We start from the raw sequence: 72,089 nt of genomic DNA, 5'->3' as shown, positions 1-72,089 counted from the left end.
CTATCCCCTGTGCTGGATTTGGCTCTATCTCACATTGTGCAGTTTGTCATACATGAGAAAAGTGTACATTGGTTTTATTTTGGGTACTACTGGATGGACATGATGAGCGCTCATCACCCAGCTGATGATATCTGCCTCTGGCTGAGCCAGCACTGTTGCTGGCAGGAGCAGTTCTAGTTTGAAACTAATTTCCCAAGTGCCAAGTAGTGCCAGTGGGTTTGAAAGCAGCTTGAGCAGAGTGAAATCCAGGAAGCAGTGAGTCTCACAGAGTGTGAGATGGGAAACCCGGGGCTTAGCATCAAGTCCTGTTTCATTTGTGAGTTGTTGGACAAAGCAGTGCCCCTCAGCAAGAGTAGATGACCTAAGTGAGATCTCCACTGCTTCAGGCACTCAGGAGGCAGCATCTGTCCTTCTGGCTCTGTCTGCAAGGGTGAGCACCAGCACCTCCATCTGAGTGGTCCCTCAGCAGGCTCAGGGATGCAGCCTGAATGCTGATCATCCCTTCCTGCTGCTCTGTTTACTTCTTCACCAGACCTTCCACTCCTATTGCATCAGTCTTGGCAGCCATGGGGCTGGGACCCCCATAGCAGTGGCCAGAAATGTGTGTGCAGCCCACCCTCTGTTGTGGGGACAGTGTCTCCCCTGTGACATTCTGCTCAGGCTCTACAGCTCTCCCTGTCCCCTGTGCCTCCAGGCTCTCCTGCTCAGGCCAACCAGGCAGGTCACCCACTCTGCACCTGACTATGGAGATGAGGGCAAGGCCATGGCACGTGAATAGCTGCTCTGCAAAACCACAATACTGTCCTGGTTCCTTTTTACACCTATTTGAGAGGAATATTAAAAATATATAGCAAAACACTGAGAAAGAAAGAAAAAAAGTGATAAGATAATGAAATTGTTTAGCATAAAACCAAATTTAAACCTATAGCTACAGTTTAGGCAAGGTCAGGCAGGTCTGACCAGGGGATTTTGCTGAGAAAGAAGAATGATGGATTCTGTACACTGGCTGCCTTTGTGTGGCTCTGAGGAAGTGTTTGCTTTCTTGTCTTCTCTTTTTGGTGCATCTGTGAAGCAATCAACTCCTGATGGTTGGGCTTCTGCTCTGCACACCCTCATTGTCAGCCCCATGCCTTTTGCAGTGCTCTCTTTGTAAAACCTCATTTTGTATTTGTCATTCACATCTGGAGGTTCTCCAAGGTCTGTTACCATTTTAGTGTGAAGCCCACCTCACCTGTGCAGTAATATTTTACTTCTTTGTAGATGGAAGTAGATTACCTCATTGCCTGGGTAAATCAAAATTTAGGCATGTACCATGATTAGTGAATCCACCCTTTAGTGAAACTGGTTATTTTGTGGAAATGTGCAGAAATATCCTCTCCCTCCTTGACCAACTCTTCCCCTTTTGCTTTGGCTGCTGAAGTGTTCCTGTGATGTGAGAAGGGGTCCTTGCCATAGCTGTCCATTGATGTTTTGGCTCCATCTCACCCTGAAAACTGGGACTTTTACTGAGAGGGAGAAAATTGACATTTCTTCAGTCAAAATTCAAAGCAATAATTTTGTCGGAGTGGAAAAAATCAGATTTTCTGTCAGAATAGGAATGTGTAAAAAACACAATTAAACCTAGTAGGCCTGCAAGTAGTATTTGGATTTCTGCAGCTTGCCAGAGTTCTGGAGGTCCTTTGGTCAAAAAAAAATCATGACTGTTTATGGAGGAAATGTTTCTAATCTTCTTATTCTTGGGGTTTTTTGAAAGCATTTCTTTAAAACCTGACAAGTTCTACCAAACAGCCCTTGCATGATGCATGATGCCAACTATGCCAGATTCAATAAAGCCAGCATGTTAAATGAGCCAAACCACAGAGCCTTAATATGACTGTTGCTGTTTATTGATCTTGTTCAGTTCCAGTAAACTCCAGCCCATTCCTGTAGTCTGAAGTTATGAGCCAGATCTTCTTCGATCAAAATCACCCTAATGCATGGCAGGAAGATAATACATTGCACAAATCCTACCTATTGGGAGCAGAACTCTGGGAATGCTCTGTAAAGTACCATAAAATAAGCACAAAATGCAGGGCTGGGTTCAGCACTGCTCTCAGTGCTGGGTTTGCTCTTAAGCTGTGCAAAGGTTCAGCTGCTCCAGTTCTGTGGGTGGTCCCTGCATGTCCATGGCTGTGCAGCGGGGCTGCAAACAGGCATTGCTGAGATGGAGAAACATCTTGAAGTGATCCACTCCCTACACTTTGACCTCACTAAAAGCCACCTCTTCTAACTGCTCCAGCCCACTCAGTCTCATTCCTTACACTGGGCTTTTCAGTTTGTACTGGCAAGGAAGATTTTCCTCGTTATCTGCTGAAGAATAATTGCACTTATTTAGACTTGTTTTCTTTCTGATGAAACACTGGGGTCATCTTCCAAAAGACATAGAGGGGTATTTCTTTTTTAGAATGAAAATGTATTTCTTCACAGGCCAGGAGTGCTTTGGAGGCTTTATTGACATCTTTGCTGAAATACAGCAGGTGATTTCTGTCTCACAGATCCCAGCTAGACCAGAAAAACAGTTTCAGGTGTTGCAAGGCGCAAGTTTAAGGGGTGTTTTGGTCTCATAGTGGCAATTTTCTCCCTGTTGTTTTAAGCTCATGCTTTTCATCCTGTTAACTTTGGATGTTATATTTGAAGGTGAAGTATAGATCAAATGTGGTCAGTTTAAGGGTAGAATACTCTTCTCTTACCCAGACATTGCTGAGGCTTGAGACAATCTTGTGTTCAGCAGAGTGCTGGGTGAGACTGTTTGAAACCCTTGAACCCCCTGTGCATGTAAGCCCCTTTGGTGGATTTTGGGTGGGAGCCCAGGTTCTCCCTCCATCTCGTGAGCTCCATTGTTGACCCATTTGACCTCAGAGGTGAAAATGGAAAAAAATCCTGAGGACTTCTCACAGTGAAATATTTCTCAAATGCACGATGTCCTCAGCCAGAACAGCCTTCTTTTGGGGCTCTGCAGGGTCCTGCTGACCCAAACCCCTGGCAGCTCTGCTCTGATGGCTTGGGGAGAGGGAGAAGTGCTGCACAGGAGATTCCCAGAATGCACATAAATGCTGGGAATATTATCCAGGTGATAGTGACTCTCCCCTCAGTTCCCACTTGCACTTGGGATAATATTTAACAAAAAAGGCAGTAAGGTACAGGCAAAGCAAACTCACAAGGGTTTTTTGAGTCAGCTTGTGTCCATTCTGACTCAAATGGACTGCAGATTAGGGACAGACAGAATTGCTGTGGGTGGCAACAGTTTGCTCACAGCATACTGTTAATTAGCATGAGACACTTAGGACTTTGCATGGTGAGAGAAAGCAGAGATGAGGAAACACACACAAATAAACTCTTTGCCTTAGGACCTGTTTTACTGTAGAGAGTGATTGAAGAGCTTAATCACTTCTGAAGGAGGAAAGCCTGTCTTTATCATGCTCTACAAAAAGCATAAGCCTTACGGAGAAAAGAAAAAAGGGAAACAGAACCCCAGGAGGACTTCTGCACCTTAGGAATGGCTTATCTGAAATGCAAAAGGAGACAGTGCTGTGCACATTTGCAGAATCAACGAAGAACTCAATCCAAAGGCCTGTAACCTAGTCATAGCAGGAAATAAATACCTGTAGGTTTGACATCTTGTTTCTCTGCTACCAGGTACTACAGTGTTTTGGTCTTGGGGGAGTTAAGCAATTTATTTAAACAGTTACTATTCAGTGAGTGTCCATTTCTTTCTTAAAGAAAAGAGATGGAGAAGAAGGAGGCACAATATTTCTGAGGGCAGCTAAAATCTTCCCTGAATTAAAATAAAGATAATATAGTCATAATATTTACAGTCAGCAGTTGGCCTTTCTGATGAGAAAGAAGTATTTAAGGATATATAAATTGGTTCAAATAATTCAAAGATTTGCAAAAATCTTCTTCCAAAACAAATGGTTTAGTGAGCCCCAGTCTGTGCAGTTGATGTGGATCCTTATACATTCTTATTGGGCCATGAACAATAATAAGCCATTAATCCATGGTTCTAGCCAAGAGTCGATGCTTGTGGAACAGCTGATCTTTGTTCAGTGAAGATTGTAGGTGTTTCTTGGACATCAGGAAGCATCAGCTTGGTTCAGAGTTGGTGTGTTCAGGGCTGAACTTGGGCACGTCAATACCTGGAACTCTGCCACGTGCTCTTTAACTGGAGCTTCACACGGGGAGACCCTCTCAAAAAACTTTCTTTCTTTGCTCTCTAAGAAGCTGTTAAGGGACTGGGACATTTTGACTAATCTTTCTGAAGTGCTCTGGCTTTCTTTCAGCTGGCTTCTGATAAATGGAAGCCTTGTTTCACGTTGCAAATCATACCAAGTTTAATGAGTGTAATGAGCTTTCTGCTCTCAAATTGCTTATTGATTCTCCTGGACAACAGACTAATTTGTTAATGAAAGAGAAATAAACACCAGACATTCAATTGGTCAAGAAACCTTTACTCATGTGCTTTATCTAAATTATACAAAACTTGCCATATTTATATAATTTGGACTCAGCATCAAGTAGGCTCACCAAGAGGGTTTTCTCAGTAGAACAGTTATTTTCATGTGAAAATGAAGTGATTCTGGGGACATTCAAGTGATTTACTCAGTGGTTTATGGTCATGGTGTTGTTTTTCTTCGGTTTCTCAAGAAGTTGGGACTAAAACTCTGACAGTCCAGTAAGCTTCTGGAGTGTGGGGAGGGAACAGCTTGTGATCACTCACAGATAGTAGTGATCTGCAGTGGAGAGAGACAGACCCATCTGAGAAAAGGGGATACAGAGAGGGAGCCTTGCTCAAATAGCAGTACTTGGGAGGAGGTGGGGGCGTGATTGCTGTTTGCCACAAGCACCAGTTTGCTCTGCCAACACTCTCTTTTGCCTATTTGGCTTTAAAGCTGCCCACTGCCACTGCTGGTGGGGGAGTGCAAGGGAATTACCTATGGAAGACACAACCAAAAGTTTCCATTTCAAATTAATTAACAAACTTCCGCCCAAAGCAGCGTGAAAGCACAGCTCCCACATGGAGCAGAGCATGTGGGACACTGCCCTGGCTGCTTCAGGGACATCCAGTGTGGTCACTTTCTCCCCCCATCCCTCTGCACTGAGGGTGCCTGCAGGAGCTGTAGCATGGCAATGCTCTGGCTGTTTCCTCTGTCTCCAGAGCTGCCTCGTCTGGCTGCTGCTTCCTTGTCTGCCAGCCACTGAGAGGAGCAGCAGCTTTTCCTACCAGTGCTGCTCAGTGAGCAAGAGCACTCACTGCTCCTTGCTTTCTCACCCCAAGTATTTCAGTCACCCTTCAGGAAATGAGATTGGTACTATTCAGGTGCATGTAATCAGTAACAACCCACAAAAAGGAAGCTCCTGAAGCAAGTGCTTTGGAAATAGGCCATTAGTCAGAAAACTGTTCTAAATTTTTTGCTTACTCTTCAGGACAGCAATTTCTCTCACAAATCAGGATCCGTTTAGGGCTGATTCACAAAAGGAAGATTAAATTAATCAGACTGTATTTAAAATGAATAGCTCAACATGCTCCTGGCTGAAAATGTATCACTCTGCTAAATAAGTTCAGAGAAAAGATTAATATAGGAAGACTCTCATATGTAAAGCTCAGCAAGTTCATGAATATTTTCAGGATAATGGTTTTCATTTCTCTGTAATGTAGCCTGCAAATTCACAAGACTCTTTCAGCTCATGGTTTCTTTTTGCAAGATCATTATATCCTGAGGAATGTATTACTCTTTCTCAGATTGATGTTGCCTCTCTCATGAGCTGCTGTATTACAGTCACATGAGTGTTCACTGTATTTTCATATCTTATCACTGCAGGTAAAGTTATATAATTCCATAATTTTTCATTTTTACGTGATTCCCAATTTCTTGTTGCATAGTAGCAGTTCCTCTGCTTGCCAGCACACTGACAGCTCTGGCTGCTGCAGGAAAGCAGCTCTCACCATGTTACACTACAAAAATTAATATATTTACACAGCAAGTGGCTTGTAATTTTAGATCTCCGAATTCCATGGGATAATTTTAGACTTTGAGCCAGAAATATTTTAATTAGCCTTATTTTATTTTTAAATGTAGCTTAAGGTCAGGAGTTTTTTTTCTCCTCTCTCTAATGAGTCAGTCCCTGGGAGCCTTTACCTCCTGGCAGATTAAGAGAGAGTGAGAGACACTTCCTTCACCTCCCCTCTCCCCATGGCAAGAGTAGAAAATATGTGCCACATCCAGCAGGGAGTCATGCATAACCCAGAGCCCAACTTGCTTCCCTTCAGTTCCCAACACTTTCCCTTGGCTGACTTGTCCCCTCCCTTTGTTTTTAGTGTCCTCTCAGTCACTTTGCCACTCCTGTGGGAATGTTCATATCCAATTCAAAGTGAATTTGGAACACAATATTTATGTGCTATAAAATGTCTTGCCACCATTTGAGCATGACACCCACCACTTTTTTGCCATCTACTAATATTTTTAATCCATCCTGAAAGCAATCAAGGCAGTGTGACAAGAAGTACAACAGGCTGCTCATCCCTCACAGTTTCATTACCTAGTGAAGGTCTGGTGATTTTTCGTTGTCACATTTGTTCTAATCATTTACAAGGAATAGAAGTTTAGAGTTGATCATGAGTGTCAATTAGACCCAGGCTTTACAGTATGTGAAAACATTGCTGTCATTCACTGTTTGCAATAGCAGTGATAACGTTAATTGGAAGAGAACACTTCGCTGATAATTTTCTGTCACTGCCAAAGTAAATATTGAAATACACTTCTCTTTGCTTGGCCTTGACATTTGTGTTCTTAGTGTTTGATCTCAGCACCAGAATAAACACATCTGTCATTAATATTTCACCAAGAAGGTAAATTAAAAGAAATCAATAACTGATTAATAAGAGTTTCCAGTTGGGGGTGAAGGGACACCTGGGTCTCTTAATAAACTCTGTTTAGTTTTCTTTTAATGGGAATAGATCCCATTTGACCCTGTGAAGAGGCAGGACAGTCAAAATAGCATTTGGACACTCAGAGAAAAGGTTTGTAGCCATAAAGAGTCACACCAAGGAGCGGAGATGTGCAGATGGACTGGCACCTGAGCCCTTAAGAACCACACTGATGGAAAAAAATGGAATATGTGAGTAGCATTTTTTTTTTCCCCCTCACAACCCCAAAATACAGAGATGGTAATGCAGGAAGATGAAGGAAGAAAAGGAAATCAGTAAGGAAACTGCAAGTGAAGTCTTTGAACTGCCCTGCCCACTGGGTCACAAAGACTTGTGCACTTCCAATCACTTGGAATTCTCCACACTGGAATGATCTGGTGGCTGGCTGGGCTGAAGGGGACTGGCATGGTGATTTGCTCTGGGCTACAGAGGAAGCTGCTGAGGATGTTCATTAGAGTACCTTAAAGGCAGATGTGGGATGAATGGATGTAGGGACCTCAAGGTCTGCTTTTTGCTGTCTGAGACATCTCTGACTGTAGCAGACTGAGTCTCCTGAAATCCTTCAGCATTATCCCTCCAGGGGCTGATAAGATGCATAACAGATGTGGCTCCTCTGACTCCTGGCACACTTCCTCATGGCTAGAGATGGGCAGGTGTGATTCATGATTTGTTTACTTTTTAATGGATACACAATTAAAAAAAAAAAAATAAATCCCCTAACATTCATGTGACCATGAATCACTACAGCCTGCTTGATTTTTGAAATATCATACCATGTGTATACTTTTTTACTGTCCCTCCCTGCCTCAAAATCATCCATTTCCCTCTGGTTAAGAAGTGTGTGGAGTGGGGTGTGTCAGCTCTGCTGCTCAGAGAGCTCCTCCTCCCCAGTACAGATGTCTTCATCTTGCTCCATTTTAAAACCCAAACAGAAGGACTGGTATACAAGCCACAGACTGATTTGGGGTTTGGTTCCACTGAAGTTATTATTGGTGTTGTCTTCCTGCTATAGCTCTGAAGCTTCTACTCCTACTTTGCTGTGCCTGTGGCTCCAGGTTCATCACTCCTTTGGTCTGTGTCCAACTTCTGATGACTAAGTGCTCCCTTTGCTTCAGACTGGAGGTTTCCCAAGTCAGTGTAGCCCTGTCTGTAAGGAGTTCCTGTGAGTCAGCCCCACTGCCTCTTTGCAACCCTTCTTGTCCACCCTTGGTGCAGTCTGGTGTCTGAGGGCTTTTCTCAAATGCTGGGAATTGCTTCACCATGGAGCATATTTGCTCCAGCGTGTGCATGGTACCCTGGGGACTCGAGTACCTCTGCCAGGAGCCTTTATAATAATTAATTTTTTTTCATCCCCTCATCCTCATGAGGATATTTGCAGCTCAGGTATCCTCTGCATGGCCTTTCTCTGTTGGTGTGTCGTGGGTGAGTTCTGGGTCAGCCCTTTAGGGCAGGTTATTCAGCCCCTGAAGAAACAGTCTTGTTTTCTGCTTTGTCCTCTGATCAAAAGCATTTCCCACATATTTTCCCTGTTACACAGAAGTCAGTACCTCAGCTCTGCACTACTGTTCATATTTGCATCTCGAGGTCATTAACATGTCCCACACTTCAGTGTTCCCTGTTGTCACATATGTACTCTTCATTTTTTGCTGGAAGTCACTGTTTGTAGATGTAGAGCAAAAAACCTGCTTTTCCTTCACTTCTTGTAGCTGCCCTCTGGTTTTCAGTCCCAGCTGTAAAGGGTTGTTTTGTGTCCCCAGTCAGCATGTGCTTGTCATTTTTTTCAGTAATGGCTCGGGGATGGGGTCTGGGCTCTTCCAAGGACCTGCTGGTGCCTGGTTTCCAGGGGCTCTGCCCTGAGTTGCACATCCCTGCACAGCCCTGGCTCTTCTCAGTTTGTGCCAATTCCATTGTTTGGCAATGGAAGTGAAACTGCTGGTGAGGGACTGTGAAATTCATGCCTAAGATCTCAGGGCCTCCAGCCTCCTCTTCCCAGGAAAGGTCTGATCAGAAACATCCAAGAGATGTTCCTCTTAGAGGCCTTCAAGCTACCTGAGCCCTGCCAAGTGGGTGATCTGAGATGAAGGATGTCTTGGCTTGTCACCATCTTCTGTGGTGCTTCCATGAATGCTAACTGTGCCACTGCTTGTGGAGCTGCCTCTTCTCACCTCTCCTAAACCCCTGGGTATGCAGCTTCACAACAGCTCCTGATCTTGCAAAGTCTTCCCAAACTAGGAAACAAGAATGCAGTGATATTTCCTCTAAATGGGAATTGCTATGGCTGAGGAAAGAAATCATAGGAGAAGAAAGCTATATGTATGATATCTAATAAAAGCTTCTGGTTCTTCTTCCTTAATTTACTGCCTCAAAGGTTTCATAAGGGCTGTGGTTAAAAGGCAGTGGTTCAATACAGGCAGTAGATGTGCTCTATGAGGAAAAGAGTGGGACAATAAAAAAAAAAGGCATTTCACACCCAGCAATCTCCTGAGCCTGTGGTGTCACTTCCACTTGAAACATCCTAGTGTTTTTAATTTGAATAGTCCTTTCTGCCCAGCCATGTGGAATTACTCTTGTGTTGCGTGTGGCTCTGTTTCTAGTGGAGTTCCAACCTGCATGCTTTGTGCAGGTATTTAACCTCCCTGGAAGCATTTAAGGCACCAAACACATCAGAAGGTTCTTGAATTCAAAATAAATATAGGTTTTAGCCTTCAAATGTAGTCTGAAAACAAACACTCCTTTTTAAAGTTACTACAAGACTTACTGAAAAAGACACCTGATATTTCATCCAGGGAACAACCCAGTCAGACTTCAAACCTGATCAGAGCTTTTATCTTGAGCTCTTACAAGTGGACTGAAATCAAATGAAGGCCTGTAATAACCAGTAGACACAGCGGGTGGGAGAGGCTGCAGAGTAATGGACATACATTTTTAAAGGCCGTGGAGTGGCACAGGCTTGTGTCCGTAGCCGCGCCAGTGCATTTAAGCCTGTAAAACAATGTGTCAGTGCTCTTTGTCTTGACATTTTATCAATCTTCCAGCCACTCTCAGGTCTCAGACTGAGAGCCAGACTAGTTTTTTTCCAACCTTTTTTTACCTGCTGTCACACAGAGTTTTCCAGTGAGATGTCCAAAAGGATGCTTACCATCTGTGCACTCTTACTATGCGTCAAAGCGTTTCTTCCAATTTTCTTGCTTTTATCCCTGCTTGAAGTAATTTGTCACTGCTGAAAAATCATTACTGCCACCCCTCAGTCACCTAGCTTTATTTGGTTTCTGCCAAAGTCCCTGGCCTATTCCAGTTCTCAGAAAATCCACTTTTAAATAAAAATGAGCCATGGGAATCTGGTAACAGAAATGGCCAAAAGAGCAGATCCTCCGAGATCTCTCATTTCCCCCTGCCACCATGTGATGGAGGTCTTTTTACACCTTGCTTACCATCAAGGCTTCTAAAATCAAGGAGATTAGATTTCATCTGTCTCTCTGCCACTGAGTTTGTGCTTTGTGGTAGTTTATTTCTGCTCTGTGCCCTGTCAGAAGGGCAGGTGACAGGAGAGGGAGGTTAATGCCAGCAGTGAAGTGCTTGTGCTCCGTGCTCAGCACAAGGGTGCCCTTTCCTGACATTCAGCTGCCACCCAGACAGAGAGGCAGCTGTGCTCCCTCCAGCAAAGGCTGTGTCTCCCCATGGCCTGCACTGTGCTGGCTCTCACGAGGCTGTGCCTGCACTGGGGTTTTACAGCTCTGCCACCACCGCGGCAGAGAGAATCCCACCTCTCCCACTGGCACATCCCAGCCTGTGGGACTGTGCTCAGCTGAGGAACCTCAGCCACCATGGGGGCCCAGCCTGGAACCTGCAGCAACTGCCTTTGGTAGAGGAGGAAAACCCCATGGCCTGCGGACACACTCCTTGCAAAGCAGCCACTTCATCTCTAATCTCTCAGCCCTGTTCCTCCAGGGAAAACTATGAATAATTTTGAAAGACAGGTCTAGGAATGAAAATTTATAGTAGTAGTGAAAAAAAGGTAGTTATATACTGGTTTTGTGGTCAGTTTTGTATCCTCCCTTTACAGGTTGCAAAGTATTTTTCTAGATTTTTCCCAAGGAGATAGCTGGCTGATCATCTCTTACCCTCTGCCTTTGCTGCACAAATGCCAGCTACCAACTTTTGGTTGTTCCAGCTTGTATACATGCAGTTAAACTTTGAATATTTTTCTCAACTTGTGTTTAGCTTTGGGAAGTCAATAGCTTGTCCAGTTTTTCAGTTAATCTAGTAAAATATATGCTTACAAATGCAGCACTTGTCTGGACTTCATCTTTTGTAAGGAGCTTCTCTGAATTATGAAATAAAGCTGTTCTGCAGTTCTAACATCATGCAATGTGATATGTGCAGTCACATTCTGAGGTGACTGCCCTGTCACAAACCAGAAGTCATCAGAGAGCCTGTAGCTTGTTGTGGAACTAGTTAGTTATGGAAGTGGGGTAAAGCAAGAGGAAGTCATACTGCATGTAAAGATACCATGAATTCAAGTAACAGGTGAAAAAAAAATTAGTGTGAGAGAAGCTGAAGGTAATTGGATAATGATTTACATTAATTAATGGCACCCTCTTACAGCTCTTCCTTTGGTTATTGGAGTTACGCAAGAATCTCACACACACACACACACACACACACACACACACACACACAAAACCAAAAAAAAGAAAAACCCTGCAGCACCCAGGAAAATTCTCAAGTGTCTTCAAAGTGTTTAATTTTTGACTTTAATTTCCAAAATTACTGTAGTCAAAAGTGTCACTGAAATTCTGGCGAGAATCTGATTTTAAAAGCCAGAATGCTAAAGGAATTTAGGTATCTAAGATGAAAACATGAAAGTAAGAATTTTCAAAAGAGTTGTTACACCTCACATTTATTTAAAAATGTGATCTATAGGACCATGTGTTTTTATTGCCAACATTGCCTTTAAAAAACCCTAAAATCCCCAATTTATTGATCTTCTGAAACTCCAGCATGCTTTCAAATACATTATTAAAATATATAAATTTAGTAGATGACTTTATTTTGTTGAGTTCCTCCCTGAAGTGCTGGAAGATTCACTTATGATGATGTATCATTCTTCAGTTATGTTAGATGATCTAGCAGTTATGTTAGATCATTCAATTAAATCTATTTCTGATTGAACTTTGAAAATACAGGCGTTTCTAACACTCCTGATTTATTAGAAAACTGAAGAACAAATGTCAAATTCTAGGTATTCACAAAAAAGCTTCTTTAGTAGTGGACCCTGGCTGATAAGGTTTGACATCCCCGTATTTGGAAAATTATATTTAACTAAAGCTATTTTGAAGAACGTTGAGGTAGATGAAAGCTGCATCTATTAAATCATGCCATATTTTATAATGCTTTTATAGCTGCTGTCAATTGGTCTAAAAGTCAGAAAAACTGTCTGGCAGATGAGAACATTAAGTTCCTGGTTTCTGGTTCATTACTGAATGCAAGCAATCATCCTATTACTGGAAAGGATAATTGAAATGTAGAGCTATAGATTAGCTGAAATGGGAGGAGTGGCATTTTTTTTTTCCATAAGCACCACGGTTATGTCCTTTCCATCTCCCCTCTCCGGATTGCTCTGGATGGCAGGCCGGCCAATTAGCGACATTAACAGCTCGTCTGGGCTGCAAGGAGAAAACTGACATTTTTGTGATCTTTGTTTCAAATGCTCTGTCTCTGTGGGTTTAATGTGATAGTCCAATTAGCACAGAAACGGGCTTATTTGGCAGTTATCTTGTTCTGGTTTATAGCAATGATTTTGAGTAAAAAATGTATCCAAGTAGAGGTACGTCCATGTTAACGGGCAGTGCAGGCTGCCTCTCCAGCTGGAAAGACAGGAGCAGTGAATCAGACCTGTACTTCATTATGAAGGATGGCTTCAAGTACTCTCAGCAGAAAACAGGAGGAGCACTGTTTCCTATTCCATTACAAACACAACTAGGAACAAAAATAGGTTTGTTATGAAATGAGTTATTCTGTTCTCCCTACATGAGTACTAACAGAATTTTATATCCTAGACTTAACACATCAGAAATATGCTTTTCAAAAATAGGAGGTCTTGTCAGAAAGAACAAATTTCATCACTGATTAAAGAAGAATCACACAGAGGAACACCTTTTCATCCAGCACAAAGGAACTTCAGAGACTCAGTCTGTAAAGATATTAGAATAATTGAAATCATATTCTGAATTTGAGAGAAAAAAATTATTTTCCTTTGCCTATTTTCAAAACAGATACTACTGTCTAGTACAACTCTAAGTGAACAGGAGAGAGCTAAATATAAACATTAATTCATTGCATGAGGGAAACTGGAGCAAAAACTGTCCTACTGGAAACTCAGCTTAATTCTTTATCTTTTTTTCATAGGATGAGCTTTTGTTCTGCAATGAACAAATTTTTCATCCACATCCAGGTTTGTGCTTGACACTGACAATATGGACTTTGTTTTGAAAAAGAGATTGAAATTCACTTCCTAGTCCTCAAGCTTAATCAAGACCTTATAAAAAGATGAATAAAATGTTGCTCGAATGATAGAATGAGGAAATCCTGAAAGTGCCAAGTTTTCTAAACATTTTATTTAAAATGCTAAAGAGAAAAATACAGACCATCTCTACTTTGTTAAACAACAGGCTGTTCACAGCACTGGTTCAAAATGATGAAGTGGGGTTCTCACTCCTGCCACACAGTCCTCCAGAAATCCAGCCAGGCACTGCAGGAGCACTTCCACCGTATTGCCAATTGGGGTGCATCAGTGAGCAGCAGGCTCTGCCCCGGCCCCTTGGTGGCGGTATCCAGAGGGGACTGGTGATGGTGACAGCAGCATCCTGCTGGCTGTGCCCCAGAGGTGTGTCCAGGTTTGCATTACAAGAGTTCTAGTGAGAGGCTTGGTTTGCCACATCAAGTCTTGTGTTGTTTCTCTCTTCTGACACCTTTGTCTGCAAAATTTCATGATTAGTGACTCACCTAATGCTGTTTGACATCAGTGTCAGGATTCACATTTGTTATTAATACAGAGATGTGAGCCGAGATTCTGATTGCTGGTAAACCTCTAGTTTGAGATTTTCTCTCTTCTGGATGCTTCTTTCTCTCTTCTCTCTTTTCTCTCTTATTTTCTCTCTTCTGGACGCTTTAGTAAGACTTGAATGACTGGCAGCCTAAGCACCAGCTAAGGTCCTAGGTGTCAGCATATCACTGGGAGGTTTTACCAAGTTCAAAAGGAGCCTGAAAGCCTCTCCACTACACTCCACTCAGTTTTGGCCAGCGGGACACCAAGCTTTTCACTTCAAAAACTGCAGGCTCGGGGCACTGTCATCACTACATGGTTTGACTTCCCACTGGCTGTTTAAAATATCTCATGCCCTTGACTATTTTGTAAGAAGGTAATCAAGGATTTCTCCCATTAGCAAAAGTGCCCACAGGTCTTTGAGGCTCACTGCAGCTCCTCTTGGGACATAATTCCTTCTCTGAAAGCCGTGGCTACAAAAGGTAACTTGGCCCTGGTAGGATGTTAGGAAGTAGTAGGGGAGGGGCAGCTCCCAGCAAAGCCTTGTTTTTCTCAGTGAGCACCATGCACAAGGACCATGCCAGCGCCCTCACAGAGCCTCACACGCCTGCCCAAGGCGGCCAGCCTTTCCCCGATGAGCAGAGCCGTTCATTTGATGGTAAATCAGTGAGCGATGGCTGTCCTGGAGCAGAGCTGGTGGTGCCGGCAGAGCCTGTCCATCCATCCACCCATCCATCCACCTATCCATCCACCCATCCATCCACCTATCCATCCATCCATCCATCCATCCACCCATCCATCCACCTATCCATCCACCCATCCATCCACCTATCCATCCATCCATCCATCCATCCATCCATCCATCCATCCATCCATCCATCCATCCACCCATCCATCCATCCATCCATCCACCCATCCACCCATCCATCCATCCATCCATCCATCCATCCATCCATCCATCCATCCATCCATCCATCCATCCACCCACCCACCCATCCACCCACCCACCCATCCATCCATCCATCCATCCATCCATCCATCCATCCATCCATCCATCCATCCATCCATCCATCCATCCATCCACCCACCCATCCATCCATCCATCCATCCATCCATCCATCCATCCATCCATCCATCCATCCACCCACTCATCCATCCATCCATCCACCCATCCATCCATCCATCCATCCATCCATCCATCCATCTATCCATCCATCCATCCATCCATCCATCCATCCCCTCCGCTCCCCCTGTGCCCCCTGCCCCTCCCTGCAGCTCTCGCTGCTCCTCGCAGGCTCTCGGCTCTGCCCTACTCTCCTCGCCCCTTCCCGCCTCAGTAACCTGTGCTGCTTTTCCCCATCATTCATCCTCATCTGGAGTTTAAATACATCCCCCTTCACAGAAAAGCAAAATAGCTTCTGAGTAGCTCCATTCACAACTCGAGCTTTCTTACATCTCCTCCCACTTCTACTCTGGACAGAAAGTGCCAGCATTCTTTCCAGGTATTCACATATTTGCTAATCTGACTATGCCTGGTAAGTCATGATGATAGCTGGAAGTGGAGATGGGAGCAGCATTTGCAGCAGCTGAGCTTATTTCTCTCTGGGTTTGGATCCACACACAGAGCAGAGCTTTGAGAAGAGTTCATACTGTTAAACAGCTAACTTGTTGCTCCTGCAGGGTGGTGCACTTACACTGAAAATCAGGGCTGTCAGTGGAAACAGAAACCCTTAGAACCCCCCTGACCCCCTTAAATCCAAGGGTAGGATTTGTTATACCTCTGCTCTGATTCTGTAGTATAAACCAGAACTATTTAGGATGCATTTTTGACAACAAATGTTCTCTACAATTATTATTTTTTAATTTTACCTGTTCTTTTTTTTTCCTCTGGCAGTTTTATTTGTCAGGCTTCTTTTTCTTTTTCTTTTCCTTTTGTCCTTTTTCCTTTTCCCTTTTATTTTTCTTTCACAAACTGTAACTGTAACTGTACTTTTGGAGCATCTTCTTCTGCTAATTTGTTTATTTCTTGCAACCCTGGTTCCATTTCTGAGCCTTGTTATGTGTCTAGTCTGTGTGGCTGCTGCAGAAGAGATAAACTGAGTAGTTTTTGTTTCAATCTATTTAATGGGGAGCTAAGCTTTTCTTATTCTTTTAAACTTTATAGACTGTGTAATAGTTCCTTCAAGCTAGACTGGCAGTGAGTAGACTGAAAGATTAATGCCAGCAGAATGTGTGTCTTCTTCACACAGTGCAGCATTTCCCTGGAGGAGATGCTGCATCCTTGTGTCCAGGCAGACTTGGGCAGGCAAGGCTCAATGCTCACCAGCCCTGGGGCAGGCTCCTGGCCACTGCCTTTTCCCAGTTCCCCCAGAAGAAGAATCAACCTTCTGGTGTCTGGCTAAGGGACCCTGGCCTGAAAATCCAGCCCCATTTCCCACCTGGGCAGTGAGCTGGGGTTTCCTTGGTGTGGCAATCTGGTCAGGCTGGTTTTGCTCTGAAGAGGTGTCAGTATATTACTGGGAGGTTTTTCCAGATTCAAAGGGAGCCTGAAAGCCTCTACACTACATTCAATAGCCTTTTGGTTTGGTTGGAGAGGCAGAGGTAAAAATTCAAGCCTCCCTGCAGAAAGTGTCACCCCTTTCTGCTCCATTACATATTCTCTTCCTTGGATGGTGGACTTGGAAGTAGCCAGGACAAGTTGCATTGCTGCCTCAGACAGGCAGGAATCCTCCCAGGGCATTTGCTAAGTAACTTCTTACTTTTCCACTTGTATAATTTCCATGGCATGTTCCTTACCCAGCTTCATACTTTCTTGGAGAAGGCTGTCCCTGCCAAGTCCTGAGGCTGCTGCGAACCAGGGCTGTGGGGCTCATGGAAGGGAGCTCTCTCTGTCTAGAAGCATGTATCCTGGGTCTCTAAAACTTTAGAGCTTCTTTGAAGGACCTTTGCTTCCTATTTAAAAACACTTCTATGAGCAGAGTTGTCTCTGACCCTTACCTGAGGAGCTACCCTGGCTGCCAAGAAGATCTTGGCTTTTGGAGTCCCTGTGATACTGAGGCATGAGCCAGAGTAGGACATAACAAGAATGATGGCTGCAGAAAAGAGGGATGGGTCTGAAAGGAGAATTTGAGTTTTCTTTTTCTTTTCTACAAAGGATTCTTTACTAGTTTTTTAAAGCTCGATGAAAGGCATGATCTCACATGGCCTTTACCAGGGCAAGATAAAATGTTATCCTCAGTCAGTCAAGGGCACAAACTATGAAATGAATTTCCCCATTTTGAATATTTCCAACATTATTACGACAGTAGAATAAATGTCAAGGACCTTGTGTGTTTTATTAGTATCTATAATGAGTTGAAAGACATGAAGTCACTTTAGAGCATGGGACTGGGTTGTCTATAGATAGCATGAGCCTGAATTGCTTTCATGATGGAAACCAGAGACAAACTCAGAGATACAGAAGTTGAGATTCAGTTGGGGACTTTTGAAGGCACTTGAGTTTTCCTGATTTGGTGTAACCATAGATTTGGCCTTGGGGAGGTGGGTCGTTCTAAGTTATAGTCTGCTGACTGTGCTTAAGGATCCCACAAGCAGCTGTTTCTTTCTTGAACTTGGGTGCTTTAATGAAATACAGCACAGGCTCCTCTGCTAGCAAAAGGAATACTTGTCTACTGCTGATTTTGTTTGCTGTGATTACCATCTCTTTCAATCCCATTTGCAGATGACTTATGGATTTAACATGTTTCCCATAGCTGGTTCAGACACCAAGGCAGATTTTTCAGTCTCTCATCATCTGTGCTGACCTACATCTGTTCTCTTACTGTGCCTCAGTCTCACTTTGGACTTACAGGTCTCAGTTTGCCACCCTAAGCTTCCCTTAATGGTCACTGGAGAGCAGGAGGCACAGGCAGGACCTGAGCAATGTTAGAAGTCTGTTGCAGGAGGAGGTGAATTCAGGGACCACAGGGAATGTGCATTTCACACAGTAAGTAATTAAGGGTGGTTTGAAATAAAGAGAAAACACAGGGTTTTCTTTGGTGCTTAACTAAATTACTACTTTTTATCACAGTCTTCAGGAACCCAGGAGGGAAAAGAGTCAGCTCTAGCTCTGGGCTCTTTGGTACCTGTGGTGCCCAAGAATAAACAGCTCAGCAGAGAGAGTGCCCCAAGGCTAGGCTGTCAGGACTTTCTCTTTGCAGACAAGCATTGTGTCTGTATTTCTAACCAGGAGAGGCAAATGTTGAGCTCTCCGAAGCGAGGAAATGGAATGATGCTTTTTCCTGGCTGTGGCTTTGCCAGGCTAGCTCTATCCAACATAATTGCTTTGGCCAGCTGCACCTGCTTCATCACTGTTGTACCCATGGTAGTTCTGTCAGCCCCTGGACATCACTCAGGAGATGACAGTGGACAACTGAGATCCCACCAAGAAGAACAACCTGAAGTGCAACAGGAGGGTGGCCAGGACCTGCCTGCTTGCCTTCCCCTGCTCCCTGGCTTAGTGCTATAGGGAAGTGATTCTGGGAGCTGTTGCTCATGGAAAGCACCCAGCTGTCCCCTGTCCACCCAGGCAGTGTGCAAGAAGGTGACCCAAAGGGTGAGCCAGGAAGCACTGTGTCTTTGGACTGAATGGGAGAAGGGGGCACAAGTAGCTAAAGCTCAACAGCCTGGGCTGAGGTGTAGGGTAAACTTGCTGGGTGGGTAAAGCCTTAGGCATATTCTTAGCTGCTAAATGGTTATTTTGGTAGCCACCCTTAGGAGAATCAGTCTCCTTCAGTGAGCTGTGTCACTACTTTCCAGGACAGCCAAGGTCTGAGGCCAAATTTGCCATTTTTTCACTTAACAGGGAGTGCTGCCTAGTCAGGAAAATAATACTATCTGCAGCCTGAGCTTTAGGGAGGAGAGTGTTCAGGGGTCACTCCTAGGGCCTGGCTACCTCCACCAGAACATGCAGCAACATCACAATATTGATAATAGACAGACAGGGTGCTCCAGTGACTTTCTAAGAAGGCTGAAATGTCCTTTTTTTTTGCAAGGGCAGATTAGATTTGTATGCTGCCTGAACACTGACAGTCATCAAGACCATTCAGGGCAGCTTCAGGCCCTGGACCTCCCAGTGCAAGGACAGAGCATTGATGCATTGCCCCATGTAGGATGATGGCTGGACACTCACTCAAACTCACTGCTGCTGCAGGAAAGCTCTTCCTCATGAGCAGGAGAAACATGAGGCAGTGAAGTTAAGAAGAATAATGTGGAAATGGAAACAGAACAAAGGAGTATAACAACAGCATGTAAAGAGAAAAATGTGTCGAGGTGATCTGGCAGACTGATGTGATGTGATCTAGACTTGGACTCTGCCAGATGGCTGAAGAGAGCTGGCATTATTACTCTGTGTGAAGGGGGACCATATTTCCAAATCTGACTCAGTGCCTGGCAGCTCTAAGCTGAGTTAGAGATAATTTCTAGTCCTTGAGAGGAAAGCTTAAGGAACAGGCTAAGCATAAGTTTCTTCTCAGTTTCTATTCTATCTGGTTCTCCCTGGCTTTTTGCCCATTTCAGCCTGCTTCCCCTGAATTTTTCAGAGGTTCTTTTATAAAAAGTTCTGTTTCTATGCACTAAGTCATGACTCATTTGAAAAATAACACGTGGCACAACCAGGTAACCCATCCTCAGGGAACTCAGCATAGAATGAGGTTAAATAGGCACTGAAAGTGGTTTTCTAGATGGAAATTTTACTTCCTTTCAAATAATCCCACAAGAATTTATCTTCCAAATAATCTCGGGGTCTTCCCTATACCCTGGCCCAGGTCCTGTCTGAGCCCTCCTTGTCTGATATGAGAGGTCAAAGCCCTCAGACACCGAAACCTAATGGGAAGGGAGCCTCACTGGGAGGGTACCGATGTAGTTCTGTGTTTGACCAGAGGGAGGCCCTTAAAGACCATCAAGTTTTCAGTGTCAATTATATATATTTGGGATTCATGTAGCACTCTCTGTGTGCAGACCTGCAAGTTCTTCAGAGATTTTTGAGGAACAGCTCAGGTCCCAACTTTACAGACTTGAGATATAGACAGAGGGGTGAGAGGACTTTGGAGTAATTGTAAAATAAGGAAATTAAAATCATTTGAGAGATTTTATAGAATATAGAAAAGGGTAATATCCCTTCCCTCATAAACAGTAACATCATGTTCATACACTTTTATTGTTGCTTTCTTAAACCTTTGGTTTGTCCTCAGAGTTGCTTAAGGAAATGAAACTTTAGAGCAATTTCTCTCATTTGTCCACATGTTATGTTAAAAAAAAAAAAAAAAGACATTGTGATTAATCTCATTCTTTTCTGGCTCCAGGCAACCAAATATTCAACAGAAGTATTTTTTCCCTTTCCTTTGAAAAATTTCTTCAAACACTGAGCTATTGTAACTTTCTGGGTCAGGTCCTCTGTTTTCTATTTGTTTTATTGCTACAGGTTTAGAGCACGAACCCTTCTGTTCAAGGCAGTCCTCTTAGCAGCTGTGATTTAACTTGGAAATGTCTCTGCAGCCTTTTGAGCTAATTTATCTTTTAGTAAGAAATGAAAACCTGTTGGGAGTCACTATTTCACCATTTTCCATAAATGGGCTGAACTTTGGTATCAGCTGCATCCAAAAAAACCTTCCTGTGATCATATCAGTCTCTCCAAGATCTACAAGCTGCAGAGCATGTCAAACAAGGAAGACACCCTAGGATGAATGCCAGATTTCCTGCGAGACAAAACATCCATATTTCAACTCTCACAGGAATATCTGTTACCATCAAGATGATGGTAACATCCACATTGATCTGTTTGCCAAGCTTCAAATGGTACATTTTTATATTAGATAAATGGAAAATGCACAGGAACAGCATTACACACTATGAAAAAATATACCCTGAGTGGAATAGCAAAAAAGGATTGTAATTTTCCAAGTCTCCCTCTTAATGTTTGTGAAATGATTTGTGTTAGGAAAGAATATTTTTCCTTACACGTTCAGGTTATGATACAAGAATTCAATCTGGTTGCAAATGTATAGAAATTGATTGATATCTTCATTCCTTGCAGTCCTTACAGTCTCTGTTTGTGGAAAAAACCTTAACTGTTGGACTGCAGCACTTACTGCTCCTGATGGCAGCCTCAGTTTGACCCTGATTCAATGGAATGTTGAATCCCCAAAATTCATTAGCAGAAGGAAAAATGAGTGTTCCATTCATATTAGCTGAAGTGGGTGTAATGAATGATCTCTCATTCAGATCTGGTTTTATTTGGTTTTAGCCAATCACATTTCACTGCTCCCCAGCTTTTCCCATTCTGGGACTTAGGACATCCAGGCTTTTGTACGTGCCTGGCAATTGCAGTCTCACCTTCTTGTCATTATGTCCTTATTTCACTGAATGGCAGTCTAACCAAGAGAGCTACATGAAGCTTCTGTTTTCTATCCTTCCAATCAGACTTCAAGAGTCAAAAGGGGTCTTAGGATACTCTACTGTGGTTTTTTTAGCTTTCTTCCTTCTAGTTTGCTTTACCACCTGTGTTTTTATGAGCCTCTCTTGGGAAATGTAAGTCTTTGCAAGTAATATTTTAACACAAAACACAAGAATTGTTCTGGGATTTTCCTGCTATAATTCTTTGTGAAAAATCTTGTCATATTTGATTCTTTGGTATCACAGAAACTTTCTCTTGTGTCCCCCATGTATACAAGGGCACAGATTACTCAGGAGTTCCTAATTATGCTGTTTTATCTTGTTCCACTGCTGACAGAAAGATGGAGTGAGCTTGGTTTCACTTGAGTTCACTTGGTCCACTTCACATACAGGCTAACTGACCAAAACCCTAACCAAACAAAAAAACAGGTCCTTATATAAAAGAATTCAAATCAGCCATCCAGTAAAAATAAGGTCATTAAAAGAGGTCAGTAAAAAGAAATCAGGATTAATTATAGAAAGCCTGTGTAATAACTTGCTCTCTTCTCTTTGGAAGTACCCAAGATGTGCCCAGAATTTTGAGTTGTGGTCAGCCTAGCAGCAGCATTGCCCTCTTCTCAATGCTGCCCTTGCTTCTGAGAAGTTCTCACCTCTGCCTGCCCTTCCTCTCAATGACTTACAAATGTGATTTGAGGATACAAGAACCCAAATCCTATCCAGAATCCTCTTCTGCAGGGAATGTAGGTAATTTCTTGCTAGGCCTGAGCACTTGGGATGCCTTGTGGCTGGTGTGCCTTCATACTCAGCCAGTGTGCCTGCCTGCTGATTCCTGACTTTCTGCACCAGCCCCCTGACCAAGACTACTTGTGTTTCAAATCTACCAGCAGATAAATTCTGCTTAAACATGCAAACTTGTGATTTACATACACTACCAGATTTCTATAGGTGTGCTCAGTGCACACAAACAATTGCCTTGCCTGTGGAGTTGCATTTTTGTCCCACCTCCTCCTGAGGGTGTCTGGGTTGCCAGGGTGCTGTACACTGCAGGCTGGCTGCTGTGGCAGGGCACCAGCCATGGGCTGCCTTCTGAAATGTCAAACAGCAGTCACCTTACAGGGATGGATGCCTTTTCTTAAATAGATAAGAATCCATCACAGCAATGGATGAAATTTTAGCCAAAAAAAAAAAATCATTTCGATGCAAAAAAAATTACAGCAAAAAGAATAGATTATGGTGTTTTATTTTTAACAGAGAGAAAAGGTGAGAAGGCTTTAAAACAAGTATAAACTATGGTTTAAAAATGAAACTTTACCACATTTTTTCTGTTTATCTTCTGCTTAATCTAGCCTTTGCTCTAAAGAGGTTTTCAGTATATACTTTCTCCAAAACATTCAAATCCTAAAGAATAGAAAATGTTGTAAATGAAATGTTAAGTCCCTTTATCTAACTCCCATTTCATGTCAATGAGATAAGTGTTGGTAGTTCTTTAAAAACTTGAAATACATTTCAATCAGTAGATTTCTATTAGGTGTCTTTAAACAATGTTTCATTTAATTGCCTCCTGATATCTTTTTTTATGTGATTGTAATATACAAAGAAATCAGCTGAATTCTCCAGTCAATATAACTGTTAATTGACAATACATTAGGAAATACCTCACTGAACTCAGCTGCAACAATTGCTTCCCTGAGGTTTTAAAGAAGAAAGTCATTTGACTGGGAGAGAGAATGGGCTATTAGGCACTATAGATTCTGTTCTAGGACTAATCTGATGCTGAGTTTCTATTCAAATGTTGGAGCTTAAAATCACTTCTCAGAAAGTAATTGAATAAAAGAAAGTTATAGCTCTAAATGTATCAGATAATTTCTTGAGAGCTCTGGGCAATTTCCAGCTTTACATCCTGCAGGCTGTGTAAGCAGGAGCTGGTGCCATGCTTCACATCAGCCCTTAACTCTGCCACTTGAATGAGAAGAGAGTAGCTGCAGACAGATCAGAAGGAGGCCCCAGGAACACCCTCTGCTTGGACAAAGCACTGCTGAAGGGTTACTCCACACCAAGCAAAAAATGCTTTCTTCATTTCCAGCTTCACACTGACAGAGCTCATCCAGTGTCCTTGTCCACCTCTGCGAGGAAGGGACGGAGGGACTCCTCAGGGGAGGAGAGCAAGAACAGCCTCAGTGCCTGTGGTGACACCTGGGCTGCTCCTGCAGGTGTGAGCTGGAGGGGACCAGTGCTCCCATGGCAGAGAGGGGGCTTGCAGAACGTGGCACTGCAGGGGAGGTGAGCAGAAATAACTGGATTTAGGAGCTGTGGCATCACAACTGGTGAATGGCTTGGGATAACTGCTTTGTCTTTAAACTTTCATAAGGTTTGTCCATATACAGACATGTTCAGTTTATTTCAAAATCAAGCAGATTGCAAGAAGGAGAGCTTGCACCTTTTAAATTAATGTTGCTCTTACATGAGCTGTTGGATCTATGACAGTCTGAAGCAGAGCTCAATAGTAGTTTGGGAGATAAGGGACTTCAGTCCCTTTTGAAGGTCAATCTTCTTTCAGAAACTTAATCCCTCCTAGAAATAATTCAAAATGAAGCATACAAAAAGGACAGAGACTGAAATTATTATTATTTCCTGCTCATGTTCTGTTTGGCTTTTTCTTTGGTTTCTTAATCCTTCTTTGATAGAAAACCCTTTAAAAATGCTGGCAGTATATTTAACTTGTCTTTAATTTTCACGGATGTGGTGGAAAGACAATATAACAAAAAAGGCAGTACTTTATATGATTTAGGATTGAAACCTTCAGTTTACTTACTTTACTTATTTTTGACAGTGATATGTGTTTGCTGAGGGAATTATCTGGCACTCAGAACAGAAAGACCTACTTTAGGCTGCCACAGAAAGGTAGAAGCAAGTCAACAACTGAATTTTTTGAACAGATTAAGATTCACTTATCACAATATGAAAGAAGAATAGAAATATTGAAAAAAAAACACAATTTTTGACTCCCACATTTTATGGGTCAAAGTTGTTTAGGGAGCTTCATGCTTGGGTCTTAAAAAAAAGTTACTTTTACATTAAGTCTGTGTTTTCCACAATGTATTTCTGTGCATACTCAAGGTCAGTATATATCCCTACATATACTGATATATATTGTTTTTGCACATGCCACAGTTTGAATTGTCACATTTAGTTCATAAAAAGCATGTTCATATAACACATTTATAATCTAACCACAATAAAAATAGTCTGTGTAATAGACAAAAGCAAACAAAGGCTGTCCATATTAAATACAGGATTTATTTCTCCACATAACAATTTTCTCACCTTTATGTTTTTACTTTTTCCATTTTTTTTCCAGTTTGTGTTTCTAATAGATTGATTTGTGCTGTGATTCTTCTGGTAAATTCAATCTTCTCCATGACAGTAATTTCAGAGACTCTTCAAATCCTTAAATCACTGAATCAAAATCCTGTGACAATTTAAAGTGGTTACAAACAAGCAAGTGGTTATTACCTGCATACCATTACCTGTATAGAAAAAGGGTGTTAATACTGGGAGAGCAGCTGCCCCAGGGTGAAAGTCATATGATTAAAATAAGCTATATACATGTTTCAAAGGACTCTTATTTGGAAAATTACTGCTAGCTTGTGTCCTAATATTCCTTTTATGTGCCAGAGATGTTGACAAACACTTTCAATAGAGAAAGAAAACACACAGCAGAAATAAAATATTCTGTAGCTAGGTTACGGAAATGGTCAGAAAAACCAAAAAAAAAAAGAAAAAAAGTTATTCAAAAGTTAAACCGTTATATGTGTACACAGGTTTTGCCCCTCCCCTCCCCTCCCCTTCCCCTTCCCCTTCCCCTTCCCCTTCCCCTTCCCCTTCCCCTTCCCCTTCCCCTTCCCCTTCCCCTTCCCCTTCCCCTTCCCCTTCCCCTTCCCCTTCCCCTTCCCATCTAACCTGTACTTGCACGTGCAATTTCCACATTTGAAACTGGTGTAACTGTCTTGTGTCTTTAAAAAATAAACAGGAAATAGTGGCTGCTGTCCTATTACACAATGCTGAAAATATTTCTTAAAAATCAGCATATGGAGATTTAATTACCTCAGGTGAAGTCCCCTCTTGGCACAGAATTTACATTGCAGAGTATTTCTGTGCTCTGTGGCTGGCAGGTGTAAGTGTCGGGTGGAAATTGGTGTGCACAGTTTACTGAGGCCAGCCCTAACACCCCCTACAGAAGGGTGTGTCTGCAGCACTGAAGGTGTCTTATTACATCAGCACTGCACCAAAGTTCTCTCTGCCTCATATTGCAATTTTAGATTACTTTTTAAATCTTCCATTATGCCTAAATAAAGATATTCTACAAAATTGTTAGTTATTAATCTGATGCATTTGTTTCCTGCTTATTAAGAAATATGTTGCAGTATCACCAATGCTGTTTTCAAAGCAGTAAAGCTGAAAAATAGCTGATGGCTATCAGCTGCTTTGTCTAAGTTACTCATTACTTTTTACTTCTTCTTGTAACATTTTCTTGATGGTCAGCATAACTATTATTTCCAGGATGTATGCCTGTGTGCCAAGATTCAGTGTGTGACCAAGGCAGCTCCTGTAGAGCTAGAAACATGCCCAGCTTTGGACCTGCCACCAGACCCACAGCAAACACAGTTTTGGTTTTTTTTTCCCCTGTGGCAGAACACTACTCTTAGTTCTCTCAAGGCTTCACCTTGGAGGCTGACACTGGTAGGTTGACACTCCAGGTGCTTCTCACACAGGCATCCTTGAGCACAGAGCTCCAGGTGGGACATTCTGCAGCAGGACCTGGAGCTGTGCTCATCCTCTGGGGCTTATACTGCTGCTAAAATGCTGTTTCCATGCTTGCCACTGCTTTGAATGGGGCTCCCTTCTCTGCCATTGTCTCCAAGGGGTTTTGGTCTTTCTGCTCTGGGTGAGGGAAGTCCTTCCTCCTCCCTGCCAGTGCCCTAGCTCACACTACTCAATCCCAAAGGCGTTCCCAGGCCCTGGGGTCCCTTGGGTGCCCATCCTTGTCACCCAGCTGCCCATAAGATGCAGAGACAGGAGACAGTGTGTAGTAGAGGCTCCTGGAGGAGATGCTGAGCACCTCTGGGGGCAGGGGTGTGAAGTGTGTGAAGAGCCCAGTCTGGAAAGCTTGCTGGCCATGGGCCCAGGTCAGGGAATGTGCTTTCCTGCAGGTGAGCAGGCATGGGGCTTCTGCTGGCCCAGCATTATCCTGTCCTCCCAGAGAAAGGGGTAATTCTGACAAGCATTTATTTATACAACAATGGGTGCAGATTAGGATGCTGTTGCCTTCCCAGGGGGTGAGCAGAATCCAATCACAAGATGTAGAAAACCCTGTGTGCATGGTGCTCCCACCTGCTGCTGTTGCTCAGTTTACAGCCTCAGCCTCTGCCAGTATTTCTGCCTCTCCGAATCACAGCCTATGCTGCAGGAAGCCATGTGGCTTTGCCTTCCCAAAACTGTACCTCTTCAGAACCCCCCTCAGCAGCCTCAGCTGGCTCTTCCCTGGAGTGCTGGCTCAGTGATGAAAATGCCCCTCAGCATTGGCAGTCACACCCTCCGTGGAGGCTCACGCTGGTTTTGCCCCACCCCTTCCCCTGTGTCACAATCCTTACAGTCACATTTGGCAGATATTTGCCCTGGTAGGTAATCACACCTACGATAGATCATGTATATTTTCTCTTATTAGCCTGCAATTTGCTGCTGTCTGGCTGTGTCCCAGCAATGATTAATGCCCCACAAGTGTTATTACCCTTGCTGAGAACTGACATTTCATACTGTTTCAGCATCAGCTCGCTGAGCTGAATTTCATATGTGCTTTAGCTCATCATCATGCCTCAGGCTGAGCTGAACAGCAGTGCAGGCATCAAGCTGTATCAGGTACAAGCCTGGAAACACCTCAGTGGGGTCACCTCCAGTTGCACATCTGCAGGGCCTCCTCCTGCAGGCTGCTCGCTCCTTCCCGCTTCTCTTGGAGCTCAAGGGCCCTAATTTGCACTTTGGAGCCACACGGAGCTCCCCAGCTGGTCTGGCTTTGGCTGGAGGAATTTCCTTCATAGTAGCTGGTATGGGGCTGTGTTTTAGATTTGCACTGAAAATAGGGCTGTTAATATAGAGATGGTTTTGTTATTGCTGAGCAGCATTTGCACAGTCAAAGCCTTTTCTGCCCCTCACCCCAACCCAGCAGTGAGAGTGCTGGGGGTGCACAAGGATTTGGGAAGGGACACAGTCAGGACAGCTGACCCCAAATGATCACAGGGAAATTCCACACCAAATGGCATCATGTTCAGCCTGGAGAGCTGGGGGAGAAGAAGGAAGGAGAGGATGTTTGGAGATACAGCATTTGTCTTCTCAAGGCATACTGCATGGGATGGATCTTTCCTGGATGTGGCTGAACACCTGGCTGTCCTTGGGAAATGGTGAATTAATTAATTGTTTTGCTTTGCTTGTGAAAAGCTTTTGCTGTAACTTTTAAATTGTCTTTATCTCAACCTACAAGTTTTCTCACTTTCACCCCTCTGATTTGGTCCCCCATCCCACTGGGGTGGAGTGGGGGCTGTGTGGGGTTGAGTTGGAGTTAAACCATAACACCTCCTTCATTTCTAATTTCTGTGAAAGTGTTCAGGTGTTGGCCTAATACCAAAACTTTCACTATCAGAAGTATTATTGCAGTGCACTGTACCTCAGATGGTGAATTTATGGAGGAGCTCTCTCATAAGATAATCCATACCATGAACTGATCTCCCAGAGAATCCTCTCCATTAAACGTGCTGTGATGAGCCTGATAACCACATATTAATCCTTCTCATCCATGGATGCTCAAACCCTGCCACCATGCCACTGGCATTCCTTTGAGGTGCACTTGTTTTAAGCTCCAGGTTTGAATGCAGGACACTGCTCCAAAGTTACCAAGTTGTTTCAAGACCTCTCCAAAAGTCAGTTTCAGTGAAGGCTGGGTTTTTATATGTATTCAAGAAATCTCCTTTTTAATAATTACAAAGCCAGGATAACCTGAACATATTATAATCTGAAGAGACACCTTGAAAAGCACATTGTCCTGGTAACTGTCAGGTACCCTGTGCAATTCAGAGTGCCTCAGCTGGCTTTTCTTGAAATTGGACAGGACATCTTTTTATCCTAGGTCTGTAAAATTTCGGACTAAAAACACAAACAATGTAAGGATTGATTATTCTTCTCTGAAACAGAGCGAAAATACAAATTATGATACTTCTCGAGAACAGACAATCCATCCTTTTCACCAAAATGTTCAAGTGATTCATCACCCAAATAATTTGATATCAGAAACTTCGCTTCTGATTTAACATAGTAAATTCACCTTTAAATCCAAAACTTGGGAATTTAATTAAAAGTCTTTTTTCAGAGATTGATGAAATGAGCTATGTGGGCAGTTTCATAATTCTGTAATGTTGTTCAAACGGGAAATTCCACCTTCCTGCTGAAAAGCTTGTCTTCATGATAGCATTTTTCTATGAAAAAATATGATGCACAAATTCAAAAAAGTTACATCTGTGCTATTTTCTTCTAAAGAGTTAGGATAGATAAGAGGAACAAACTGCATTTACATTGACTGTGACACAAATGATTATATCCAATCTTTGGGGATATTTATGTTTGTATTCTATTTCATTTTGTCCAAGTATCAAATCTATAAATATACGTGATTACTTTTCTGTCAGCAGGACATGTTACACTGCAAACCAACATAAAAAACCAAACCAAACCCCACCATTATTAAATATCTTACTAGGGCTACAGCTGTGGAAACATTTTTCCCTCATAAATCTGCTAAATAACAAATATGATGCTCAACAAAAAGTGTCATATTTTCTGATGTCATCTAATGTCTACTCAAAAAATCTACACTTCTTTAGGATTCTGAAATTGCTTTCTGTTTTCATGTACTTTCCCAGGCCAAAAATGCATCAACATAAAACAGATGACAGCAGAAGAGTGATTTTTCCAGGTATGACTTATTAGGTCTTGATCTTTATAACACAATAAATCTGAGGGCAAAGGAGAATGGGTTTTTTGACATGTAAATTCCTTTTTATCAGTGATTCAGTCCACAGACTGGGCTAGAACATCTTTGTCATGAGCATGGACATGAACAGTAGAACAGTAATGGACATGTCCCTTCTTACTCTTTAATAGGTCATAAGGCAATAGAAACACAGACCTGTGGAGGGTTTCACCTGGTCTGTCCCTTGATCCCTTAAAGGTATCAGGACAGCCAGTTTTGGCTCCTTTCCTTTTGTCAGCATCTCCCCAGAAACCTCAGAAAACACCCCAAACATTTACTTCCATGCACATCCTTGAGATTGCCCCATCTCTCTCTGGTCAAAATAGAGCCAAGTGTCTGATGCTGTCAATCCACAAACTTCACAAGTTTTATGACATCTATCACATAAACCATTTTCCATTTAAGTTTTCACTCTCTTGTTTTTTTGCAATTGTACTTCCTGTACCAGTATTCTGTTGTCAGGGTTCTTATAAACTGAAACAAGAGACATTTAGAAAATGAAAAGTTATGTCTTCAGGCACATGTTCACATTAGTTGGGCAAAGCCTATAGCAAACCTCTTGTGCTCTTTACAGGCAAGGAGACCTGGCATGTGCTTAACCCCTGCCTAGGAAGCAGGTGTTGTTTGTGGTTGCAGAAAATCTCAAGATTAAAACATGACCCAGTCCACAGAGAGCATCAGACTAACCACTATTCTGGGGCTGAGAGAAAAATCTGCCCTCATGACCAAACCAGCCTAGGAATTTTTTTTATTCCTGCCATCAACCCTGAGATCCACTGTTGTAATTTTAATAGTCATATAATATGTTGAATATATAAAATACTAAAATATGCATTATACCACACATTGTTGTAGACATATTTAGTTATAATGGATTAGATGTTGTCCAGTGGCAAACATTCAACCTGATTTTGACATTTCTGGTTGATTCTCTACAAATCAGCTGGTGATGTGGAGGTAATTTTCCCCTTTTTCTTCCTCCATTCTCTGCTGAAAGAGAATATACAAGTTTGGTACTAAAAAGAACCATATGAGAAACAAAGGCAGAAAATAAAGCTGGGTCTCCCCAGAACAAGTCCAGTGAGGTGAGGCACGCCTGTGCCTCTGATATGTGTAAGACAGTGTCAAAAATAAGCAATTTGATTCAGTGCTCCTGGACATGCATAAAAACACTGCTCCATTGGGAAAAACCAACATCAAAGTAAAGGGCAAAATTAAGACAAATGTCACTAAAATAATTTTTAAAAAAAAAGTTGAAATAAATGTAAAGATTGTTTTGATTTTCCACTTGTCTTTGGAAATTTCCTTAGTCACACTGGGAACATGGACTAGGATACAGTGACAGAAACCTGCCAAGGACAGAGTTTGGTTTGGTTTTATATATTTACCATATGACAATATATTTAAAGCTACTAAAATGATATCAGTAAAAACCCATGGAGACATGAAGTTAAATTTTACAGCTGTTGTGAGAAAATCAACACAGAACTCCCCAAAGTGATAAAAAATATTTCCTGCCTACATAATATGCAAAAAAGATCCCTTGCTCATGAGAAAAAGCAAGAAACACTCTCCCAAGGTCTCCAGCTCTGACAGCAGGGTTCTGGTGAACACTTTTCAATGGATCATATAAATCTCATGGGAAGGAGGAGATGATCTGTGGAAGTCATGCTCTTCTCAATGTGTTTAAGAACATGCTAATTTCCTCTGCCAGGTGTGATCTCTCTTTCCTCTTTCTCCGTTTGTGTTTGAGGTGGCAGATTGCTTTCAAAGGCAGAAATTATTCCAGTCTTCCCACTTGTCTCAGGCCCTGTGGTTTGTGCCATATTTTCTTAGAAATACAGGTGTCTTCCTCTAAACCGATTGGGGGAGGCAAAACTCAACTCCAAACGTGTTCCTCTGGAGCTATTACTCGTGTTTACACATGGTGTGAACAGGAATTCCCAGGAATTCACTGTGCAGTGTTCCCAGGAATTCACTGTGCAGCGTTCCCAGGAATTCACCTTGCAGCATTCAAGCTTTCTGCCTTTTCTAAGTTTAGGCAAAAGCACTACATCTTTTCCTCACAGCAGTGGAAAACCATAAAAGGAGATGAAGCAGCTAGACTCATCTGCTCCCAATATGTGCTTCTAAGCTCCAGTCTTTCTCCTTGATCCAGTGTCCAGACATATCCGTGAAAGACTGGTACTTGCCCCTGCAAGTGTATTGTACCTTTCATAATGATCTGAGAAACCAAGTGGCACCTGTGAGAGGGCTTTTGTGGGAGAAAAAAAAAATCCCACACAGAGGAAAATCTGTTTTTCAATCTCAAGCCCTGCTGTTTCACACATCTTTTTATCATTTTTTTTTTTTTAATCTCAATGCTTTTCTCCAGTTCAGCTGTTTTCTGGTAGTTAAACAACTTGTCAAACAAGCAAAGAGAAAAAAGTCTTGCCCATAGCAGTGATCTGTATTAAACTGAAAAAGAATATGCTGTCTAAAATGAAAATTGCTAGTTAGTGGTCACTGCTCAAATACTTCTTAGTGGGGGGCATTTGGCATCCTTGTTTAGCTCAGCTGTATGTAAACACAAATGCTCTGCTTTCTGCCTTTGTATTCCCTGCAGTGCAGTCAATAACCCATATCATTCTCCCACATGATTTTTGTTTTCCCATCAATCTGATGCTCAAAAGCAATGTGGAGCCCAGTTACAGAACCTTCACTGAGAGAAATGAGCAGAGCTGTCACAGGCTCTAGGCTCGCTCAATTAGACAGATCTCAAACTGTTACAAGCTACTTAAATCTGGAGAGCTGTCACCCTGCTCAAGTCACTTAAGCTTCTGGGATGAAATATGAATTTGATAAAACTGAGGCAGTTATTGCCCTTCAGCTGCTCTGTTATTTTGTTTTTTGATCTTCCAAGGGAATGACTCTTTTGCAATCAAAGAGATTCAAATATTTAATTGGCAAACCATACAATGTATAATGTATTATCACACTGAAACTAAAATAATAGATGTTGAACTTTTTAATTCCTTGCAAAAGGAGTAGAAAAGAAATTTCTATGTTCAGAAGAGATATTTCAAAGTGAAGTAGTTCAGAAAGTCTTACAAAAAATTATAGAGGGAATAATAGGCAAACAGGACTAGACAGCATTCTTCCCTTTATTCTCAGTGAACTCAGATCTGAAAATCCCAAACTAATTCTTCTAGGGGTGTATCTCTCCTAAACTAGTCTTGTTTCAATGAGAACAGAAGGTTTCAAACATGATGACAAATTCTAAAAAAAACTAGAAAAATTGTTGCTGATTGCCCCTTTGATGTTTTCTCTGCCAAGAATGCTGGAATCATAAAATTATAAAATATCCTGAGATGAAAGGGACCCACAGGAATCATTGAGTTCAATTCCTGACCTTGTGCAGGACAGCATCAAGGCTCACACCATGTGCCTGGAAGTGTTGTTCAAATGATTCTGTAAAGCCTGGCTCACTGGGTGGGTTTAGGGGGAGGTAATCTGATTTACCCTGGATGGTGCATGGGGGAAGCAACAAAAATCTCAGGAGGTTCAATAACAAACAACTTTTACTTTCAAACTTCAGAACATCCAGATAGAATAAAGCACTTGGCAAACTTTCACTTAGCAAACTTTAAAGCATCCAGACAGGACAAGGCACTTAGCAAAGCATTGACTGGACTTTTCAGTCAGGTTTACAATCTGTTTTGAGAAGAAGCTGGTAGGAAAAGGAAGAGAAAGATAAAGGAGAGAGAGGGGTAGACAGTCACCACCCTAGGAACCATCATGGTCACAGCAGCTTTTAAATCTGGGGTAGCATCTTGCTGTCCTTCCATGGGATCTGGTGGCCTGGGCATTTCCCCCAGGTGCACCTATGCTAATTTCAGCACCACTTTGGCACCTGCACTTTACACAGAGCAGAATCTTCAGGACTTGTGGTGTTCCCATGCAGTCAGCCACCCCAAGGATATTGTGGACCTAAACCTCCCCTGACGCAGATTCATGCCAACAAATTAGTAGACTCTTGGATAATTATGATGAAACTGGGGAGAGTCAGAATTTTCCAAATTTCAAAATTTTCCACAGTGAAAAATTACTTTCCTTACAAGAATAGTGTGTAAGGAGTCAGTTAAAAGATATGTCAATTTCTGAAGAGATTTTAACGAGCTAGACCCTGAGATTAGCTCAGCTGGTCAGAGCATGGTGCCAGTAACACCAAGGTGGTAAATTCAATCCCCATACAGACCATTCACTTAACAGCTAGACTTGATGATCCTTGTGGTTCCCTTCCAACTCTGAATATTCTCTGAAATCAGAAACAGTTCTGTGAATTCTTCCTCACCAAAGATTCTGCAAACAGTTGTAAGAGGAAAGTTTCTTTCCAGATTAAAATATTGCTAAAGGACAGGACTTAAAAGTTAAAAATAAAAATGTGTCAATGGCAACTTCCTTATGAAGTGTTTGAGAAGCCAACAAGGACAGGTTCACCAAAAGGAAGGAGCTGGTGGGGAATGTATTGCTCCAAGGCAGCCTTGGCTGCTGTGACCACGAGGTGGTGGAGTTTGAGTGCTCAGGGCAGTGAGAAGGGCACACAGCAAGCTCAGGGCCCTGGAATTCAGGGTAGCAGACTCTGGCCTCTTCAGGAACCTACTCAGTAGAATCCCATGGGATAGAGCCCTGGAGGGAAGAGGGGCCCAAGAGTGCTTACTGATATCCAAGGATCACCTCCTCCAAGATCAGAAACGATGCATCCAACAAGGAGGGAATCAGGCAAATGTGCCAGGAGGCCTCCGTGGAGGGATAAGGACCTGCTGAGGAAACTCAGTGTTCTGGATTGCAAGGCAGGATGTATTCTATTACCATCTGTATGGCAGTTGTCTAGGTGTTAAGTGGGCAATTTCCCCTTATCTCTCTCCCTGAGAGATCACAATCACTCCTCCCTCAGCAGGGGGCATCCCGTGATAAGAGGCTATTGAATGTCACTGCATGGCTGATAAGAACTGTAACATCCCATTGTGAGATGCTCCGCCCAGAGGGAGGAGCCGAGCATTGCTATCCAGATATAATCAGGAGATTCTGACACACCAGCACAGCTTCTCCACTGGATTCACCAGAGGAACAGCAGCTGCTTCTACTTCCACGGATCTGAGGAGGAAGAATCACCCTTTTTTCTACAGGACCCCCTGCTCCAACAGAACCACACCTGACACCTCAGGAGGACTGCAGCCACTTTTCCAATTGGACTACTGCCAGCACCCTGACCAACAGGGTGTCAGGTTGAGTTCTGACTCTGTCATTTTAGTGTACTGCATTGTTTTTATTTTATCATTTTATGTTTTTTCCCCCCTTCCCTATTAAAGAACTGTTATTTCCTGCTCCCATATTTTTTTTGCCTGAGAGCCCCTTAATTTAAAATTCATAGCAATTTGGAGGGGTGGGGAGGGTTTGCATTCTCCATTTCAGGGGAAGCTCCTGCCTTCTTTAGCAGGCACCTGTCTTATCCAAACCAAGACACTCAGAGTGAGAGAGTTGTGGTGCAGTTGTCAGGCTGGAGAGAAGGGATCCAGAGTGAGCGGGACAAACTTGAGAGGAGGGGCAATGCAAACCTCATGGTGTTCAACAAAGTGAAGTGCATGGTCCTGTTGTGCAGCAATGGCAGACACACCTACAGGTTGGGTGGAGAAGGGATTGAGAGCAGCCCTGTGGAGAAGGACTGGGGGTGATGGTTGACACAAAGCTCGATATGAGCTGGCAGTGTGCACCTGCAGCACAGAAAGTTAAACCTGTTGCAGCAAAAGGAGTGTGGTCAGCAGGTCATGATGGAAGGCAGTTATTCACTCCTGCTACTACAGGGCATGGAGGAGGTGAGTCTCTCCCTCTACTTTGGTTTTGTAACACCCCACCTGGAGCATTGTGTACAGTTCAGGTGTCCTCAGCATAAGAAGGACATGGAACTGTGGGAGCAAGTCCAGAGGAGTGCCACAGAGGACTGGAGCACCTTCCCTGTGAAGATGGGCTGAAAATGTGTTGGGGTTTTTCATCCTGGAGAAGATAAAGTTGCAGGGAGGCCTCATAGCAATCTTCCAGTATCTGAAAGGGGCCTAAAGGGAAGTCAGATGGGGATTTTTCAAAAACTGGTCATAGGACAAGGAATAAGGGGTACAGACTGGAATTGGGGAAATTTAGGTTAGGTATTAGGAAGAAATAAATTTCACTCTCTACTGTGAGGATGGTAAGAAACTAGAAGAGGTTGCCTGGGGAGGCTGTGGATGCCCAAACCCTGGCAGTGTTCCAGGCCACATTGGATGGCCTCAAATAACCTGGTCTAGTGGGAGATGTCTCCATACATGGCAGGGGGGTTGGGACTAGATGATTTTTGAAATTTCTTCCAACCCATAACATTCAGTGATTCTAACATTATTGAGAAATTGGGTAATAAAATAGCAAATGAAATTCAATTTTGATAGGTTGCAAAGTAAGACACACAAGGAAAACCAGCCTTCACTAGATTTACAAAGTTATGACTCAAAATTAGCTGTTTTCATTTCGATAGGTGGAGGCAGAAGGTAAAAAAGGGCTAAAAGCAGTTTATAAAAGGTGTGAAAATCCACCAGTTCTGATTACACACACAAATAGCCATGAGGACATCCCTAAGTAATGGGTTAATGAACGGATGCATAAGTGGGAAAGCACAATACATCTCCCCTTTTTCTTACATGGTTTGCTAAAGCTTTTGGTATTAGTTTGCTGTACTGACAGGACAATGGAGTAGCTGGACTTGTACGAATGCTCTTATGGCCATAAATAAATATATTATTAACAGATATTAAAACCCCCTCCAAAACACAGGAAAAAAAACCCCAAACAACAAAAAGCATGAAAAAGAGTATGTGGTGTATTGATTTGTACAACTTTGTCACCAAATTTTTGGTGTTGAGCTCTGAAGTGGTTACCTATGCTGCCAGCATTTATCAAAATGAATAATCTTATTAATACATGCAATCTGACAAATATCAAGAAATGGTCACTTCCTCACACTTCCAATTCTGCATCAGCTGGCTATCAGGATGATTGGCAGGGAGTTTCTGTGATAGTTTTTCCCTACAGTGCAGTAATGAATTGGATGCTCAGAATAAATTCATTCAGAGAGAGGCCAGATGATTTCCAGTGGGGCTCAAAGACAAAGTTAATGTTGCAAAAAAGGATAAAAATGGGAACCTTTTAAGTAGATATTCAAGTGCAATGAAGTTCAGATGGGGCTTTAAATCCAGTCTGACATTCACTTTGCATCCATGAATTGCCAGTTCTGGTGCAGGGACAGTTGCTCTGCTCTGACACTAATGCTGGAGCTCAGAAGCAGATTTTTGTGATGGTCCCTCAGTCAGTGCATGTGTTCAAGTGCTGTGACACTGCACACAGACTGAATCCCAAAGTGCTCCCTCCCTCCAGCCAGTTTCTTCCAGGCTCCCTATGTAAGAAGATGTCCTGCAGACAGTAGAGACATAGAGGGCAGGGAAACCACTGTGCAGTTCAGCAGTGGGGACAGGAGAGGTCTGGGCACCACGGGGCTGGGCTGTCTGCAAAGGACAGGGCAGCAGATGGACAGCTCAGCACCAGCCAGCCCTCTGGAGCAGAGGTTCTCCTGGAGGCTTTGCTCACAGCTAACAGTCAGGCTTTATGGTTTTGTTTGGGCACTCTCTCTTTAATTCCGCCTGAATCCACTGAGGAAGGTCAGGGTCAAGTTTCAATACGGATTCCAACCCCTCCTACTGCTGAAACATCTTGGAAAGAGCGATGTGATGAGCTGAAAGGCAGCAGAAGTTCGAGACAGACAAATGTTGTGCACTAGGATTCCTTGAGCAAGGCTGAAAGAGACACAGGCTGGCCCTGATAAAGGAAAGCAAACTCATGGTGCTTGATGCAGTTCAAACTAATCACAGAAGAAACACAGCTGCCAATGCTGTGCTTCATTATAACAAATGAACACATTTTAGAAGCATGTCTGAGTGGAAGAGGTTGAAAACAACAGCTGTATTATTGTGTGGGTGTTATTTTTGATCATCAAAAAGTAAATGTTCATTGTGCTGGATGTCACTTACTTCTAATTAAATCAGTATCTTTAAAGAAACTGTTGCATCTTCTGGTGCATCAGTTGCTAAGTACTCCCCAAGAGGGTTTCTGGATCCAAAACCCAGCCTGAAGTCTCTCTCAACAGTAGGATACTTCAAGTAATCAGATGGACTTATAGTTGAGGCAAGTGGCACTGAAGTAATTTTATTAAAGATTAAGTGAATGTGGGTTTGTTTTTTTTTTTTTTTTTTTTTACAAAAAACTAAATACCATCATAGCTGCAAAGTGCTGGATGGAATTGCAATCTGATGGAATGTCGTGGGTGCTTCAGACAAAGTTTCTTAAAAAAGTCCTCTCTGAGTCTAAGGTGCAGAAAGGACTTTTTTATGTATTTAAACTCCTTCCTAGAGGGGGTTTAAATGAAGGTAAATCCTTCCTTAGTTTTAGATTTTGTTAACAGTTTAGGTTTTGTAACTTTGTCCTACAAGTTTAATGATGGTAAACCAGATATATTTCTAAAAGATAAGTTATTCATTAAGAAAAATGAACAGACAGAAGATCTTAATTAGAATGACTTAGTGCACAGTATAAAAGCTAAAACCACTAGTTGATACAACATAAAGTGCACTATATTAAAGCAATTACATTAAAGCAAATGGATATTAAAGCTAGCAAAAAAACCCCCATTAAGTAGAGGCTGATGTATCTCATCACACTCCAGCAGTGAAATACTTCTTTCTTTCAGTCCCTGGATGTAACTGTGGAGAGATGTCCCACATTCACTGGAGAAAGTCCATATATTTCAAGCATGTGGAAGAATCTGACTGTATGGAAAGTGGCCAAGCAAATAAACTTTATCTGGGCAAAACAACCTGCTGCATGGAATGACCAAAGGTCCCAGTGTTTTGGGAAACACAGGAGCAGCCTGGCTTCTGCCACCACCTCAGTGATGGACCTGGAGAGTGACAAGAGGCATGACTTCCCTGCTCCATGGCCTTGCCCCTTCAGGGAAAGGGCCCTTGCACTGGGATTTACGTCACCTCACTGAAGAAATTTCCACCTCAGTTGCTCATCACTAAGGTCTCCTGAAGTAACAGAGAGAAAACTGCACATTAGGGATTTGAATTGTCTGCTCTATTTTAGCTGTGCATGGTAGCATGGGATAATTCTCATGAGAGCTTGCTTCTCTCTGGTGATAAGGGAACTGGAGGGTGAATAATTCAATGCCTTTTCCAGGATATGCCAGTCTGAGCAAATGAGTCCCACTCTCTTTTTTTGTCCAGCAACATCCCAATGTCAGTGGTTCTCAATGTCCATAACACAAATCATGGAGTGGCTCAGGAATTGGGTTATATTTTTTTTTTCCACTGTGTTGTAAAACAAAAACTTCTCAGTCATGAAACTTTCAGAAGGAATCTACTAGTTGGAAACTTGCTTTGGGGGTGTTCCCCATGTCCAAGATGACATTCCAGCTAAAAATACTCATGATTAACATAAACACATCATGAACTGAGACACAGCCCAGGTAGCAGTACACTTATCTGGGAGTTGGGTGATTTAAATTCAGACCTCAGCTCCGCTGAACCTTCACAACATGCAGAGTGCCCTGGCCACCAGACCACTTGATAAACTCTGGTGTGTGCATGTGTGTGTGTGTGTGTGTGTGTCTAAAAGGATCAATGAACAAAGTGAGCTTTCCTTTGGTCTCTGGCTGCACTTCAGGGGGAATGTTACTTCAATAAATATTGAACTGAAAACTGAACACAAATTTCAGGATTTGACCTTATATTCATGTGGTTAATTCATATACACTTTCTACAGTAAGATAAAAAATAATTAGATGCAGGCTGTTTTATGAGAATCAATAACTGACTTGAAAGAGTCAATGCTCCAGAGCACAATTTATACCTATTAACCTGAGTCTGCCTGAAGCATCCTGTTCTTTCATCATTATTGTTTAAGTAAATGAAAATGAGGATCGAAAGTAAGAACTTTTCCAGGTCGTGAAAATGTGGCACTTGTGAAGCAAGCCACTTAACCATCTGCTCTCAGAAGAAATGCTGTTTAAATGCAATATGCAATAGTGTTTGTGCAGTGCCATTTAATTGCAGGCAGGTAATTGTATCATACCAGGTTGAAAATCCATGCTGTGTTTTTGGAAAAAAATAAAATCTCTTTTTCCATTCTTTCACCTGGAGCAGTATCATATGCAAATTTCCTACAAATTCTTATTCCTACAAATTCCCTAATTTTCTGAACATTGTCTTCTCCATCTTGTGATGCACCAGTGGTTTTGGTTGGTGTGTTTTACAAAGAATGTTTGAGACAAGAGATATCTATTTTTTCCCCATACAAATTGGTTAGTAGAGGATTTGAATCATACTTCCTGCTTGATTTCCTGGGAGAATAGAGCTTGTGGTATTTCATTGTTTTCTGCTCTTTTCATCCCTTCCCACAAGCAAACCTGAAATTTGCTGTCAGATTTCAACAAAATTTCACTTTGGTTAAAAATCCATATTTGAACCTTGTACTACCATTCTACTCTTGGGACTCAACATCTGACAAATTTTACTAGGTATTTTCTTTGCCCCTGCCCTGCATTCTAACACTGCTGAGACTTCAGGCTTTCCAGGTTTTTCATAAAGTATCACTGAGAGAAGAAAAGCACTGAAGAGAAAAAAAAGATCTGCAAAGGCAGAAGCAAGTAAAGCCAAACATGGTGTTTGCCTCCCTCTATGCCAAAACCATGGATTGGTGGGATATTTTTGCAGCCCATCTTATTTGCACAAGTAATTCACCTCTAGCCAAATATTTTGCAATAGCTGTGGACTGTGTGTGGCCAGCTCTTCCCCCTGTTTATCCTATCTTTGCCTGGCTCACTTGGTGGGGCAGTGAGCCAGGTGTGTCCCTTTCTAGACTCTTTGGTTGTGAGTCCTGTCATCCAGTCAAAAGTGAAGGTTGAATTGCCCTCTGAAATGTCTGTTTTCCTAGGGAAGACTAGGGAATCCAGAGAGCTGGCTTAGCCTAGACATGTTGCCCATGGTAACCATGATGCTGTGATGATGCACAGGAAGGAATCCTCTGAGGAAAAAAAAACAACAAGGGACTGATGTCATTTGAAGACATGTAGGAGTGTAGAAATTAATTTTGTGTTTGCAGAGACATTTCTTGGTTTCATCTCTGCTGCAGATTACCATGGAACTTAAGGAACAGATCTAGAAGATTAAAAAATTATTGAAAATATTAAATTAGAAAGGAAAAAAAATTATGAATTGCTATCATAATCATTTGTTGCACCTGATAAATCTTTGTCTCCTTCTAAAAATGTTAAACTGGCTGAAGAAGAAAACCTCATTTCTTGCACTGTCAGCCAAACCTACCTCATGAAGATTAGCCAGGGCAGCTAGTTCCCATTAAATGTATCTGCTTTCTATGCAAGGGGCAGTGTTTTGACTCTCCTAAAAGCCATGACCCATTTGCCAGAGATTTTAGTTGAGGCAGAGATTTGCCAGCAAAATTCAGAATTTAGAAGGGCATTTTTAATATCCAAGACAAGTTTGATCTCCAGTCTGAAATGTGGTTGCCATGGCTGGAAAGAAAGAATTTCCCACTGCCTGTCAGGTTTTCACTGGGCTCAGAACATCTCTAGCCTGTGCTTTTGTTTTTTGTTGTTTATTTTTTTTCTTTTTTTTTAATAATTCCTTTTTCTGTAATGGTATATTACTTTAAATATACATAATATACATGAAGAATGTGTATAACCATCTTATCTGGGACAGTAAGCTACAGAAAAGGCTTAATTAGGAGGATATGTAATTCATGAAGTTGAGTGCTTACATCAATCACTGAGGTCAGCCAATGTTTTAATGCAGATTTACAAGAATAATGAACACAGGTAAGAATACATCTATTGAATAGTTTGCAGTCATGCCACAGGCTGACATTTTGTTTCAGAAAACATTCATTAAATTATTTGGCATAGCAACCAAATGAGTAAAAATCAAATTATTTTTGGATACACACCAAAATTTCTCTGTTACTGCTGAATGCATAGTTTACTGTGAGTCACTCACATTGAATCCAAATAAGAATTTTTATGATCCACTGGTAGAAAACAACAGAAGTGGCAGTAACAGGGGTTAAATGAAGAGAAACTAAAATAAGGGGTGTGCATGCTGGACAATTTGAAGGTCTCAGCTCTACTGAAAACTTTCCCCCCTTAACTCCGTTCTTTTCAAACTGACTGGTTCACAGCCCAACCTGTCACACTGTATTAACATCAGCCTAAAAATTCCTTTTCAAACTTAGCTCTTTCTATGATTTGGATTAATACAGATTTTATAACTATCCTGAAATCCTGATTTCCTGTGAGATTTTGGCATGATTTTTCACAACCATGGCTTGCAAACCTTCCACCCAGCAGCATGTGACAAGTTGTGAGCCCAAGTCCTCTCCAGGTCAGTTTTATCTCCATTTTGATGCACATACTGTGATACAAATGCTGTGTGTATATATATTACAAATGCTGTGTATATATTTATTACATATACTGTGACTGAGCTCTGTAAAAGCGTGCATGAGGCAGCCCCTGAAGGGTTTTCCTTCCACTGGAGCTCATGTGCTGAGAACCTGGCAGGGACAGGTGAGCAGCCTGATAAAGAGAAAAGCTTGTCATGCCAACAAGAAATATTTCAATTTGACATTTCATAGCAGGGGATATTACATTAACCCGCTTTTCCCAAATTGCAAATACTTCTGAATTGCCTCATCAGATGGAAATTCTCTGTCTGATTATTTCCTAGAGGAGGAGATGTGGGCTCACCTTTCCCCCCACTCACAGGTGCAGCCTTGCTGGCCCTGGAGGTGTGCCAGTCTCCTCTGACCTCCTGTCTTCCAAGCCCAAACAACCTGCTTGGTCTGCAAGAAGCATTTCTACAAACATCATGCTCTTTTGTTCTCTCTTGCTTTGCAGGGAGGCAATGACCCATAACTTAGGCTGTCAGGTCCTGCAGGGAGACAAAGCACTTGCTTCATGAACCAGGAGATAGCAAGGCAAGGAAACAGCAGGCGGTGTAATGCCTGCCTTTCTCCAGGGCTTAGTTCACCTAGCTTGCCGGGAAAACTCCTTTCCTTCATGAGGATAAACAATGAATATTAATTACCCTGCTCATTCTTTGGGGTTTTTTTTAAGACAATGAAGCCATTGCCAAGGAGGGAAATTTGTTTTGTTCCTTTTGTCTGAAAGAAACTGGGAATGTAAATTCTGGAGGTTTTAGTTCTACTTCTATATCCTTGGGTGCTAAACTCCTGGCTGAAAGTAAGAATGAAAACCAGAGCTGCTCTTGCCTTATGAATATGTAAAAAAAAAATAAATCCACTGGAGTATCTGAACCATATTCATGGCTTTCTGAAGAATGGTGCAAGAGGAGCCTGAGTCCACTTTGCTGAGCACTTCAACAAAGCACCTGGGAGATTTAAGTGCTCAGTCATTGCTCATCTCAACTTTGCTGTCCTGGAAGAAAACATTACTTTTATAGCCAATCTTACTGTTATTGTTCCCCCTTTACATAGAGAAAGCTGTGATACATATGACTGAATAAAAGATCAGTTTGCAACAGTAAGTTACCTCAGGTAAGCACCAGTGCTATTTAACGGGTAAGAAGGACAGTAAGGATTTTCTTTTGTTCACTGCAAATATTTTATTTCAACTGCCTGAATGCAGTTGTCAGTGTAAACAATTCCTCATTAGAAATAAGCCCTGACAGTCACATCAGAAGTTAATGGTTCTTTAAATGCAAAAATAAAGATAAGAGTAGCTTCTCTCTATGATTTTAACAGAATTATTTGTTCAAAGAAGAAAGACTTTATCCAGGCTTGTGCTTAAGGTCTGTATCTGGGTGCACATACAAAATCTTCACTTGGCTCTCTAATTCTGGACACAGAAGGGGTGAGAAAATCCACATCTTCATAAAAGACATGGTCTGTTAATACAGCATAGTATCATATCCTCTAGCCAAAAAAAAAAAAAAAAAAAAAAAAAAGGACAATTACAATTAATCAATTTGCATATTGTGCATATTAGAAATTATGTGAACATGTGGCTGGCAACTGGGGTAAGATTTATGATTTATAAGGGAGCTGCAGGCAGAATTTGTTTCCTTTTCCTTGAAATAGTTTAGTGCTTACTGGGGAAAGCCTGAGGAGGGAGGCTGCACTACTGCAGCCCTGGGGTCAGAGACCTCCTGAACCCAAGAATCACCCTAGCAGGCCAGATCAAACCCTATCCAGCCCAATCAGATCAAACCCTACCAACCCAATGTTCCCCCTGGAATGTTTGAAAAATTAAATTCTATTTAAGGAGGGTATGCAAACTTCAGCACTTTCGGTGGTCCATTACCTTGATACTGCCCCAGCATCCAAACCTATTTTATTAAAGTCATTAAAAGTATGATTAGGTGAGATGTGCTGTGATTTCTGAATTTCATTTGCCTTCTACCTTATAGATCTTTAAAATCTGAGTCACAGTCTCTTGTCAGTCTCTTCCTCCAAAACCCCAACCCTTTAAATCTCTTAGAGTAAAGCAGCTGCTTCACAGCCTTACTTTTTTGTAGTTGCCTTTGTTGGCACTTTCTCTAACTCCATTTCCCTTGAGATATGAAGGTCAGAATAACCCACAGAATTCAGTACAGGACTTGGCTATATACAGAAGCAAAATGATGGCCTTGATTTTATTCCTAGGTCCCCTCCTGATGATGTTAAATATTTTATTTGCCATTTTGCCAGCTGCTCTTTATTTAGTTATTTTTTGACCCATCAATGAGTACTCCAAGATATCTTCTCTGTTAGGTAGTAGTTGAACATAAAGGAGGTAAGTTTCACATTACTTTTGCATCACTTCATATTTCTCTGCCTTGAATATATCTGCCACCTTTTTGCCCACATTAGTTCTTTCTGGAGTTACTTGACTTTGGTATAGCACTGGATCATCAGAAAAAGCCCAGTACCATCTGAAAACTTGGGAATTTTATTATGAAATAGCTTTATCTTATGAAAATGCTTAATTAAACTGGTTCCAGCACTAATCCCAGCAATGGGACTGGAGATTACTGATTCATGTTTGTCCTGTTTGTCCTGTTGTTTCCAATTTTTAAATAGTTTTCAATCTGCAGATTGATAGCCTTTTTTCCTAGAAGTACCAAAGCAATTAAGACAGGACAGTTAAACAGAACAAATAATAAGATCACCAGGCACCTTAGGTACCTATTAAAGATAAGGTTGAGACACTTGAGAAACTTTCTGTCAGACACTTAGGAAATAGGAAGAGAATAACCTGACTTAGATTTTCTGCACATTATTCAGTCTTGTGCTCTTTGTCCTGAAACCCTGGATATTTGGTCTTGTAGTCCATATCACCTCGGATTGGTTCACCAGTCTTTGCTTTCCTCTGTCCATCACGAACTGTTGCAAAATTAATATTAAAATTGTCTGGTTAGCAATATTGAGGAACATCATATATGGGTTCTCAGATGATGTCTGAGAGCCAGTTATGAGCTATCCTGGCAGTAATTCCATTTTTGTTTTGTGTCTTAAAGATTGTTTTGCTTTTAGCCTTGATTTCTCTGTCGAAGACACAACCAAAGTGCTTGCAAACCAACAGGCCTTAGTGATTGACAAAAATCACCAACCAAATACAAGGGTGAAGGACAAGAGCATTTGTGGTGCCAGACCTCAAGTGCAGGTCTATTACCTGTCACCATGTGTAGCACTAGCTAGTACCAAAGTGGGGAATCTGCTACGTGCTGACAATTTGAAAAGATCTCACTGTAGTTGTGCTCATTGGTAGACTTACATGGGTCATGGACTCCATCTAAAGGCTTGAGTTCTAACAGCTTATTTCATGTTTTATTAATGATCTAACTGTTAGATCTCATGAGCAATAAGGGTCAAGCACTTTTTTCTCTTTTGGGTCACAACAAAACAAAGCCTTTTATATTTTCTTTGTGACAATACATGTTTTCTTAAACTGGCTGCCACTTGTCATAAGGACATAAGATAATATAGAGCAGAGGAACTTCTCTGCTTTTTCCTGCACCTGATGGTACCTGCCTCCAAATGAACACTTTCCAGAATGCTTTGAGATCAACAAAGTTATTTTGATTCTCAAACACCCTGCATGGTTTCTCAGAAATTAGGTTCTATTTGCATCTATCATTTCAATTAAAAGTGTGTGTTTTTTTCCTAGTCACTTTTTCCTGAGGCATCTATTAGGACTAGACTTTGAAAATTCATTAGGGTACTTAAAGGATTCTCTTTAATCTCCCTAATACTACAGCTGATCTGGGGATTTACTTCTCTGTCGTGTTCTGGCTTGACTATTAGTCTTCTATGCCAGGTGAATCAGAGCAGCTCCTTTCTTTCCTATGGTCTCTCTGGGCCACTGTCCTGGCTCTCCAGTGTTCTCCCAATCAATACAGCTGCAAGTGGAGTTACACAGAGCTCACCAGCCATGTGATGTGGGGACAAGTTTCCCTTCTCCTCTTCCATGAGATTTGTTTTCTTTTTTGTCCATTCAAGTTTCTCCTTAGGTATGTTTCTACTGTTTTTTTAAGAAAAAGTGACTTTGTCCAGCCTTCCTTCCATGCAAATTACTTTTTAGAGGTGCCCTGTAAATCACGCCTTCAGTGATCGCTGCATATTCCCTTTCCACAGCACAGTGTTTAGCTGTCTTTTGATATTTCAGACACTGGATGTAGTTCAGACTTGGAATTATTATTTCTCCTGGTCTCTAAATTCCACTCTGTCCTCTTCTGATGGCTTTTGAAGCTCCTGCCCTCCTAGTCTCCCTATATATTCATAAAGTGCACAATGCTGGCATTTCAGATTTGTTGGCAGAAGAGGTTGTTTGGTTTGCTATTTAGATAACTTCTTGAGGAAGACAAAAGAAGGAAAGAAAAAAATAATTATTCATATTTAATTTTCAATTAGGAGCACTTAAAACCCCTAAAATGGATGCAGAAAGTGATCAGGTCAGATGGACAGGTCAGATGAGAAAAAGACTATTGGATCAAGGACATCAGTTCTTCTTCAGTAAAATTCAATCGAATTCAACATTACCCTGATAATCAGCCAGAAGACAAAACACAACAAGTCTTATAGCTCAGTTAACCTAAATTAACCTTTCTGTCTCAAAAAGGGGAAACTATTCTGTTTTACACTACCTGAATTCAAGATTTTACCATCCAGTGGGACAAATGCTATTCACTTACATATGAAGAAATTAGTTTCTATTTTCTAAAACTTGTAGGTATGATTACCATGGTCTTTTCAATAATGAATAACATTCAGAACATACCAAAATATAAAAATACCTGGTCTTGTTCACGAAGTGGAAAATTAGAAGGAGAGTTTTTGTGGGTTATTGCTGTCCCTATTTACTGCAGCTATCAGATTATTTAAATGCTGGTGGAGTAATTTCTGTCTTGATTGGAAAGTCATAAGAAAGAAAATATAGAATATTTTTCATACAAACATGTATTGTTTCATGTATCTTTATATATGTAATTATTAGCAATCACTGCTCTGCATGTGGTCAAGAAGAGTGGCTCTAGGAAAATTGTTTTAGAGCCTGACAGTTAATACATTCATTCTTTTCATCTGACTACAATGTTTTCACCTTTCACATCATCACTGTTAGAGGGAAATCATAGAACTCATTCTCCAGAGGCTACCAAAGCTTGATTTAAGAGCTGATTAGATGAGGGACAACTTCAAGGCAATGAAATGAATGGTGTGTAAGAGCCTCATCCAGATACTGTGTGCCAGAGAACAAATGAGTAAAACAGTGACTACAGTCCAGTAGTGATTTATTTGGTAAAAGGTTTGAGAAATCAAAACACAAGAAAGAGTGGTATAAAAAAGAGGAGATGAAGGAAGACATACAAATAATTTTGGAGGCATTGGGAAAGCAAATTTTAAGGTGAAGGCTATATGGAAAACATGGAAATGGAAAACAAATCTTAATTAAGTGATCAAGATGGACAACATTTGTGGGGTAAGGACAGGATTTGAAATCAACTATGCAAGATTTTACGCATAGCAAATCTGGGTTGTAAAATACCTGGTCAGCAAAGACCAATGAAGTTACATTGATGTGATGCAGAGGGGATTAAGGCACAAATGCTGCAGTGAAAATAGAAAGCCAGGACAATTATCTGTACAAGAGACTTTGTATTGGCAGATGAAGAAATGGATATAAACATTCAAGTACAGGAGAACACATGAATAGTAAAGCTCGAAATGAAAGGTTTTACTGTGGGACAGATCAGCAGGAGGTAGCTGCACATCTGTCTTAGTGGCTGTTAATCTTGCTTGATTTTCATGCCCTTAGACTTTTTTATCTCTTTTTTTTTTAATCTCTCTTATGGGAAGAACCGTACTGCAATATTGCAAAAGCATTTTAGAAGCCAGACTTATGATGCAGAGGTTCTTCCCCTGTTCTCAGGCTTAGCTAGAACCTGATTTGCCTGGCAAGAGAAGATTTGTGCTTTTAAATGAACCTTTTGTAAATGTTGCCTGTATATGAATACCTATCTTACATCCAGTGTGCAAGTTAGCCTGAAAAAATGTAATAGCTGGGGTGTCAAGATTATTACCCAGCTGCCTGGAGTCTAAGGGGCAGTGAAGAAAGGCTGGACTAAGCTGGTGCAAGTAGGATGAGGACATAATACCTACAATGGCAATTTACAATGAGATTTTTGTTCTTTTACTCAGTTAATAGATGTGCAGAATTGTAAGGACATAAAGGGCGCCAAACTGTAACCTTGAATACACCACTTAATAAGATGAAAAACAATGGATGAGTTTGGTGACAAAACCAGCACAGTCTGAATTCCTCTTTATGGAACATCAGGCACCTGTGCTCAGCAGCTGTGCAGAGACTATGATGCACTTTTCTATTTGTCACAGTGGGGATTGCAACTTACAGTGGCCTCTTAAAGCTATAATTTGTGCTCATGTCATTTCTCATTCACAGTCCAGCACTTTTGAGTTTTGACCACTGTTTTAATTGCCCTGAAGACTAGTCAAAAACACCACTGGAGATTTTTTTCAGTACTGAGAATCAAAATAAGCTTTTTAGGACCCCAGGGGAACAAGTGAATGCAAGCACAGACAATACAAGACTCCCTTTCTTGCCAGCTCACTTAATGCTTTGCATATGTCTTGTCCCACCCCCATCATGGTACCAACTCCATGCATTTCAGACACCAAATCCCCACACCTGGGTCCCCACCCCCATCTCATCTTCCTTTTTATGCTGCTATACCTCTAATTTTACTCCTCTTTTTTTCCAATGGCTCTTCCTTTGTAGATACCCATTCCTACTTCTTCCTGGTCCTTCTTCTGCTCATTCTCACTTGTTTAAGTGGAACCCCTCTATCCCTCCTCATAATTTCTTCACTGTAACAGCTGGAATTCTCCTCAGAATGACTTTCATGGGCAGACAGATCCTTTTGCAAATAGGAAATGCATGTTACCTCTCTGTGCCAAACCCTCTGCTGTCTGCAGCATCCTTTAATCTGAGGCTGAACTTAGACTGCATGCCAGCAAATTGACTTCTGCAGCTGGAATTCAGTAACAGAAAACCAGAAACTGGCACCTGGTCAGTTTTTAGGCTTGCATTACAAAAGAAAGACCAGTTTGCTGTTCTGATGAAAAGGAAATGTATAACAGCAACACTATGCACTTGAAAAATCACATTGAGAAACACCAAAGCTTACCTAGCTCTGTACAAATGAATTTTGCTGTTCCAACCATTGAATGAAAGCAATAGAGAAGAACAAAAGATCAGCTTTTGATACAGATGAAGATGAAAAACCTTGAGCATAGATTGCTGAGAAAAAAATAAGCAAAAGGAAAAATTGTGAATCATGTGACCCAGTTTTAGCCTGAGCTGCTAGTTTTATCAGAGATATTTCAGATTGTTTCTGTGGAGAGCATAAAACTGATGGACTTGTCTGCTGTGGTACTTTTTTGTTGTGGTCCTGTTTGCTCAGTGGGCAGAGCCTATTTTCCCAGAAAAGCAGCAAGCAGGCAATGGGAGACAGTACTCTTGTGCTGCAGCTCAAGCACCCTTCTTGCCAGTGCCTCGGAGAGAAAGTTTCTCAACCAGATTCCATCCATTTGGGTACCATCCCATGAAGCAACTCTCGTCCCCAGCACTAGGGACCCCCGAGATTTCCATGAGAGCTGTGCTGCTCACTCCTCAGACCTGCATGCAGGTAGCCCTATTCCATTGCCATGCACCCCTCCATAGAGTTGTTCTCTCTTTTCTTCCATGAATGGAAGACTGAGGCCCTCCCCAGACCTCAGTGCCATGGTACCAGAGCTAGGCTCTCAGCACAGGGCATTTAATTTGGGGCTCTGGGGTACATCATATGTTGCACTGCCCTGAGCAGGGTGCCCTGGAACAGAGAGCCCTCTTGCACAGCTGGCCCAGGCACCCCATGCTCTCAATAAGTCTGATGCCTCAAGGAAGCCTTTGCCCTACTCCTCAGGCACATCAGGTTTGCTATGAGACCAATCCCCACCTGCACTGACAGGGAGCAATAGAGCCCATGCAGGTGCATTTGTGGCTCACAAGGTGGGGGCTGGTCAAAAGTGACAACTGAGGAGAGCTTGAGATGGCTCCTCGTGCAGCTCATGAACTTTGTCACTCCATTGTTTGCAAGCTGTCAAGTTAAACAGGCATGTGCATGCAAAGCTGTTATCTGTCTCAGCAGTATCCTTCCTCAACCATCTGGGAAAAAACCCACATTAAAAATCAATCTAAAATACTCAATATAATCCCCAGTAGAGCGTTGAAGCACATTTCCTACTGAAGCTCATTTCAACACTACATTCTCTTTGTATTTTCCAGCATATCTGACACTGAAAGTGTTTGCAACAGGTCTCACTCAGTGTGTGGTTGTTGGTTTGGTTGTCAGTGGTTTTTTTTTACAGGAGCACCAATAGCCCTATAAAACCCCCAGAAAAAAAAAACAACAACAACAACAACAACAACAACAACAAAAAAAAAAAAACAAACAAACAAACAAAACAAAACAAAACAAAACAAAACAAAACAAAAAACCCAAAAAAACCCCACCAAGACACTAAAAACCAAGCCCAAAATCTGAACTGAAAAAAAGAAAAGAAAGTGCAAAAAAGGGTGTTTTCAATATATGCAAGGATAATCATAGGGTTAAAAGTTTAAAAGGAACTAATTTTAAAAAAAATTATTGTGGCTGACTGTGCTCATTTCCATGCTGGAAATAACATTCTTTTGAGATGCTGAGTCACAAAGAGGTGGGATATTCTGTGTCAGAGAGCAATTACAGACAGATAGACAGGCATGAGGCAGCCCTTATTTGCAGAACACAATAAGGAAAAGCCCAGCAAGATGAGGGGAGCTTTGGTTTGTGCCAGCAAGTGCAGCACCTGTCATATACAATGGAGCTGTTAGGACAGACCATGTGACACCCAGCATTAATCACTAATTAACCTCTTACTGGTTTCCACCACCCAAACTCCTGCTTGTGTGTAGAGGAAGAATAAAAGAGGCAAAAAACTGGGATGGGACAGGAGCATGTGTCTGTAAGGCTTTTGGTGAACTGCCTCCAGTTCTCTGCTTTCTCCACAGTTCTAACTCTCTCATTCCTGAACTAGTTTATGGGAGGACAGGCTGATAGTCATGCACAGAGTCTAACACAGGTCTGTGCACCAATGCTGACTCCATCTGATGCTGGTTTGTTCAATGCTCTCCCTCACCTGGGCCAGTATTAAAAGCCTTCTGAGACAGGGTGGGCTGGAGGAGGGACTGTAGATAGTGCTCCACTAAGCTCATCTTTCATTTTTCTAACAGTAACCTGGCTGGAGGCATCAGGACTGAGGCTCCCCCAAAACCATCTGCAAATATCACAGACATGCTTTGCATCTCCTATCCTGCAGAAAGATGTTTTTGTGCTCTTTAGAACCCAAGTCAAGAAGCAGCTTTATTGCAGGGATAGATTCCCAAAGACTGAGGAAAAGTCCAACTTCCACTTAACCCCACCAAACACTTAATCTCAACCCTCAGAGTCATGCTAGCCCCCCTCCCCACAGGAGCACCCACCAAGAGCCCACCTGTAGGGATGTGCATGGAACAAGCCTGTTCTCTCTCCATGGCTGGGTGACAGTGATGCTGCCAGCCCCGCTCAGCAGACCACAGCTTTGCATGGGGCAGGCAGTACCAAGCATCGGCTGCAGCATGATATCAAAACCATAGAGAGACTCAGAAAGCAGCCTGGGGACATTTCTTGGCTTGAGTAGTGGCATCAGGTGAGACATGGTGCAAAAACCAATTCTAGAAAGAACCAGAGGTGTTCAGGAAACTGACCAAAGGTGCTCGTCACAGGAAAAAGGGAGATCTGGGCTCTTAGCTTCAGGGGCAGAAGCAGTGAGAGCTAAAGTGTCCCTAAACCAAATATTTGAAAAGAAACTGTAGGGATTGGCTGCAGAGTATCCTGGGAACTTCATGGAATCACTGAGATAGGGACAGGATCTGACAAGGCAATTCCCGTGTGACAGCACCGCTTTTGCCACAGCTGATCTACCAGGATCAGATATTCCTTGCCACAGGGAGAATGAGTAATAGAGGGAAGACATAAAAACAGGATTTTGTGGGTTTTTCATGTTGTTTCTACTGGGGAAGGGAGGTTTGTTGTTGGCAGAATATTAATGAGTGGTCTGGTTTGTGTCCCAATGCATGGAGTCACACAAGGTGCTGCTTCTAAATAGCAGCACAGGACCTGAAGCTGACTGCATGCACAGGGCATCTCTACCAGCTGCACCCTGGCAACCAGAGCCCTCTCCAGGATCCAGCCAGAAAGCTGGTGCTGGGGCATACCATCTTTGTCCTGATATGGTTATCATAGAATCATAAGGATGTTAAGCTTGAAAAAGACCACTAAGTTTACCAAGTCCAGCTGACCACCCAGCACTGCCATGTCCACCACTAACCCCCAAGCTGCCACATCTCCCTTTTTTTTTGAACACTTCCAGGGCTGTTGATCCAAGCATTTTCCTGAGCAGCTAGTTCTAATGCCTGATCATGTTTTCAGTGAAGAATTTTTTCCTAATGCCCAATCTAAACTTCCTTGGTGTGACAAGGCCTATTGCTTGTTTCTTTAGTCGCTCCTCATAAGATGTTCTTCAGAACCCTCAACAGCTCTGTTTCCTTTTCTCGGTGCTCCAGCACCTCCATGTTTTTTATCTAGAGAGGGGTCAATATGATATGATATATTATATATGATATGACATGATATGATATGATATCATATATCATATCATGTAGGGAAGAAAGCTGAATCCCTCTGTTATGTCCAGAACCAGCTATACCAGTACACATTGCACTTCAGGGAAGCCACAATTTCCTCGCTTTTTGAAAGTGCCGAAACTGTAGAGAGTCATGCTTTGAGCCTCATTACTCCCAGACCTGGGCTCTTCCCTCAGGTTCACCAATTGTCCCTTTCCCTTGGGGCCACATTTCTCTTCACAGAGAAAAGCAAGGCACAACTTCCCAAGGATTTTCTGGGATTCACATTCTCTGAACCTCAGAGAAAGAAAAAACAATTCTTATCTCATTTACTGCTCCCGTGTCTTGGAACAAGTGGAATGCATTGCAGAAGATTGTTTACCTGAAGGGAATTTGGTAATTGGATTCTGGTGTTTTGTTTTGATTCATTGACCAATTGAATCCAGGTGTGTGTACTGGGATTGTCAGCTGACAGTCACAAGATTCTGTGTAGTTGCCTGTAGCTGAGTGCTTGGCAGATTCAGTTTAGATGTAGTGTAATATAGTGTAATATAATATAGTATAATAAAGTAATTAATTAGGCTTCTGATATCCATGGAGTCAAATGCATCATTTCTCCACTTCGTTGGGGATTGCTGCTTTTACAGTACTCCCTACAACCTTCCCCCTGCAAAAGGCCTCCTATGGATCAGGGAGGAGAAGCACTCTGAGCACACACAGATCCCCCTGCAACACCAAGGAACAGAGGCTGCCAGTGCTGGGCTCCCCTGCTCAAGGGAAATGCTCTCCCTTTTGGGGTCCCCATACCTATCCTCTGGCTCTGATGTTGGGACCCAGCCAAGGTAGGAATACAAAGTAAATCAAAGCAAAAAATTCTTCTTTAAGAGTGGGCTTGCCTAGCCTGGAATGCTCTTCCCAGCTTTTTCCTTGCTGTCTGGGAGGTAGAAAGGTGTCATGCCACCCCAAGCAAGCTCTGAAATGTCAGAACCATCAATCACAAGTGACAGCCTTGTCATGTGACGATGCAAGTATTTGAGAAATTTGGATTTGATAGTCCTTCAGTATCTGACAGGTAAGATTGGCATGATATTTATTTCTTTCTCTTGAAAGAGCTTGTGTGCCAAATGCAACTGATAGATGACACATCCTCTGCTTCCCAGCACTTTAGGATGGGATTCCTGTGCTGCTGTGAGCTTATGGAGCTTTTGATGCAAACCCAGTCTCAGTGCTCAAGTGGGCTGTACTGGCCAGGCTGGTCATGAGACAGAGATCTGGTCTTTGAACAAAATTAATTCTGAACATTTGCTTCATCATTGACTGTTGCATGATGACTGACTTCTCCAAGTTAAATAAGCAAGTGAAATAAGCACTGAAAATAACAGATGCTGTTTTAGCAATCTAACACATTGACTACTGAAATCAGTATTACTTGGGGATACGTTTAAGTTGTAATTCTCTATTGATGGATTTTCTTCCTGTCCCTCTCAGAAATGAATGTTACAGCTTATTCTTCAGCTTGGTCCTCAGAGGAAATTAAGCTTCCTTGGCCATTGTGTTTTTGTACATGCCTGTCTGTCTATTCCACTCTGCTGGCTTCTGAACTACAGGCAACTTTCAAGACACTTTAGAGAACAGTTTCATGATAATAAGCACCCAAGTTAAAGCCAGGTGAAGGACAGAAACTGCAGTAGTGTCTTTACAGAGCAGAGGTATTGTCAACCCAGCAAAATCCAACTGTATGGAACAGATGGCAACGATGACTGTGCTTTGTTAGCTCTGTGCATGTGATTATTTGTTTTCTGTACTAAAGCTTACAGAAGAGGCCTAAGCTCTTTCTTGTTATCTCCACAGTAGATCCTGCTAAAGGGTATTTCCAGGGAATCAATAAGTCAATCAGATGGCTTCTGCTCTGAATAATGTTAAGGAGTGCTACTGTAAGCTACTTACTGACACTTTGGTTCAGCCCTTGGGCAACCCTTGGTCTTTCTGATGTTGCCAGGTGGCATTTAGACCAAAATGCAGGCCAGTGGTTCCATTGAGAGCTGCTGAATAAAAATGACAGATCTTCACTACGCATGCAATAGACATGAACTCACTTCAGGTAAAATCCATGCTGTTATGTGCAGGTGTCTGGGGACAGATGATGTGATAAGTTTAGCCTATGTCCAGGCAGTGACAGAGGTAGACAAGTCTGCTGCTTGCTGCCTCTCAAATGTAAATCTCAGCCTTGCTGCCTTCTGTCAAATGGGGCTAGAAAAAGTGGCTCCAAATTTTCAGTATTTTCTTCCTGGACTTTCTCCTGTGGAATGGGGCTGGTCTGAGCAGAGTGGGAGTGTGGGGCTGATGCCCTGCTTTGCTGCAGCAGCTCCAACCTTCTGAATAAACGAGCTGACCTACCAAGTGTGCCAGGTGAGATTCACACATGCTCAGTCACGCTTCCATTCTTCCATTTCAGAAAAAGGAACTCACTGGGGTAAGTTACTCCCTAGTAAACCATCCTACATCATCTTTGCTGGTTTAGCATTCCTGGCTCAAAAGACCTTCCTGTCTGTTTCAAACCATTTTCTACATCCCTGCTGTTATTTTTACCTTTGCCTTACATTTGCAGATGTCATGAGCTTTAAATATGACCAAGCTAAAGACTGCTCCATGTGGCACAGGTATAAATACCTTTGTTAACAGTTTCCTCCACTGATGACATAAGGATGCTCTTTCCTACTCAGTAAGTTGTCATCAGCATGCAGGAGCAGACCCTGCTCATTCTTTTTGGGTACCCTTGGCTGGCAGCTTGGTGCCTCCCACACCCTCTTGTAGGCAGTTGTGGGGTCTCCTTGTCCTCTCTGGAGGTATGATTTTATTTTCTGTATCTCCTCTTCCAGTGCCAGTCATCCTCCATCTGTCTCTATTGTCCTTCTGCCAACCACCCTTGGCTGCATCCCTTGGGCCTCCTGTGTCATCCCTGTCCCTCTGGCTTCTATGACGCGGGGAGGGGGCAGAAGGTCAGACCACTTCCTCCAAAATCCTCTCTCTTTACCACCTGACATCAGTGTTTTCAGCACACTCTCTGCCTGACTCAGCTCCTGTCCCACAGGCAAAAAGTCCATCACAGCCCGTGTTCCCTGCTCCTGGGGCCCATCTTCATGCCGCATCTCCTGCTGCCAGAGCATCACAGTCCATGCCTTGGGGTGTGAAAACAGGACACATGCCATGGTGCAGGCAGCTGAAGGGCTGTTGAGGTGAACATTTTAAACAGTTAATGTTTTGGAAGTCTTCTCTGCTATCACAGGGGCAGATGTTTCGCTGCATGCTGCATCTGTGCTCTGGGCTGCACGGCAGGGAAACAGCTCCTCCTGCCTCAGGGTGCCTTCAGCTCACATGGCATCTGCCTCCCTGCCTGGGCACTGGTAGGAGACAAGGAGCTTTAGAAGGGGGCTTTCCTTGGCATAGAAGAAACTCCCTTTCCATACTCATTCACTTACACTTTTCCACCATACCATGGAAAGCTACTTGTGGCTTTTTCAAAGAATTAGCTTGATCATTGCTAAAGATTTCTGAGAACTTGATTATAACACAATATGTCTCAAAAGGTCTTTATTGTCCTTTCACTATTTTTTTGTCCTTTTACAACAGCAATTTTTCATTTCATCTTTTTCAATGGCCTTATACAAATATGATTTACAAAGAAATACCCTGATAGCACTTGTTCCTGTATTCATTGTCTCCACTTACCAACTTTTGTTACCTCAAATGCTTCCTATTTCAAAGAGATTTTTTAGCTTTCTCCTCACAGATAGAAATCCAGTTGGAGGTTTACTTTTATTTAAGGCTTATTTCCTTTTCATTTTTGTGCAATCCTTACATTCTCCCCTGTGGAAAAATGCTTTTGGCAGCTGCAGAGCTGGGCTTGTCTGGCATACTGGCATTTCATGGCCATTTCTCAATACCTGCTTGAAGTTATATGTTTTATACTTTTCTATTGGATTTGCATGGCCAAGCTTTGGCAGCAGGGGTGTTACAGGGATGCCTTCTGTGAGATGCTGCCAGAAGCTTTCTCATGTCTGATAAAAACAATCCCTGGCTGCTCCAAGATGTATATGTTGCTGGCCAAGCCAATTAGAAATCATGGTAACACCTTTGTGATAACAGATTTAGGATAGGAAAAAATAAGTTATTGAGCAGAAGCAATTGCAGCCAGAGAACAGAGTGAGAACATGTGAGATGAGCAACTCTGCAGACACCGAGGTCAGTGGAGAAGGAGGGACAGGAGGTGCTCCAGACGCTGGAGCTGAGATTTCCCTGCAGCCCATGGTAAAAACCGTGGTGAAGCAGCTATGCCCCTGCAGCCCATGGAGAATGACAGGGACTCAGAAATCACCATGTTGGAGCAGGTGGATTCCTGAGAGGAGGCTGTGATGCCTGTGGGATGCCCATGCTGGAACAGGCTCCTGGCAGGGACCTGAAAAGAGATATCAGCTCTGGAACATGTTTCCTTGGAGGATTTGTCATCCCATGGAGGATCCACTCTGGAGCAGCCTGCCCTGGAAGGATTGCAACCCATGGAAGAGTGACCCACTTTGCAGCAGTTTGTGGAGAACTGTTGCTTGTGGAATGGACTTATATTGGAGAAGCTAATGGAGAGCTGTCTCCCATGGGAAGGACCCTACACTGGAGCAGGAGAAACCACCTGTGATAAACTGACTGTAATACTCATTCCTTGTCTCCCTGCTCCCCTGGGAGGGAAAGAGGTAGAGCTGGGAAGGAGAGAGGGGTGAAGGGAAGGTATTTTTAAGGTCTTATTTTGCGTCTCATTATCCTGCTCTGATTTTGTTAGTAATAAATTCAATTAATATCTCTAATTTGGTCTGGTTTGCCCATGATGTTTTTTGGTGAGTGATCTCTCCCAGTCTTTATTTCATGAACCCTTTGTTATATTTTCTCTCCACTGTCCATCTGCGGAGGGGAGTTGGAGAGAGATTGTGGTGAGTGCCTGAAATCCAGCCAGGGTCGACCCTCTACAGCTTCTTATGGAAACATAAATTATGTATCTCATTAGTCACTTGGAAGCAAATCTAAGTGTTTACTGCATGTCAGGTAAACAATACATTCTGGATATTTGTTTCTTGGGCAAATATACTCCTTTCTGCAATGGCAGAAAACAAGTGAGATCTTAGTACCCACTTTGCATTGGTTTATCTTACATGTAAAGCAGAACTGAAGCTCAGAGATTTGCAGACTTCCCCACAGGTTCTGCCAGCTACCAGGCTGAGGGACTGGAGGCCACAGCTGCTGCAGTGGGCAATGTGATGTGAGGCACCTACCAGAGCAGTTATTGCATGGTCTTTCTCCTGCCTTTGGCACCCCTCACAGGATTTCCCTCTTTCCCAGTAGCTAGCTTGTCTAAAGCTGGCCTGGATGCCCTACATGAGCTGCAGAATCAGTGAGTGACGTGATCACTGAGAAGTTCTTTTGACACATTTCCAATGACTGCACGTGCAATTTTTTGTGACACTTCTGTGTGATGAGAACTCCAAAGTCTTGCCTCAAGCTCAACTTTTAAGAGGCTAAAAATACTGTCAGATGTAGAAGAGTACTGAGGATGGAGAAGAAAAGAGTTCAATTTTTCTACATTTTATCTTTGGCATCTCTTGGGGTTTTGAGTCTTTTGATTTAAGATGAGCCTTTGGCTACCAGTAATAACCATGCTATAGCATGTCATTAGGAGCCAAGCTTCCTTTCGTACTGCACAAGTTTCTTTACCTCAGAATATCTCTTTTAGAAATCTCTTGCTTGACTTTTTTTGAGATCACATTTGATTTTTTCCCCCTCAGTTTTCATTTCATTGATGACCTATAACAACTCTGTGATTGTTATGATACATTCAGGTATTTCTTGAACCTTTTTCCAGTGATTACTTTCTAACAGAAGTTCTAGTCAGACTTCCAAAACCTTCAAACTTGTATATGGCAGAGGTATAATTCAGTCCATGCCTGTAACTCCAGCTTTCAAAGTCATTCCATTCATGCTGTACAATCTTCCAAACCTTCTTTGAACTAATAGTGACCCTCAAAGACCTATTTTTAGTAAACTTCAATGAAAAATATCCCATGCATGTGTCAGGTCTGTTGTGAAAATACAAGGTAAGAGAAACTGCAAGTTTTCATCCATATCTTTGAAGCCTTCCCTGGGAAGCTCCCAGCAGGACACCATTTACTTTTTCAGTATTAGACAGAATTTTTTCTCTGAAATAATAATGATGACAGCAACAAAATAACCCAAAGAAAATAAAGAAAAAAACCCTCATTAATTGTTTCATTTTATTATCATATATAATATATTTTATACTTTATCATCATTTTATAGTTGTTCTGTTTATATTTTCTACTCCAGCTTCAACAATAAATTATAATATGGGACAGTTTTTCACCCACTCCATGAAAATCCAGATAGATAAGATCCATCTTGGAGTTTAGAAATATTTTTAGGTTTTGAGAATCAGCTTTTTTACTGTAGAGAGATATTAGGCACCATGAACCACATTTGATAGCTCATAGTACATTTTATCCTGTTTTCCTTTTGCTTCACTGGCTTTGTTTCAAAAGTTCAAGACTTGCCCTGAAGCTGTGCATGCTACCAAAGCTAAAATATTTGCCACTGTTGCCCAAGCAATTAATCTGTTTTTCCCTGTTACTATCCTTCTCTGTCTCTTAAATTAGTTTATTTTTCTGCTATGCTTTATCATACCATTTCTTATTTCATAGATTCAGTGGAAAATAGTTAATCTTCTGTTCTTCTTTTTCTCTTCCATTATGTATTTTAGGGAGGATATATTTCAGGCCTGCCTGAAATTTTTTGTTTTTTTAAAGATTTTGCTCCAAATTTGTTGTATGTAATTTACCTAACTTCATTCCCATTAGCTATGTGTTCATTTAAAGCCCTTAATTTCTCTCTCAAAAAACAAAAACAAAAACAAACCCACCCTTTTGATGTCAGAATTCTTAATTACAACATTAGTTGTGTTTATCTTTCAATTTACTTTAATTTCAATGATCTTGGTTCCCAGAATTCCAGAGTATTTTCTACAGCCACCAGTAATTAAAATAAGCTAAAATAACATTGCCTGTGCCTGATGGCAGGACAGCCAGAGCAGCTTTTTGCTGGCAGTGGTAGGCAAGCATGGAGCAGATCTGCAAATCTGCTTGCATGTGAAGTGAAGGATGAGATTACCCAGAGAGAGTGTAAGAAGGGAGAAGAGCAAGCACAAGACAGACCATCATGAATAAAAAAATACTCAAATACTTGCAGAGAAGCCCCTAGTGAGATCACAGTATATTATTGTTGTGGAAATAAATGACACCAAAATCTCCGTAGTGAATATGTGAGAGTAAATTGAGCAATCTTAGATGACTGATGATTCTCACTGGTTGGTCTGAAAGGTCTGGATAACAAGCAAAGGCAACACATGTTCTCCAGCTGAAAGAGAAGATGAAATTTTGGTGCTACTTTAACTTGTGAATGTGCTTACATAGTACAGGTTGTATATGTCAGTGTTCTCAGAATAAATCCAAGCAAAAAGCTTGTTAATGCTGTGTTACACATCCAGAACAATCTCAGAAGTGAGGAGTATGAACTATTGTTTGTCATATGCTATTGCTTAACTATGGCTTAAGAAAAGATAATGTGCCTTGTTTGTTTAATTGCACAGGTCAGCATTTGCACATAGCAGGTGTGCTCTGGGCATCCCCTCAATTTTGCTACTGCAGCTAGTTGTGCCTGAGAGCTGAATGCATTGGGATTGATCCCAGAATTACAGAACCACAGAACTGTTAGTGTTGGAAGGGACCTTACAGATCATTTAGTGCAACCCCTCTGCCAAAGTCAAGGTCACCAGGTGGGCTTTGAATGTTTCCAGAGAGACTCCACAACTTCCCTGGACAGCCTGTTCCAGGGCTCTGCCACCCTCAGCGTAAAGAAGTTCTTCCTCATGTTGAGATTGAACTTATGTTTTACTTTATGGCTGCTGATCCTCATCCTGTGGCTGAGCCCCACTGAGGAGTCTGGCCATGCTCATGGCCAAGGTATGAGCATTCTGGTATGTTCTTCATATCTCAAGTGAAAGCACCATGGGTTTTCAGAAATCATGATCAGGAACACAAGCATGTCACCAGGTGATAAAAAAGGAAACTTTCACCACTCTGCCAGAAAGTCTTTTCTTTTTAGATAGTGGCAAAACTGCCACGTTACCTTGCTGAGAGAGAGCCAGATCAGATTTTAACAACACAAAGAGATGTTCTTGCTCCACAGTAACTCAGCTTCTATGTTAAGAAGCCTAAAATATCACATTTCTCCCCCCCTTAATTTATGTATTTAAAAAGTGGCCAGTGAGAGTCTAAGTCCTGTATTTCTAGTTAAGAATCTAGAGATGTATTCCTTCAGACAGTAAGTTCCTTCACTTTCTTTTAATGACTTACCTTAATGCTGGGAATTTAGGTGGGAATAAGAGGAAAGACAGGGAAAGGGACCTGAGTGCGGTTTGACATGCTGGGACACCCTGTCCTTCCCTCTGTACATGTAGGGCAGTACAACTCACATGACTGCTAGGAGTTAAACACTGTTTTCTGAAGGAAGTACAAATACATCCACTCAGGAATACAACTTACATTCTTTTACTGATGGCTCACTTGGGGATACACAAAACTTCATTGGGAAAAGCAGTATTTAATACATGCTCAGCAGTAGATTTCACTGGTGAGAAAAGAGGCAAGGATCATCAGAAGCTCATCTGGTTATCAGGTGTCTGGGGCATCTGTATCATACCTACAGGGGATTCCAACTCCATTCTTTTAATGACAGTCACTTCATATTGTTACTGATTCATATTGTTAAATACGAAGATAAATTCTTTGTTGCATTCTTTGTTGCTTTTGTCATTTCCCAACTCAATATACTTTTGAATACTTTTATTTTATATCTCTCAATATCTTGTTAAGGAAAAAAAAAAGCATAATTTTAGATCTGCCTGCATTTATTTCATATTTGTTCACATTTCCCATCTAACAGACATGAGGTAAAAAAAGTGGAGTTAAAAGAAGAATAGGCACTGTATTTTGAGCTTCCCACAACAAGACACTGGATCCTTTGGATGGGGACCTCAACTGGAACAAAAAGTAACAGCTTCCTTTTACTAGATCTTGACAGTTTTACGTTATGCCTGTTCTTGTTGCTTTTGTTTCATGCTGTCCCTGTTTCTGATGTTTCCATTTTTGATACCTGTGCACAGCAAAGACAGAGCAGCCAAAAGAAAAACTGCTCCCTGGGGAATGGATTGTCTTCCTACAGTGAGTGATAATTAGTAATGTAAACAATATCCTTTAGAGTTTTAAATAGAATTTAGTAGTGGAAAGGAGGTTAAATCTTCTGTGTATTCTTGGAAAATTCTTTTCCTGTGTAAACAACCTCCAGAAGTTATTGTGGTTTGGGCTTTTTAAAATAAATTTTCCTTGCTTCATTATGGTCTAATCATAAACTAAATGCACAAAAATACACATCTGATTTTCAACACAGTATTTGTCAAAAATTGGAGCTCAGATTTTTGCATAGAGAAGAGATAAGTCATTGAAAATTTTGAAAACAAAGATGATAAACAGCAAGGTACCAGACCAGAGCAGGTCCTCTCAGTTGCATGTAATCCATTCTGGTCATCCATTTAGTAAGCAGATTTTTATTTCTTCTACAGAGCAAAATCATGTTATCATTATCTTTTCCTCTCCAATGTCATTAATGATGTTACCTATAGTTCTCCAAGGTCAGCAGCCTAAAGACACTGCTTTTCCTCCCCAACACAGTCCAAATGCAGTAGGCACCTTTCAAGTGATTTTCAATCTGAAATCTTCTTGTAAGACTTCCTGGGAAATCAGTTGCTACAAGAATTTATTTCTTTATGCAATCTACTACATGCTCTTTTCCTGTATCATGCAACAACCACAATTTTTTTGCCCATAATTCTTATACCTTGTGTAACTTTGAAAATTTAAATATCTAAAGACCTAATTGCTATTTCTTCCCTCACCTTTTTCTGTAGGTTCTGATGAACCTACATAATCATCCAGTCAAATAATGGTTTTGGTTAGAAGGGATTTAAAAGTAGTATAAAGCTGCTACACTCTCTTTGGAGTCTTCCCTTCTGCCATCTGAACAACCCCTTCTCTCTCTCAGCCTGTCCTCATAGGAGAGGTGCTCCAGCCCTCTCCTCTGGACCTGCTCTATCAGCTCCATGCCTGCCTTGCACTGGGGAGTCCAGAGCTGGGTGCAGCACTCCAGGTGGGGTCTCACCAGAGCAGAGGGGAGAATCCCTTCCCACAGCCTGCTGGTTGTGCTGCTTTTGATGCAGCTCAGGAGGGAGTTGGCTTTCTGGGCTGTGAGTGCACATTGCAGGTCATGTCCAGTTTTTCATCCACCAGCATGCCCAAGTTCTCTTTCAAGGATTCATCCTCCACTCCTTCCTGGTACTGGTGATTGCCCTGGCCCAGGTGAAGAACTTTGCATTTGACCTTCTTGAACTTCATGAGATTGGCATGGGCAGGCTAACAGAGTGAAGAGTTATGGCATCTCTCATGCTGATAGGAGTAAGATCTTGAGCTGCATAGCCAGAACCTTCCCAAAAGACCAGCATAAAGTAGATTTCTCTGTGACTTGATAATTTATTGAAGCTCATACTCAATAAAAAGTTGTTGAAATAGCAAATACTGTCAATAACTTTGATCTAAAAGTGTAAGCTCCAAGTGAAACACTTTTAACTGAAGTTAAAAGAAGGTTTAAGGAGCATTTCATTTTTAGGATAGGCCAACAGCGGATGTGTGGAGAATTTCTGCTGGCTATTGTGACTTGGCTCTCGTGAAATAACAGATGATCACGCACTAGGCATTAGGCATTACAGCACCCCCTCAAACCTGGCAGTTCCTGTGTCTGGAGGCTGGTCTTCAGGATAGGACTGACTTCAAGGTGTAAAATGTCATGAGGTTAAATTACTCCCAGCTTCTTCAGCTCAGAAAGGTTTTCCTAGCTGCAAGAATTTGTTAGCACTTGGTACCTCAGGAGAAATCTGGTGTTTAATTTTCTGAAACCCCTTCTTTTGGCAGAGCAGAAGAAAAGTTTGAAAATCTCTCACTGGAGAACAGAGAAAGGTTTATAACCAGATGGCAGCACCTGCTGAAGAAGTTGTGTTTGAAGCCAGCCCAGGCACAGCTATCTGACTCATCTGGCTGCCCAATCTGTTCTCCACTGTGGATTCACATGATTGATCCTCTATCCCAGAAGTGCAGAATGCCTTTTAGTTAGCTCTTGGTTTATTACTCCTTTTTATTCTTCTTGGATACAGTCAATTATGATGATGCTTTTAAAGACATATCCTGACACAATTTTGTAATCTTATTTTTCTTTCTGCCATTTCTCTTCTTAATGTTTCTTTTTTCTACTGAGAGAATTCCATGATGCTTCCTATTAGATGCATAGGATTTATTTTTTCTTCACCTAGTTGCCTTCCTCTGGTCTTGATTTAAGTTTCAGATTCAAATTTGTCTTCACAGCATAGACTCAGAGACAAAAAATGAGAACCATTCAAACTTTCAAGGGCAGAGGGAAAAACTTTTGGCACACTTGATTTTTCTATATTTGTCCTCAAGCTAATAAGAACATTTGACGGAGATCAAGATCAATGGCTGAATGGGTTTATTTTAGCTTTCAAAATTCAGTTGAAATAATTTTTTCTTACAAAGGGAGAGTTTCTGGATGAGTGATAAATGTTTCACATAAGGATTGCTTAGCTGGGAATAAACAAGGGAGGGGGAAGAGATGGGTGTTTTAGCTAACAGAATAACTAAATATCCTTGTTGTGTTAAATAGGATACTGTCAAATACTTTGTAAGAATATGAGCTACAAGATTAAGCCTTCCATGGAGCTCATTCTCTGATATTAAAAATTATAGACTCAAACTGAGATAAAGGGGATATCTGAAGGATCATGATTGCACTTTTCAGAAGAAAAATGAAAGACTTTTGCTCCTGTTCAGCATAGCACTACAAAGGCTGAACTAAGATTGCTGCCTCTAAAACTTCTGTAAGAGTGACTTGGGGTAATAGAACTATCTCTAGGGTAAATAAGTAAAATGTCCCAAATGATATATATGTACAATTTGGATGTGAGGAGACATTTTCAGTGTCAGGGTGGCCAAACAGGGATGGTTGTCCAGTGGAGGCTTTTGAGGCAAAGCACTTAAACAATTTAGAATAAGAGTTCAAAAAGTTCGTGAAAGTTCATGTGCATGAAGGAAAATGATGCTGCAGAAGTACTGTGAACAGCTCCTGTGCTGCTCTGTCTGGGTGCCTCAGGCAGAGGAAGGAATGTGGGGGTGAGCAGTGAGGACACATGCATACCATGGCCAGAAGAAAAAACTGAACTTGTCCAAACCCAGACCTGGGCTTTTAACTGTTGAGCTGCTGCCTAAACAGATGTGTCCTGTTGTGTTTGTGTTGCAGCTGTAGTGACACAACTAAATTGGCTAAAAACTGGGGGAAGGTTTGGACTTACCCATCCTATATTTTTTTTGTCATATTCAATATTCATTAAATGAAATCCATTAGCTCTACTCAGATCTTCCAAAAACTCTAATTTAACATGGTGGCATTTAAGCAAGAAAAAGCTCTCTTTAACACTGTACATGATACAAATGATAAAGTGATAACTTTGAAATGATAACTTCATTTCAATCATCATTGATTTAGTTTGTCTTGAGATAAGCAGTATTCCAAATTGTTTATTTACCAAGCATGGGATCTCAGATCTTCCATTTATCAAACACAGCATTTCAGTTCTCTCATCTCACCAGAAAAAAAACTGCCCAATCCCAGACTGGTAATGAAAATGTAACAATGAAATTTAAATTAAAAGTTTTGATAAAAAGTATGGATTGATTGTACAAACAATTCTCTGCTCTGACAAGATGGTATTTATTGACAAGATTTTGTAGAAGAGGGGTTTAAAACCATTAATTTTGCTAGCTTAAGAACTTATATTGCTTGGAAAAAACCTCAACCCCTGCCAAAAGCCCTTGGCCAGGATCTGATATGACATTACCATGTCTTAAAGAGATGAACCTTGCAGATTTCTAACTACTTTAAAGTCTGTATCCTTTGCAGAGAATACTTTGTCCTTTAACAATCAAATGTAGTCTAACTCACCCTTACTGCTGTGAGCAGAGCAAGGAACCAGAGGGAACATCCTGCTGCTGCCAAAGTGCACCTGTGGTGTTCCTGTTTAATATCTTGTCAGTGATCTGGATGAGGGGATTAAATGTATACTCAATAAGTTCACAAACACCAAATTGGGTGGGAGTGCTCTGCTAGGGGATACAAAGGATCTGCAGAGGGATCTGGACAGGCTGGATTGATGGGCCTTGGCCAACTCTGTGAGGTTAATAAGGTTCAATAAGATGAAGCATCGAGTCCTACACCTGGTTCCCAACAATGCCACGCAGAGCTACAGGCTGGGGGAAGAGTGGCTGGAAAGCTGCCCTGGGGAAAAGCACCTAGGGGTGCTGGTCAACAGCAGCTGAACATGAGCCAGCTGTGCCCAGGTGGCCAAGATGGCCAATGGCACGTGGCTTATGTCAGCAATAGTGTGGCCAGCAGGACTAGGGCAGAGATCATCCTCCTGTACCTGGCACTGGTGAGACCACACCTCAAGTCCTGTGTTTGGTTTTGAGCTCCTTATTTCAAGAAGGACATTGAGGTGCTGGAGCAAGTCCAGAGAAGGGCAACAGAGCTGGTGAAGGGTCTGGAAGATATTTCCTATGAAGAGCAGCTGAGGGAGATGGGAGTGTTCAGCCTGGAAAAGAGGAGACTCAGGGGAGAGCTTATCACTTTCTATAATGCTCTGAAAAGAAATTGTAGGCAGGTGGGTGTCAGCCTTTTCTCCCAGGCAGACAGTGACAGTACAAGAGGACACAGGTTCAGGCTGCTGCAGGGGAGTTTGAGGTTGGAGATCAGGAAAAACTTCTTCACTGAAAGGGTAGATAAGCATTGGAATGGGCTGCCCAGGGACATGGTGGAGTCACCATCCCTGTGAGTGTTCAAGAAACAACTGGATGTGGCACTTACTTACTGCTATGGTCTGCTTAACATGTTGATCAGTCAAAGTTGGCCACCTTGGAGGTCTTTTTCAACCCTAATCATTGTCTGATTCTACATGGCAGGGCAGTTCTGCAAACACAGTGAAGCTGTCCAAAGGCCTTTCCCTGAGAAACACACACAAACCACCTGAGAGTGCTGGTGCTGGAACTCTATACCTTGGCTCTGCTTCTGTGATGGTGATAAGCAGTGTTAGGTGGAAACCTGGAGGGAATTAAAAAACCTTCTACAGCTATTAAATCAATTTTTCTTGTTAGCTTTGTTGAGCTTGAAAACTGATGTCCTTTTCTCATGCTTGTCTCAGAACCCTCCTTTTCCCTGTTTGGCCACAGAGTATTGTAAGCTTTTTGGCACAGGGATTAATTCTTATTTGCAAAAGTATCAGGACATTTCAGAGAAGAGGATGAACAACTGTGGTAGCTTATTAACAGAAAATCAGAAAGGACTTCTAGTTCCATTAAGGACACAAGGTCAAAAAGTAGCCTAAATTGCAATGTGCTCTATTATTCTTCGGGTCATACATTATATCTTCCACAGTGGTTTGAAGTTGGTTCTGGAACAAATGACCAGGCTTGCACATATTGTTAGCCTAAAATCCAATTTCTCAGTTAGTTTTTTCCTATTCTAAATAGAAAGTAATTGGTCTTTGAGCTTATCTGAAACTGTGTCTCATGCAAATGAGCAAATTAGAGAACCATGCGTTGGTGCGTGGGTGTAGTAGACAAGGAAGGGAAGAGAATGGATTTCTGTTTATTTTATATCCCCAGATGCCCTATCAATTGCTTTCTTTTCTTCTTCCCTCTTCTTCCATTATGACAGCAGCATCATCTTATGTCTATTGCTACATATTATCCCTGTGTCAAATGAACACATGATAGTTTTAATGTTAGAAATTCAAGGAAGTCTTAAAATAAAAAAAGTCTTCTAAAATATAGAAGAAATGACTGATAGGTTTCCTGATTTTGGTAGAAGAAAGAATATTGAGCTTTTCACTGGTCACATATAGTAAGGACAGGTCTTTTGCATGATGTGTTGCCGGGGGGAAGAAGGAGATGTTTATATACATGAATGGGATTCACTCTTGAATCCCATTCCCTGAATGAGGGTCTACTACACTGTTGGGCTAATGCTTCTCATTAAATTAACTGAGAAACAAACCAAAAGGAATTCTTTCATCCCTGAATTATCTTAAAGTGAGAGGTCAGCCACAACCACATATATAAATACACAACTTTACATGGCCAAATGTGTGCTGTGTAATGTGATGCTGCCACATCATTCATAAGCTGCTGATGAGAGAGCACACTTATTCTCATTTACAGATGTGAAATTAGAGGAAAATAATTTTTCACAAAACCACTATTAATTCCAGAGGTGTCTGAGCTTTTGAGTCTTTTCTGGAAAGCCACCTGAACCCACAAACAGCAGGTGCAGACCTATGATTCTCATTTCTGTGCTGGCAGTGAGCAATGCCGGGCATTTGCTGTGACTGCAGGCAGGTTTTCCCCTTCCATCTTGATATATTAAAAGAAAAATTCACCAACCTTGAAGCCTTGTATCCAGGGCTGTGCTTGATATGTGCCATAGGGCAGCTTTCCTACCTGTTGATAAGAACAAACCCATAAGTGAGGGTGTCATGCACTGGGGGAGGGCAGCACTCCATGCTGCATCCCCTGCCTGGGGAGCACAGCTAACCTGAAAATCCCCCTGGCATCCCTCCTGCTCCCTAACAAGGGGCACAACTGCAGCAGTTTGTCACTAAAGGAAGAGAAACAAAGATAAACTACAGCTGAGGAAGGAAAAAGAGGAAAGGATTCAGTGTTTACAACAGGCATGAAAGAGAGGCCTTTGAAAGAGAGATCTTTCACATCTTGCAGTCTGGCTTCAGTCATAAGCAGCTAGCAGGCAGGCTAACACACTAGTGAGTACCTAGATGCAGGGAAAGGAATGCAGTCTACACAGATTGAAATTGGTGAGAAGAAATTTATTAGGAGTTCATGGGTGGAAAATCTACAGCTTCTGCAAGTATTAGAGTGCCCTGCTATTCTACATGTGAAATACAATTTTTATTTGACAGGCACTGTGTTGACAACTTTTGATTGTCATGTATAATGGAGGAACTTCTCTTGGCAGAAAAGTTATTTTTCCTAAAACTCATCCCACCAATTTCTTTAAAAAAACCCCAGAGTTTCTGTTTACTTATTAATGCTTGCAGAATACAAGCCCCCTAGTATTGCACAAGACTTATTTTCTTTTCTTTCACCCTATTTCTCTCTCCCTTGAAGCCAATATTCCTCCCAAAAGTAATTTGTTCTTCTGTAAATTTAGAGTGTGCTCAATAGTTATTGAAGTTGAAGATTAATGGATCTGTCTGGGGGAAGATAATCAGGAAATCTCACTCCCCAGCTCTTCTAACCTTTCAAATGTTATTTTGTTCTTCAGTCTCTCTTTCTACAAGCATTAGCAGTTCTCATGGTCATTCAGTCCATTATATGAGTATGAAGACCATACTTTAGCAGAGGAACCAGTTGTGCTCTAGAGGAATTTTCTGAACTAACTGGCTTACTGAGGAGTCTTTAGCACATGTGCAAAATTACTTTGATAGAAAAATACACATTATTGATGATGACTATTTTTTTTTACCATCTACACAAAACATGTACAGATGCAAAGAGCCCCTCCTGTGTTTGCTACAAGTTCATGCCTGGCATAATGCCAACTGATCTCTCAGTTCTGCACTTAGATGACAAAAATATAAATGTAACAAGGCTCCCTTTTAAAAAAGTTTTATTTTCTGGCACACCTTCAATCACAAAATGACTGTCCTGTGTAACATTCCATCCTGCTGATAAACAGTCCCTCCTTATGTGTGAGATGTTAGCACGATGGATGAGTGCCAGTTGGCATAACTTCCTATCATAGTGATGGGCACCTTCTCTCCCAGTCAACACCAGCTGAGTCTACGTGCCCTTTGCACTGCAGATGAAAGTGCCTGACAGATTTTTATGGGGGAAGGAAAAAAAAATGACAGATGGTCCAAGCTGCACTCTTCAATGTCACATAGGGTGAGTTTTCTCATGTGTGCACCACTTACAACCTGAGTCAGGGCTTCCTGAAGTAATTCAGCTGCTAATTCAGGCTGTTGTTTATAAGAGCTCTCAGCTAATCAGGCATCAAGTACTTCAAAAGACAACACCACATGTGTAACAATCCTTCCTTTTTTTGTCTCAATTCACCTATGCATTGTTCCAATTTAATTTAATCTATCTGTTGAAGAATTAAAGCAGCATGAGGGCAAAATTAATAAATACTGTCTTTTTTAGCAGGAGAAACAAGACTTTGTTTCAAGTGCTGTTCTCCACAGGTTAATATGGTTCATACTGAATAATAGAGCTGTTTCAAAGGACACAGCTTGGTAAAATTGCTATGGGCAATATAATTGCACAGGATTTTTAATTACATACTACAGAGGGGGCTCAGGAAATAATTTCTGTTTATATTCTGTGGGACTGGGCTGTGGCATGCTCAGTCGTGCCAACACTGGCCTATATGGTCAGCAAAGGTGAAAGTCTGGACCCAGCTAATATCACAGGATGGGTCCAGGCACTTCCACTCCTTGCCTTGAAAAAAGGCCAGGGTGCAGAGCACATCTTGTGCATGGTGCAGATAATAGGGAAGACTGGTATGGAGAAAGGAGTGGGATCATTTGTCCATGTGTCTGGACTATTCTGTCTATCTGAACAATTTGAGTTAATATTTGGGCTTAGAGTCATCTTGCTGCTGGAGACAGACAAAACCGGAATGACATAGGAGTGAGTAATCCCAGGGTCCCTTACTGGTGAGTGGGAAGGAACAGGCACTTCCAGACTGGATTAATTCTTCTTTGGACAGAGATTATTCATGCTAGAGATACCACTTTCTCTTCATTGACCATAGAGGGAGGCCAGGGTGACAACTTCAATGCACATATCTACAAGAGAAACTAGCTTAAAAGACAAATGTGCCCTGTGATTTCTGAAATGAGTTTACCTTTTGCCATATCCATGGCAATCTTGCTAAGTTACATTTGGTGAGATGAGGAGGCAGATGCAACCAAAAAGAGATAACCTCAGGTCATACTTGATGAGGGCAGAGTAGGGAAAGACAAGAAACAGAAATCTACTGGCCTTTCCATTATTTAAAACCAAACCACAAACCAAACCAAGGAGTGGGAAATAAGAAATAAAAGACTTGTGAGTAATTATGAATTGAGTAGCTTTGATTTCTGTAGAGACCCATCAGGAGTCTGCCATTTGGAACTGAATCATTCTCTAAAGTCAGGCAATCATTTTCACTCAGTTGTTTTTGAGCACAATTCATGGTCTCAACATGTAAAGTAAAAAATCCTTCAGCAGTGTTACTGTTCAGTCGGCTGAGAGATATCTTTTCAAAGATAAATGGGCAGCTGCTGCTTAACTATGCTTACTCTCCATTTGAGCAAGGATTAGACTATTATTTGCACCAGCATCACAATTTGTGCTGCCTAAACTACAAAAGAAAAGTGTTACCACTCTAAGTTCAATCCTTAAAGGAAGTCTCTAGCAACTCTGCTTTTTTTTTTCTTGCTGTAGCTTTGTTTTGTGCAATCTAAGTATACCCATCACCTGATGGAATTTTCAATAAAATGTCACCTTTGCCATCCATAAAGCATGCAACACATTGCAAAAAAGCTGTATTGTGCCCCATCTAAACCCACTTCTGTCTAAAAGGTTTTTTCATTGCTGTCTAAAAGGTTTTCACAAGACATACAGCATTAGGAGAAGATTCATTGATCTCCTATTTTCCGGGTGCCAGTGTTATTTCTGCAGTATTACCTGAGTGAGTGAAAAATCTGGGAATAAAATGGAGGTTACCCATGCACTTCATCTGCAACCAGAAAAATGCAAATGGCAATTTCAATTCCCTTTTCTGTGGAAAGACTCATGGTAATGTGTCTTAGCTACCTAGTGAAGGCTTTCAG

The sequence above is a fragment of the Haemorhous mexicanus genome, chromosome 2, assembly GCF_027477595.1.
Source record: "Haemorhous mexicanus isolate bHaeMex1 chromosome 2, bHaeMex1.pri, whole genome shotgun sequence".
Taxonomy (NCBI): Eukaryota; Metazoa; Chordata; class Aves; order Passeriformes; family Fringillidae; genus Haemorhous; species Haemorhous mexicanus.
Note: the sequence above shows the minus strand (reverse complement) of the source record.